Raw genomic sequence first — 72,089 nt, 5'->3', positions numbered from 1 at the left:
TAGGATTTCTCATAAACCTCGTCAACATTTCGACTCAAAGTTTCGTCTTTAATACTTTATTTATTATTTTCTTTTGATCTTAGGTACCTACCTAGGGTTTTTTTCCGAATCTTTGTGAAGTAGCAATTCCCATGTCATTGGGTGACCATATAACGGGTAATGTTCCCTAATCTGGAGACACGCTGAGCGCGTCAATGACGATGCGATCGTTTGAGTTCAATTAAGTTCATTTAGTCCAGTGAATAGAGACAATAAATGGGGGGGGGGGGGGGGGGACCTCACAAACGGTCCGGCAGTTCTAAATTTTTGATATGTTTTTAGGATGATTAGTACTTAAGTGTTTAAAATACAAAATACACAATTACGACCCCCCCCCCGCCGTGAAAAAAACCGGAACTTTCTTCAGATTTTCTCCACTCAATATTGTAGAGAATTCACTTTCCTGTAATTTACGTTTTTATAATTTTGTTTCTGTAACTGTAATTGTAACTGTTGCCAAAGTTTTTGGAATTAGTGTTTCATCATCATTCAAACATTTGGAGCGAAAACATTTTTTTCATAACTGACCTGAGTACTGGTCTTCCAGAGCTCATTGACGACTGGTCATCTTTCGCACTACTTACACAGCATATATCATAGCCTCATTGCAATATTTTTTTGGCATGCGCTATGAACTGCTATGTCCTCTTTCCGGGCTAACAGGTAAAGTGTCAGTTTCTTTATTATGCTCGTCAGGAGAGATTGCCGGTCACAGAAGTGCTGATGCCGGTCTAATAATCGTGTGTTTTTCATATTAAAGCATTCGATTGTGGATCAGCATCAGGTGTTCTGTGATCGGCATTCTCTCCTGGTGAGCATAATACATCTCACTGTACGGGTCGATGCTGTTATAATCTGACATCTCTGCTTCCAATGCCATTAATATCCAGTGGTGTTCCCATAGGGTATACTCCATATACGCCCTATACTCTCAAGGATTTTGTAGACATATGGCGTATACTTTCAATCAAGGCACCACTGGACATGATAATTATACACGGTCGTATGTTATCCACAAACACTTTTTTTTACCAATTTAAAGCGCTGAAATTGCGTTTTGAGTATCAAATTTCTATAAATTTGTTAGGGGATAGCATGGGGGATACCCCCCCCCCTCGCGTTTAAAGGGAACATCACAACCACTGGCTCAACTGAGTACACTCTCAAAGAAATTGATAGGAACATCACTGTTAATATCCGTAAACACTAATACAGTGTTTCGGCTAGATGGCGGTCATTCGGTCACAACAGCCAAAAAAAGGAATGTGTCCTTGTTTTAAATGTTATGTTTACCCCCCACTCCGTTAAAAAGTTAGAAGTTTGATAAGTTTCAGGAAAACCCGATTTTTGTGCATATCTCCATAACAAACAGTCCTAGAAACAGAATTTACCAACGTAAATTATAGGAAATTTAATTCTCTACAACATTGAGTAGCTTTTTTCTAGCTTAAAGGCATCCAAACGAAGTTATAAGCGAAAATCTGCAGAAATTGGAAATTTCGAAATGCGGGCGGCGGCGGAGGGGGAGGAATTTTGCATTTTAAACACTTGCTAATCATCCTAGACAACATATCAAAAATTTAGAACGACCGGACCGTTTGTTAGATAACACCCCTGTATTCACTGGAGATAATAATAATAATAATTGTACGCGGTTATAAATACAGAAGCTCATTCAGAGACGTGGATAGCTACTTAATATTGTTTTATTTGAAATAGTGAAACAAGAAACTCTTACGCGGAGTAACTCAATGGGAAATATATTTGTTCCCTGTGAACATAGACAAACGAGTAATTGGAAGAAATTGAAAACTTGATAATGAAGAGATTTGTATTTTGGCAGGGATCGTGTAAAATCTATAACTTTTAACAAAACCAAACTAAGATTGCGAAGAAAAACTGTTCCAATGCGTGAATGGCGATTAGCTTCGGAGTCATATTGAAAAGTCCATTTCGTGCTGAGGTTTTCAAAGTGTCACAGAAAATCGTTTTTTGTATTTCCTTTTGCTCATTACTCACAAGCTCGCGCATACTTTTTCAATGTTCCAATTTTAACCTTATTAGAATTGGTCGAGTTGTTTCTTTTTCAATATTTTCCATTTCAGCAACACTGGATTTTTGCATCGATCAAAAAATGAGCAAACAAAATCGGTCCAATAGGAAATTTTGTACAAGCGATCAAAAAAACCCATTTATTCCAAGTTTTCTAAAAAACTGAGTTAACCTTTGTTTAATGCGTTGTGGCGCCTAAAGAAACGATAAAATCCACTACCCCCCTCCCTAAGGATTGTAGAACATTAATCAGAGAGTTCAAAAAGTACCAAAAATTTAAAATTGGACAAATTATTAAAATTTTAGCTATCGCTTTTTCAAAAATAGGATTTTACCAAAATTGGATCTAGGTGTTTTTTTAAATATTAATTAATAGACATCAGGGTAGACATCGTTTATCCAAAAAAAATAGTAGGTACATAGTTTATTGGCTCGAGTTGATCTGAATATGAAGTTTCGTTACCATGAGATATAAAAGAGAAACAGCGCATTTTTGCAAATTCATTTGTAAAAAGTAGCTTTTTTATTATACCTGAATCACAATCTCCGTTTTAAACACTCAAATGCGTGCGAAAAAGGGCCTTTAAAACACACGTGCTTTAAAGTTGCTAAGTAACGATACTTCAAGTATGACTTTTGAAACTGTCATCTGGATGAAATAAAAAATCATCTTAGGTCGCTTTCTGTAAATGCAGAACATTTCTTTGGCTTTTGTACCTATCCTTTGGTTGAAGCTTTCACAAACGCGCGTAATTTAGGGTATGCTTCCAAATCTGTTCCACTTTTTAATCGCAGTATTGCTTTAAAGTTTTGAATGAATGCACCAAAATATAGAAGATTGACATTTCCTTCATATATGCCAGCATTATGGATGCATTTAAGACTTTATTCGTAAGTAACTTCCTATTCCATCCATGGAAACAACTTTTCATATTCTTTATAATAGGCTTTACTGGATTTGGATTTTACACCTACCAACGTTTGTTTAGATTTTACAACAATCGATTTAATGGACGGTGTATTATCTTTTTCAACGGAAATCGTTTAATTCACAAAGACGATGATTTTTATAAGCAAACGTCAAGTGACATTTCCATGGCAATCGTGAAATTACGAACACCCAGCCCACTTAATTAGACATGTATTCGAGTATAACGTCAATATGATTCATTGAATTTCCTATTTTTAAATTATACTGCAGGTATAATAAAAAATACTATAAGATACACGTGTATAATTGGTCTTTAAAGCACTTGCAACGTTAAAGGCACTCCGCTTTGCGTCGTGCCCTTAAACTCGTTGCGCGTGCTTTATAGACTTGATTATACACTTGTATCTTAATATACTATTAATCTCACTTTGGCTGGTTGGCTGGCTGGCAGCAAATGTGTTGTTTTTTGTCCTAGGGGCGAAATTAACGACCTTTTGCAAGGCGCGCGCGTGTCTTGGAGTGGTAGTCAACTTCGGGCGCTTTTTACCTTCCGTTGCGAATTTTTTCACGCGGTTTAACGTTTCGTAAATCTCGAATCGCTGTCTCTCTTTCTCGTGTCGCCAATAGAAACTCGAGCAATGAGAAGTGCCCCAAAAATTAAGTACTATCTTGTGGAAGGTTTTTAGCGAAATCCACCAAAATGTGGGTTTAATATATGTGTGCGCCGAAAAAGGAAATGTGGTAGCCTCCGACAAGATCTAACTGATGGTGGAGTCAAATCTTCAAACGCGAATTGCGGGTAAATGAGACGTCGGAAGTTTGTACCGAGAAAGGGAATGTGGTGGCCCTCGACAAGATCTTACTGATGGTGGAGTAAAACTTCAAACTCGAATTGTTCTATACACGTTAGCGGACGATGGTTCATCACTGGCAGATGGTGGAAGATACAAGTCGTTGTCCTGTTCTGGATTCGTGGCCCCCCAAGTCTTCCTCGTCTTCCTCGCGTAAAGATGTATGAGAGTTCTCACACGAAACCCCCGTACAGTGCTTGCAAATTGAGGAACACTTCAAACCTACTTTTTTTTTGCAGGAGCAGCCTGCAGTGCTGCATCCTCCCTTACAAGCACAGGAGACGATCATTAGGGAGGGGATAGCGGTTTTGATCGTTCCTTTAGGAGCCACAACGCACTAAAAAAGGGTTAACTCAGTTTCTATTGGACCGATTTTGTTTGTTTGTCTTTTGATCGACGCAGAATTGTTTATTAAAGAATGCTATTCATAAACTATGGACTGTTTTCGAGTTTTAAGCGAAAAACTAAAAAAGTCCGCACATTTTGAGGTTTTTTGGCTACCAAAAGTTGGACCGGAAAAAAATTTGTGTGCACTCTTCAAATACACGTTATTTGGACTCAAATGGAGCTTTAAACGTTTAAAACGATAAAATCGTTTACACCACCTTTTACAGGAATCGGCCCTTCTTACTGCTCCGTATACTGGACTAAATGTACACTAATATCACTGTCTGACACTTAATAATAGAAACTACTTCAAACTCTAAAGGTAGGTAATATAAATCTTCAGAAATTTCCAAAACCACGAGAAATGGGCCATTACACGTGACCCATCGTATACTGTGTAAGATGTACTGGGTTTTGCCTTCCAGTAACTCCAGCAGGCTGACCAGTGGGTAAAAGCTGTAATAGTTTAAGACTGATGTTTAATGAATTAATAAACCGTTTAAAAGCAATACATACAGACAACGAACGACAAACACGCGACATAATCCTAATTAAACTCTTCTATCTATTTACTATCCACAATCATAGCAACCGGTTCGTTGGGGTATATAGGTATACCCAAAGAAACTGAAATGCGCTTTAAGGAGTTGAAGGGTAAAATATACTACTTTAACACCAAATTGAGAAATATTACCGTCTATTACCAGCTTGGCTACAAAAAGCATACACAAACCTTAACGTTGTAAATTACGTTGCGAAACGGCGTCGGTCGTGGTGCTCGCCAGTGGCGTCCTGTGTTAACTACCCAATAAGAGGCAATCAGTGGCTTGTCACTGTCGTTACGCTACTTGTGACGTCACTAGTGATGGATTACACTTCTTAGAGCTTCTTTGGAGGATTTTCAACTTGTTGGTTGTCTACGTTGTTAGCATTGTTTTCGGTTCTGCAATCTTTAAACGAATGCGATACGTTGCGCTTTCAAATTTAGTCAGTAGATAATTAGATTAATGATAGATAAACCTTCGCAAATATGAATCGGAGTAATAATGAAAAATTGAAATCGGAAACTGCTTTGACTGCATCGACAGATAAGCATTATGAAAACACCAACGGAGAAGTTTATTTTTAGCTTTTCCCATTGTAAAGTGCATTCAAGTCTCCCTTCGTTCAAATACTCCCCATGGGCTCGCAAAGCTATTACTTAATGAATGAATTAATGGGCTATTTACTCGCTTAAGAAGTGTTTCAGAGTTCATTAAAATCTTTAGTTGTTCTCGCGACGAACAAAAAAAGAGTAAAAGTGATAAGCGTGTATCCCAATTTATGCGTTTCCTTAAATAGTTTGCAAAATACTTTGCAAAGTCTTAAGTAACACATTTTGAATACTTCCTTAGTTATTGAGGTTACGTGTAACATAATCAAGAGAGATAAGCAAACGTTGAGAACCCTCACGGTAAATACCAACTGAAGAGGGAAATGAGAAGCATTGTGGGGTGAGTAATGAGCAAGTCTCTATCTAGAGTGCTCGGAATCGGGATCAATGACAAGTGCAAGCGAAGAGCGGTTAATAGGTATTTGTGATAACAGGAATGCGATAAAGCCGGTTGTAAATATACTAGAAATGGAAAATGCATGATCAATGCTAACGCTTACGCTGCGGGAAAATGTTACACCTTGTTTATTTACATAGGTAATCATTCTTTTTATATATTTGAATATGAAATTTTATGATTGATTTTTCAAGAAGAGTTCACATCCATATATTGGTGTTACAAGGTAGGTGCAATAAAGTAAATAATTTTAGGGGACGGCGGGAATCGGATTTCATTTTAATGCCAAAGTAATTTTTCTTTTAATCGACATTTGCCGTTTTAGGAAAGGCCTCCTTGATTGATTATTTAAAGAGAAAATGAGTGTTGTTACACATTTCGCCTTCCAGCTGTGTCATTCATAAGGGCATATTCGATTAGAGATGGACTTATTACCTAAACTTGATGTAATGTAGAAAAAATACTAGTCCAGTCATATTAGGATATTACCCTGGATATTACCTAGAAATATTTCCGTATAACGGAATACTTTTGCATGCGTTGTACTAACCTATTAACAACATACAGTGATACTTATTAAGAAGTAGACATAGGGATTTATGTGCATTGTTTAATTTTAAAAGACAAAATCGATCCTAAACTATGCAAAAACTACAGAGAGAGAACAGCTAAGAAAATGAGAAATGACTCTTCTGAGGGACGGCTAATTTTATCATCCAAAATAACTTTTTAAAACTAATAAACATCTGATTTTCATATTAATTAGTTCGAATATTGTTGCTTTGGCTTATCAGAAAATAAATCGCTTACGCTCCTTAAACTGCCTTGGAACTACCAATTGACAATATCAACTTTTTCTTCAATTGAATACATAAGACTGTATAAAAATCAACCTCGCCTATGCTGTACTACGACGGCGATCTTGGAAAATAGCGGTCGATTTTCACTTTTTTTACCTTATTTGACTAAACGTTGGAAGTACAAAAATAATGTTTTAACAAAAATTAAAGAACATACAAAACATTTATACAGTTTATATGCTAGTCTACTTCGAAGAATATATACGGGGTGTTCTATTCAAAAAATGGAATTTTGGTATGTCACGCCTTTATTACGAACCCCGCATAATTAAAATTCTTAGTACAACTCCAAAAATGTTGTACAACATTTTTTTATATTTTGTATATTTTTCGCGATAATCGATCACCTGCACATAAAAGATCTCAAGCGGGGCGTGTGAATACTTGACCAAGACCACTGAGCAATCGGGAATGGTTTCCTGAAAATTGACAGTTTCGTTTTTTCCTAAATGCAAAAATAAGGGTTGTTCTGGTTAAGTTATACCAAAGAGGATTGTGGTGGTCCCATCGCCAGGTAACATTTTTTTAATCGACATACACAGGCTGTGCCAGGTCAGTGGGATTGAACGTAACCTTCTCGTTATTGATAATGCAAATTGGGTTAAATGAGTGTTTAAGTTTTTTAAAAGGTTTTAAAATACCGCTCCAACTAGAAGTTATAAAAAAGATTCTAAATGTCGCAGATTTCTAAAAAATTTAATATCTCGCTATTATAAAATCGATAACAAAGTAAAACATCCAGTCCTTGTTTCGATATGCAGTCTCAAAAATATAAAAATGAAATTTAGAATGGCGGTTACGTATACATATATGAATAACAGGCACATCCGTTGTTTTTTTAATCGATGCTACTATTTTCATATTTTTTCCAAACTCCTGTTTCGTGAAACAAACAAAACAAAAACATTATCTTAGAAATTCTCATTGCTGCGATCTCAACTCTTGATCAAACGAATAAAATTATCGAAGCTATTAAAATGCAAAAAATGATAGTATAATATAGGAAACGTCACTTTAAAAAGTAGTAACTCTCGTAGTTTATGTATAACTTGGACATGTCATAGATGGGTACCTAGTTATCCAATTTAAACTACCAAAAGCGTTATCTATTGTTGAATGTTGAAAGTAAAACCCGAAAGCCCTAAACTGGAAGTAGTTAATTAGTACGTTTACAAGTGTCACAGTAGTTGGGGTGATTTAGAGACATGATTCTTTAAATAAATCACCCCGCTAATGACATTCGATAATTTACAGAGAAAAAAGCGTTACATTGATATCTGTAAAGATGTAATGTTTGAGCTCGTCTTTTTAGATTTTAAGGAGTTGCCATTTCAGTCATTACGTGCACATAAAAAGGAAGCGAAGTCGATAAAAAAGTTAACACGGAAACTTGATAAGTGAAAACTTTATCTTAAAGTTCCATAAATTGCAATAAACTGTTTTCGTATCGAAACGAAACGAAAATGAAAATGCTTATTTTTATTTACGAATCATTTCAGCCTTGTACATCGGCAACCCGCTATATGTACCTGCTCTCCACGAACTTAAAGTTACGCTAAGGGAGCAACGAGAATTTAATAGTGCGCCACAAAAAAATCTTATAGCAGGTATATCTGTTTGTTTGTTCGTTTACTCCCGTTTCCCTCTGGTTTAAACGAGCCCCTTTATTATAAATCTTTCCCGTTTAAATGTGGTGTAGACATACAACATAGAGCAAGCGATGTAAAAGAAAAAGAATTAGCATAATCAGAATAATTTCCAGCAGCTGACAGTTTATTTTCTTCTTTTTCTTTCTTCCCTATCGCTAAATTCGAGGTTTACGTTAAAAACTTTCTAGGGTTCTGAATGTTTTAGTAAAATTATAGCTTTGGAATGCTTTGCATATAGAAAGAGTTGGGTAGAGGAGTTATGGTACGGCGCTTGAAGAATAGGGTGTCGATACGAAGGCACGAAAACTATCAAATATTGAAATAAAATTCATCTCCCAACATCACAAACAGCTGCCACTTGTTTTAAGAGTTTCTAAAAGTGGTGTTTGTATTAAAATACTGCTCCTACTTTATGCTAAGATAAAGTGGGGAATAGTGAAAATATGGATATATTCTGGCTGCGATTTAAATTTTTAATAAGTATATTTATGCGCTTCATTTAGAAAAAAGCTCACAAAGCGAGAGAACTTTGGGTTTCAATTTTAGAGCAGTTTGCTTATAATTAAGCTCGAAACTGAAAGGTTGGGGATATTAAAAAGAATGGAATGTAACAATTAGCGTTGGGCATTTCTTAATTAGCGAAGCATTTATGTATAATACATACAAGACCCTTTAAGTTTCAGACCACACACGTGTGCGGGCACAGATTACACACGTTCGTCGCTTTACAGAATATAAAGTACGGGGTAGTTCTTGCAGTGTTAAAAGTTCAGGTCACGTTTATTTTCGACATTTCCCGAACGATGGCGACACCTGCAGTTATAAAAAGACGGATAGCATTTCCTGTTGCTTTTACTTATTTTACCTACCTACGTACCGAATTTGCAAACGAACATTTTTTTTACTAATTGAAATAGCGGAATATTTTTTTGGAAAATTTCGTTGGAATTTCTAAAGGATTCACATGTAAATATAGCTTGTCATCGGGGTAGCAGCACTCTCGGATCTTACTGTCTGTCAGTTTAAACCGCCTCAAACAAGATGGATGGCCCTTGAATGGAAATCGTGGAGGAACGTCGTTTTATAACCAAAGGGTTGTAACTTTATTCTATACATTTATAGATATGGCAATGTGTATAGAAAGTTTTCCCTCGAATTAGGGTGTCGCGATATTTAATAAAGCTCGCGTGTAAATAAGACATAAAAGCATTAATTCTTTTTTGTCATAGTCACGGACGCACTCGAATACATGCGAACACAAAAGGACAAATTTATACGGAGTATACTACAAAGAATATCTAATTGCTTATTGGGAAAAACATGCCTGGCTTACCTACTATCATCATTTGTTGGGATTTATACAGAGTAAAACAGTACCTACTATTATAAAAACTACTGTTCTGAATGTGTCTCCTTTCTCCTACAAATTCTTTGAGATAAATTTGCGAAAAGCCATATTACTAACTTAGGTAGTTGTTATTTTGCTAAAACATGGTTTCATGGGAACGTTTGCATGTATGTCATGTAAACAAATAGGAATTTGGAGCCCCGGTTTGTGGACCTCGACCAGGACCTCGACGAAAAGTTCTTTGCGGAATTAAAAGTGTGCAGTGCGTATCCAAAGAACGAATCAAAATTTCCCATAGGATCGTTTAATGAATTATTAGAAGAAAAGGATTATTACGAAGTTAGGAGTTACCAAGAACTAATTATAATCAAGGAATTATTTTATAAAATTAAATTTCTGGAACATTATCTACACCATCGACGTATACCTTGAGATGGACTACCGCGTCGCATGATACAATAAACTCCAAAAATATTACATTGCGCAGCTTAGACGCCATATTAAATTTCATTCGGAAGTCACGCGGTCAGTAAACAATCTCATCTGGTGCGATGTTTTGTTCATTTTAATGTGTTTTCGCTGGTTTTCTTAAATACTCTGTTATTGAATTACAGTTATTTGTTGTATCATGGCTATAGATTACGCCGGTCAACAAAAAAATAATTTTTTTGCGCATGGGATTTACATAATGTATTCTGACAATAATAAGCAAAAATAAATAAAAAGTGCGATTGGACATCGAAAGTATTTGCTTTTACAAAAGTTATAGCGATTTGATTGAAAGGTTTCAGGGGCGAAAATTAAAGCTGGAATCTTTGTTTTCCCTCAAATAAAAAGAAATATGGAGTGTGATATTTTCCCGCGGTTACTTAGCAAAGAGGAGAAAAAATCCGTAATGCAGTTTTAAGGCAATAGTCCATGGTTTCCCATTCAGTGTTTCCTGGGAAATCATAGAGCTGAAACGAGCCGACAGGATTTGGTTTTGCATCATCGGGTATAATAGGATGTCTCTAAAGATGCACAGGTCACATTCTCATTTAGATCAATTTAAGGATAACATGGGAGCTTATTCGGAATAACAAGGACAACAACTTCATCAAGACATAATGGAATTTAGGCACGTTACCAAGGCCAATAAGCCTCGCAATAAGCTGAAAGCATGATGAAAAATCATATTTGGGGGGTTGATGAGAAAAACGTCAGTTGAACCTGACAAAAACTATAACTTTCAAGTGGGACTCTTTTCGAGATCAGTGAGCGACGGGAGCTGAGGGGGGTGGGGGGATAAAAATTAAGTGTATCTCTCATTGTATTCTAATTAAAGGTCTCAACGAAAGGAACCGTTTTCTACCAACGACTGCCCTTCTCTCTGTCCTCTTATCAAAGTACGGGGTGGAGGGGGAGGGGTGGAGGAGTGGAACTAGTTTTATCCTTCATGGTACTCTAATGAAAGGTCTTAACGACAGGAATTAATTTCTACCAACAATAGCCCTTCTCCTCGACCTCTTATCGTGATCGGGAATATTCCCTTATACTTCAAGAACGGATTGTCGGAAGAGGGTACTCGTAATGAGCGATTGAGAGAAGAATATATCCATTGTGAGTGATAAATAATAATTACTGTTATATATTAATCCATTATAGTGATAAATAATAATTACTGTTATAAATTAATCCATATCAAGGCTTATAAATGTATTGTTAGTTTATTGTAAATAAGTAAATCACGTACCTAATTAAATTTATGTTACAATACTAATTGACTTTTCAATCCGCACAATTTTATAGTTCTACAACTCACCGAAGTGGTATTCGAAAATACTGCTTTTAGATACCTAAATTTTAGATCTTTGTGTTGGTATATAGGTATAATGACAAAACTTTATCCAAACAACTTATTTTTGGGATACCATAAGTCTTATATCTGAAGTACATACGTACTTACCTACGGACCAAATATGTGAAATGTTGGCGCATAAATTAACAACGTATAATTATTACAAAGTACTATATAATAAATGCAGTCTTTAGCAATTTTCAAGAAAATTAGGGTTACTCAGTGCTAGTAAAAATGGGATATTCCAAGACGTCAGTTCACAAAAACGGAGATATTAACGTAAATATCTACTTAAAGTAATTAAAACAATTTGAAATGTAAACCAACTTTTTAAATCTTAAGTTAATAGTAATACAAAACCACGAAACTTTGGCACGTGGTCATTTATACATTCAAAATTACATACCCTCTACAGATCTGTGAGTAAATTTGATGTATCACTGCTGTAAATTGAGATGGTTTCAGTAACATTCCTCATACATTGTTTGTAATACAAAAACTCGTGGGTGTTGCAGCGTAACGCAACTGTAATGATGAGTAACGGGCAAATATTGACTATAGCAGCTATCAATTAACGAAAACCCGAGGTCTTTAGGTAACCCAGGGGCCGACATCTCGATGGAACAGACAGACAGACAGATAGACGACGGAAAATCGAGCACATAAGCGTTAGCTCAACTTCTTTGTGTTACGTTAAAAGGTGTGAGTGCATCTGTAGAGTGTAGACAACGACATTGAATGCATGTCTAAATAAATTGCCTTTTAAATGCACAATTTTCTTTAATTAAGTCAAGATATTACAAAAATAGCATTCCATTAAAAAAAATTGCTGTGGCTAGCACAGATATCACTCGCACACTTGCGCATGCGCGTTCTGCCAAAAAGCTTTTTTACTCTTCCTTTCATGAGTAAGAATGCGTGTGCTACATTTGGTTTCAATCGGTTCAGTCGTTTAGCCGGGAATGAAAATACAGACGGATCGACAGACAGGACGATAGACCGACGTCATCGACATTTTGTTTGATTCGGCTTTTCGCCCTAACGCGAGTAACTGGCGCATTTTCCATGGATTGGCCAGTACCTCCCAAGAAATCATAGACATGTGCACTATGTTTGTTTTTACTAGAACCCTAGTTAAAATTTCAAAAATTGTTTGTGCCTCAAGTGTTAGAGCTATAAACTACGGAATACAGAAACAACGAACTAAACATATTGAAAATTGTAGGAGTAGTTAAGGCCTAAGACCGACAGGCAGACGAACAGAGAAAGTGGCTGCAATAGCACACCCAACTTCGATAGAAAATTAGCTAAAAAGAGAAACGAGCGCGTGTTTCAGCGAGAAAGTAATTTATGGATGTATGTAGTATACCCAGTATTTTTCCGAATCACAAAGTTGTTATCTTAAAAACTATGGCGTTCCAATATAGAACTCCACTTCTTCTGTTTCAACGCAACTGTGACTCTTTAGCTTAAATTAAGATTACAGTTCAACTGTGATCTTAAACATTTTATAAATCGTTTTTAACACGCTGTTATGTGCCACACTTACAAAGTTATCGCTCCCTCCAGTGAGATCGTGTGATTGTCCAATGACCGATCGATAGTATCTCGATCTCTTAAGGCCGATTTAGAGTTCCGTAACGGTAAGCGGTAAGAGGTAATGATAAGAAATAAGAAAAATAAACATTTAATTTATAATGGTGACATTCAGAGTTTTTCCGGAAGATGCAAGACGTAGGTAAGTAGTAAGAGGTAAGAAATGGATTATTTAATAATAATAATAATAATACTCTTTATTATTACCTCAATTGCAAGTTTTGGTGAAGAAAGAAATTACAGTTTAGGTATCAAACAATTAAGGTAGTAAGTGGCGGAGTTCAGCATAGCTTTTTCTAAATGATCATACTAACGACCTTTGTTTGAGCTGTTCTTTCACTCAACCAGTTAATACTGCTTGTAATTTACATACTTAAGTAGGTAAGTGTTATCTACTATCGAATCACTGACATCAAATGGCATTCAAGTTAGAGAGAATTGTAAAGGTATTGTTTGAGAATGACCTTGAAAGTTCCAGGGTTTCTAATTGCTTTCAAACGTTCCGGTAGCATATTATAATCTTTAGCAATATTGTAGGAGAACGACCCTTTATACTGTGATGTCTTATGGAGAGGTATGGTGAGAAAGTTTTTTTTCCTAATATTTATATTATGGACGTCTGTTCTAAAAGAAATATTTTCGAACAAGTATGGGGGTTTATGCGTGATTAATATGTTATGATAAAGTCCGAGTCGATGCAGTTTTCTTTGGTTTTCCATGTTCAGCCATTTTAATTTATTGAGGGTGTGTGATATCCTTTCATATTTACGTATTCCAAAAATAAAACGTAAACAGCTATTTTGGACCTTTTGAATAACAGGTTTGTTTAGTTATGCATGGTCCGTAAACGGCATCACAGTAATTTAAAGGTGCCAGCACTAAGGAATTAGACAGTAACGCTTTTGTGTTTTGTGGCAGCACATGCCTATATGAATATAAACGCCGCAAATTATTATATGATTTGTGAATTTTTGAGTTTACATGGGTTTGGAAGTTTAATTGGTTGTCCATGTATAGTCCAAGATTTTTTACTACATTCGAGGGTTTCAAACGATCACCTTTAAATTGGATAGATATTTTTTCTTCGGCAAGATTTCGATTTGACTTTGTACCGAAAAATATCAACTGTGTTTTTGCGGTATTCAGATTGAGACAATGGTCTTCTGCTGTATTTACAAACGCGGCTATATCTTTGTTAATAGAGTCTGCAACTGTACTAATTTCTTTAGGAAGTATTTTAAAATATATTTGACAATCATCAGCATACATGTGAATACTGCCTAGTTTTATTTCATTTCATACCTTATCTCTTACGGAATCATGTTTTGTTTATTAAGATGAGAATGTATTCGACCGTTAAACATTTGTGTTGAAGGTGTATTAACACTAGAAGCGGTATGATTATGATGTCACTATCCATATTCGTTTAGGTACCTACCTTTTTGTCTATGAAAAGCAAAATAACCTTTGGTACTACAGTCTTAAACGTCAGTTTGACAACATATGACGCAAAAGAGAAAATCAAATTGCACATATGCAAGGTATCAATTGTTTTACGGTTTTCCCTTACCTCTTACGGACCTACGTTACCGCTTATTTCTTATTTCGTACCTCATACCGTTACGGAACTCTGAATCGGCCTTTACTCTGTTTCATCAGTTAATAATACTGACACCGCCACGTACGTGTTATGTACTAAAATTATTTTTTTGTTTCAAGATGATTGCCTTGTGTAATTTTTTAAGCTTTAATATCGAATGGTAACTGGTAAGTGCTGTAAATTCCCAACCTAGCTGCCCGATGTATACCAATTTGGAAAGTACCCATAGTTAAATTGTTTACTTATCTTTATTAAAATGGAATAAACAAACGACAGTAACCTATACTAAATGTTGAAAAAATCAACTATGGCAAATTATAGCTTTTGCTTTTGCATGCGTTTGAGTGATATCCATGAGCGTTTCCATGCGAATGTATTGCAAATGATATCCTAAAGAAAATGATGCGCTGAAAAGTAAGAAGTCTCAGAAAGATTTCCATGATTTTGTAATACATTCGCATTTAGTGCTGCAATATTTCCAGCGTTTACTCAAAACAATGTACCAATGACTAGAGAATTAATGCGCCTTTCATACTTTTCATTGCGAATCGGTTCAAATAATTTTTTTGCAAAAACAAAACACCCAAAATGAAGTAGGTATTCATTTCCATTTATTACATAAAAAACTGTAAATAAAATTGACCCATCTCTATTACAAGTGTAGATATAAAGTCTAGAGGTTTAATTATCGAAATACAATATATACCTACTGATGCTCCCAAATTCCTAATCACAGATATAAAATTTAACGTATAAAAAACATAGATATTCATAATCATTAAACTATATGCAAATAGTTAACATATCACTAAATATAATTTTGATAAAACTATCAATCTCTCTTAATGTAAAAGTAACTGCCGGTAAGGTTTACTAACCTAGTGTCAACCTTATTTCATAAAGTAATATTTCACCGCGTGTTGGATGAATTGTATCAAAGCTGTGTTAAGCTGGCCGCATTTACATTGTCAACGTACTGCTGACCAATCCAAGCTGCGTTGACGGATGGACCGAAATTGTATCCGTTAATTCGGTTATCAGTCTCGTTAACCTTATCGTAGTCTAACAGTTCAGAATCGGGCGAGAGAGTTTCTCTTTTGGGAACAATGTACTCGTCCGACTGACCGCTTCCTTCCGAATTAGGAAACATTCCGGAGGTGTAAACGTCGTTGTAAGTGTTGAACTGTAAGTTGTAAGAGTAGCTCATTTCGGCCAAATTTCTAGCTTGCATTTGTAAGTTTTCGTAATAATGCTTGTCTATGACCTCGTTGTCGGGAAGCGCCATTCTGGTGTATGCGGGTAACGTCGATAATGACGTCGGTAGGTACTGCTGCTGGGGTACTGGAGTAGGCGAATGCGAAAGAAGCTTATTCACAATCGCTTGCTGATCGTTCGTTAATTTAGTCGATTGGCTCTGCGGTTGTGTTGCCAAAGGTGTGTATCCGCCACCGGAGTTATTAGAGCAAGGTGACAAAGCTGGAGGTGATGGATTGTCATTTTGCGATAACGCATTTGGCGATGACGATTTCGCTTTTTGTTCCTTCTTGAACTTCATGCGACGATTTTGAAACCAAATCTTAATTTGACGTTCGGTCAAATTTAATATTTGCGCCATCTGAATTCTTCTCGGTCTGCACAAATATTTGTTATAATGAAACTCTTTTTCAAGTTCGACAAGCTGCGACGATGTATACGCAGTGCGGGCGCGCTTAGTGCCGGTTCCGGTTCCGGTTTGGAGCGCTACCGGGTGGTCATGAAAATCTGTAATATAGAAGATATGTTAATTTTTGTTGTAAGTTATTGCACATAAACGTCTAAAAATGGAGGGATTGATATGAAAACGCGGATAAAGGAAATGAAGCTTCGCTATTTTTCATCGTCATTCTTTCATCTTTAAATTTCGAACGCCCCTATTATAAACCGGTATAAATATAGCTGAAACGTTCCGCCGGATAAGTCAATAAGGGATAACTCTAAAGGGGAATATGCCTCAAAGTTTATGAATAAAACAAAAGTCTTAACAGGCATCGTTCCCTGATTTCGTTTGATTTCTAGGATAAAAGTTTTAGAAGTCTCAGTGGTCGATATCTACGGTCACTCAAACTCGAGTCGGGATAGCGAATACAGTTTTGTGGTATTCAAATATATTGCATAAGTATCTTTTGGAGACGCACGAGGTCAGTATTGTGATAATCTGACATAAAATATGCCAAACGCATATGGAACATTCAACAGGCGGCCAGTTCTAAGTTCTCTTTGTTGCCATATTCTCACGTTTCGCTCCCCACGAGACTAGGGCATTACAAGATTGTTGTTGCTATAATCCCTCGAGAGCTCTAAACATTTTCACATTGAAATCTGCGGTCTCGACAAGCTACTGTGCGGTTTGTTCAAAGTTTCAGGCTTACTAATAAGATTCTGTTACTAACACGCAAATGTTTGGTTGAATAATTTCCTTGAACTCCCCAACCGAAGAAAAGATTTTACGTTACTGCAAGGCGTGAGCATTAGCAGGCATAATTCAATGTGAAATTTGAGCAGGACTGTTGAATCTGTCAATCATCGCGTTAGTAAGGGTAACGGCCATGTTTACTGCATCCCTTAACACTTGATGAGTAGACAGATTCCATTGCTAGCCAATAACAAAAAATTCCATTATGTATATAGACGTTATGTACATATCGGCACACAAATAACAAACAAAGACGTCGGCGTAATGAATTCATAACCTTCGAACAGGTTTGGTAAAACAAGTTTTACTACATGAGCGGAATTGGTGGTCAAAATAACACTCGATAAGATCTGTATGCGTGACTACATTCGATTCTCGTGTCAAAAGAATAATGGCGGATTTATCGTCCATTATAATAATCACTAAAAAATTGATTTGATATCACTATATGTACGCCAGAAACTATTTAAATTTTCAACATCCAAGTAATAAACCACGAAATGGAATATACATCCCTTAGCGGAGATCTTAACGGGGGAAATGTATTAAAATAATTAAATACGGCTTGCGGGGATATTCATGTCTGACTTTAATACGTAGAAGCACGAACCTCAGATTCTAGGAATTACAAAAAAATATTAGGCTGGAAGACAAAACGTATTAACCCAATATAGGGGTATCGGTGGTCATCATTAACATAATGACTCAAGGGAGAGTTGTTGGGAAAACGCCTTCTGCTCTAGGAACCAAAAACAAATTCGCCAATTGCTAATGTGGGCAACTAATCTTTCCCTGTAGAACGACAATTTCGATCTTTATTATCAAATTGGTACAGCAACGTTGGTTTTAATGAGATGCAAACACGCATGTTAGGATGCGCCCTTTGCTCTTATTAATTTTTCTTTCATTAATTTTAGCGTTACTGTTTTCATTGATTTTGGTGACCGTGGTAATAAAGACAATGAATTAGGATATCTCTTTCTATATATGCTGCCATGGGTAAAAACATGGTCACTCGCCCGACCGACGAAAGCGCATTTTCCCCACACAGAATCAGTAATAACTCGGGAAAAAAGTGACTAATCTAAAAAAATCCCTTGTCGGTCGGGTCTCGGGGCTGTGCTACATCGTATAAGACAGAAGCACGATAGCATTCATTTTCCTTTTGAAAAACGCGCTAAAAATAAGATATCTTGTTGGGTATACAGGATCATACCTATTATTGTCAGTTATGCATTCCAGCTTATAACAAGTGTCATGTTTTTATAAGCTGACGGCGGCGTATCAAGAAATATGAAATTTTCCAATTGTTTAATGTCAGATGATAAATTGCAGTTGGAATATTTTTCGATATACCGCACACCAACATTGTTGAAATTTGTTTCCAAACCCTGGTTTAGAGTGTGGATCTTGCAGTTGGGGTTTTAAGATAATTAAACTAAATAAGGAAACCTATGTGAAGACTTCAGGAAAGACACATTTGTACAGAGCAACAGAACAGTCCATATGCATGGAAGAAATCCATTTTTAGCATTACGTACTTAGAAATACTATTGGGACAAAAACCTGAAAGAAGTCCGTTTTTTGCTTAGTTTGGGAATTTATAGAAAATATTACATATCCCTTCCCTTCTGAATAATAAGCAACCCCTCGAATATTTTGAATTAACAAGGGGGTCGGCGGGCATCTTTTTTTTTAAATTATTTTGAATCTCTCTTCAGTAGTACACAGTTTTTTTTTTAATCTAGTGCAATCTTAACTGAGAAATTAATTTTGGCGATGTAAAATTTTAATAATGTCTCCATCACAATACTACGCGTATTGAAGAAAAAACACATTTTTTCTAGTATATTTCAATTTTGAACCTTTAATTTAATATCAAAATATACCAATTTCAAAAACTGCATATTCACAAATAAGGTATTTTTAAAGGAGATCTTATAATGCAGAGGGGGTGCTAGAAAGGAGTAATATTTCATATTTCATACTACACTTTACCATAAGGATAAAAAAAGAAAAATCGACATGTGGCAGTTTTTCCCAATGATTAATGCATAATAACATGAATTTATTCCATGGACCGCTCTGTACCTACATGATGTGTATTGTGAGAATAATAATAAGAATTATTTGCACAGATTCCCACTCGAATATTTTAAAAAATAGACCTGTTTAGGTTTCCTCTACCACCCATTTTTTCTTGTTACATCCTGTATAAAAATTGTCAGATTAATCTCATCACCCATTTTCACACTAATTCCAGGTCAATCTAATGACTGATTTTTCAGGGAATATTACCTACAACAGAAACTATTTCTGTAGTAGAAAAACATTATTAAAAACGGATGACAAAATTAATTAAACAAAACGGAAAATCTCAAAACTGGACTTACCTGCGGTATTCTGCGAGTTGTAGTTAGAATTCAGGTTCAGTGGTTTCTCGTGGTTACTAAGATTGGTTGGTAACGTAACAGAATCCTGGTGAGCAGAGGTCCAACTGGGTAAATTGTAGTTTCCCAAGATATCATACTGTTAAGTGCGTGTTATATTAATAACAGAATTTTTAAATCAAACTTTGCACTTACCCCTGAGTTTTGTTGACCATAATCAGAATATGCAGGGCTCGCGTTTCCATTTAATTGACTTGGTATCATATTGGAGAAATCCGATGGATGGAAATTGGGATTGCTGCCATACGCTGGATATGGAGGAGGTGATTTGGATAGTTCAGTATTTTTTTCTTGCGGAGCACCGTGCCTATCCATGTTCGTCTTAAAGCCGTTTAGCGTCATATCGTATTGACGCACACCGCCGTCACTAATTTCGTCAAACGTACGCTTCTTACGAGAAACTTCTGAAGACTGATAATTTTTAAGAGGAGTCCAGAATTTATTAGCTTCTTCATTTTCGTTGTTGTTATCGGGCGAATCCCGTTCTGATGACGATGACATATTGACCAATCAGGTGCAATTTCGATTGCAAATAAGAGCGAAAGTAATTAACTAGAAATGCAAGTTTCACTAATTGGATGACTTCACCAACGAAAAACTCTGCATGCACTGAACACAATTCTAGATTTCAATATTTACGGATTGTAAATTTAAAGATAGCAGAAGCGTACGTTGTCGACGTTCTTCTGCAAACTAATACTGCGTTAAAATATTTGGTCTTTCCTAAAAATGATAGTTAAGTGCCTACGGCGATAGACCTGTTTTCATTGTTGTCAACATTTAACACCTGAATCTCCAATTTGGTTACGTTTATCGTATTATCACACAAAAATAAACAGTACCATTTAGACAATTATCAAAATTTGTTCTTTAGGTACTTGTCAGTCAATTACTACACTGTTAGAACATTTGCTAATCATACATGTTGATAAGCAATGTGATCGAATAAATCATTCATTAGATAATCTTTACTGTGTCGGCTCTAATTAATTTCAAAAATACGTTGCAGCGCTGAAATCCAAAAAAACAAAAAGACCGATGTTACAAAACGGGATTTAGAAGATAAATTTAGACAAAAAACCGATGTACCTACTCAATAAAGCCACTTCATTATCACTTGGTTTAATAATAGAATTTTCAGGTTTACGTTTACTAAATTCCAGTTCATCAAGGTTTCTGTACGGAAATTCCACAGTCTCTTTTCCAATCAGGAGATAAAAGTTCACTTGATAACGTGGTAGATTGCTACAAGAAAGTTATTACACCGATAGAAAACTGAGGTACTATCCATTGTAAGGGATGTTGGAATTCGTGAATATGTTTTGATATACTGAAAACAAAGGCGTTTTTGTCAAAAAAGTAGTGAATTAAAAGTCGCATAGGTTCAATTAGTAGTCTATAATTTGAAATCAATTGTAGAACTAGTAATAGCACAGGGAAATAAGAGTCAGGGATGAATTTAATCAATTCCTTACTGAAGTAATAACATTTTCGACCCGAACATGTAGTGTAAAATTCGAAAAAGAAGTCCTTCAAATCTTTTGAGTGTACGTGCGCAGGTAATTAGCTATTAGAAATTACAAAATTTCAACCTACAGGTTTATAGTTCAAGGTACCCAGTGTTGCCCACTTGTTTTGGGGAGACAACTTTCTCTTTAGAAATACTGCATTCTGAAATGCCTTGGAAGTTCACCTAAATTGTGGAATTATGAAATTTATTCGTGGGGTACAAATATACCAACCGCTATTATTTTGAATTCTAATCTAAAAACTTACCGATTATTTCCTGCAAACATAAAAGCTACCACCCAATTATATACTTACGTTTTGGAAATTTTGGTTTTCTCACCTACGTAGGTAGGTGCTTTGATGGAAAATTTTGTAAGGTTGATCCGATTAAAATGTTAGTTTGGCAATACTAATTTTTGTAACTTTCTGAGACAATACCAAATACCAACGTTGACCGTAAATAATAGGCAAAATTGAAATATTATTACAGCAGGAATGATTTGTTATGGGAAGTTGGCTTTAGGGTTCCGTGATTGATAAGGTGTTAAGTCACTTATGACATAATGGCATAACCTCATGGCAGTCCGTAATGTTTTATCAAATTAATGTTAATGTCTGTAATTTGTTTTAATGGAACTAATCATACTATACAAACTAACACTACAACAAATTAGCTTAGTTTTCGTTAACTGTTGCATGAGTAAAGTGAATAAGTTATTAAAACGATAATTGTGTGATTTTGTCAAGTTCGGATTACATCTATCTGAGGTAAATGTATTTTATAGTGTTGGAACGTGATTTTGACAAATTCGTTTTACAAGAAGTGCGGTTTACAAAAATATACATGCAACTTTCTCTTAATTCACTAACGACATGACGGCAATTTAACAAGAAATCTATAATGACGCTGGAATTATGCAAATTCAGGTACCTATAGGTGTAAAGTATACGGTGAGTGTAACAAAAACGAATTCAGATAATTGTCATTTACTAATGTATGTGAGCGTCACAGGATGTCAAGGAACTGAAGGAACCAGAATACTTATCCACAAAACCAAACAATAGATCCTCATTTTATTATTTCAATAATAATCAATTTTAAGATTTGGTGTGGTGAGGTTAAACTGTGACTTGCACGCTAGGTATTTATCACGCTTATAGGTATTAATACATTTAAGTCGTTAGTGTTAATTACAGAAACAATTAAACGCCGATTATGATTTAGCCTTGTCATTAACGTCACATACTTGCTTCGTGTAACGGAATTCCTACTTCTTTTCGTTGGAGCAAAACATGTTAATATTTCAAGTTTTCCTGTGAATTTTTGAATTGATCAACACCATATCTAATCAAAATAATATGTTGCAGAGTAGGAAACCTCTAAAATTTCTTACATAATCGAACATGTTTAAAATGATGTCCAAAAATTAGTAATATTACCAGGTTGCTCCAAAATATGAAGTAGATAATTAATAAGGACAGCAAAACAATAAACAAAAATATCAGTGTTAATGTCTCTAAACACACCAGCAGCCAATAAATGACACGCAAGACCATCAAAAGCTGGTCTAATTAAAATTTCGAACGTATAGAGTTTGGCCTGAGTTGGTGGTGAAATGTAATTGCCAAAAATTATTTCTTTCCCCATGGTGGTCCTTCACCTGCTTCCATCTGAAGCAATACTACGAATTAAAAGTTCTACTAAACTGTAAATTGTATGAACTATACGAAGATAAGTTGGACGGTTCGTTAGTTCTCAAAATTAAAGGTCGAGAGGAAAGAACTACCTACATTTTAAGATCAGTCTTATGGAGATCAACTTAAAATTGAACGAAATATTCAGCTTAGGAATCGGCACTTGAACTCCTTGTGACCGTTGAATTTATAATATAATGTAAAACAAAAGCGTAATTTCTGGCTGTCTACTGGTCTTTCAAATAATAACTAGGGCATAGGTTGGGTAGAGATCTCAATGAGCATAGGTACAATAGTGTAACAATGTGCGAGTATTTTTAGTTTGAGAGAATAATTAAACTTTCTTAAGAAATTCAGAAGAACGAAATGTCCAAATGTCAACGACATAAACCCGCATTATGGTGTGTCGAATTAAAAAAATGATTATTATTGACACCGCTCTACGGTACCTCGGAAAGAGCAATAATTTTTAGCGCATTTTTGCAAAAATTTTTTTTTGTAAAAAGTAGCTTTTAATCTCACTTTGGCTGGCTGGCTGGCTGGCTGGTCGGCTGGCTGGCTGGCAGTAAATGCGCGCCCGTAGAAAAACGCTTGTAAAAAGACAAGGAGTGTACATGTAACTATCGGGGCCGTGTAATTAAGAACGTTAGGGATGGGGCTACAAGATTTGGAGTCGACGACATCTGGACGCCATCCCCGAGCGTATTATACTAACCTGGAGATTTTTCAGTTTTTATCTATCTTCTTCTACAGTTTTTCTCCGATTGTGACAAAGTGAACGTGGTAGCTTTCCGCAAGATCAAGATTGATGGACAAAGTGAACGTGGTAGCTTTCGGCAAGATCTTATTGATGGTGGAGTCAATATTGGCTAATAAAACACTGATCTGCCACACAAAAATGCGCTGAAGTCCCTTCGATCTCACACGAGGACTTTGATCATTTTTTACAAGTTACTTCTTTAGTTTCTTGGTCATGGCTTTCTCCAATTAGGACTCATACTTCAAACCAAGTGAAGTAGCAATGTTTTTTTAATGAAATGTAGCACTATACCGTGGAACTAAGCATTAGTTTTTTGATGAGCTTGCTTACAAGAGAGGCTAGTGCTAATTTGCGATTGAGATTTGTAAACCTAGCGCAATGCATGGTACCATTTTTTTTCAAGCATGTATAAAGATCATCTTTAATACCAGTCAGTCAGCATAAGTTGTACACGATAATTATATGCAAACACAGAACATTTTCTTACGAAATGGTGAAGTGGTCTGCTAGACCTTGAATTCTGTCAATATATTCGATAGTCTTCCCTAATAGTAATTGGTTCATAAATAGGTAACCATACACAAATCCATAGCACACAAATAAATTGTAGATATGCCACGTGCTGAAAAAGCTCATTTTTTTGGAATCGCAAAATAAGGAAAGTTTTAACCGCATAAGTTCGATGCTCGTCGAAAACTTTCCAAATCGTTCGAATCGCAAACATAAATTTGGACTGAGAAACGAACATATCGCATACAAACGCACCTTTTTCACTTTTCCAGATGGGTTTATTTCAATTGGATTAATTTTATTACCTAAATCACGAAGTAGGTTCGAACAATGAACACTTTTCATTGTTGAGCGAAGTAATAAACTTGTACATTTTCCAATGCTTTTATTAAATTGCATATGTTAACAGTAACAATTAAAAATTGTTGCATGTACTAAAGGAAGCGTTACCCACAATATATTAACCAATATAGTTACGCACCTACAAAGCATTAACTAAAATACTTCTTGGAATAAATTATTTTTAGAGTACGCGTCAAGTAAATACGTTTGATCATTTTCAAAGAAACTACCTCGACTATTTACGTAAACAAAATGTAAAATGACAAGTTTTGTTTAATGAATAGGATTCTGTTTTCTGAGCAAAACAAAAAGGGCATTTAACTACGTACAGTTCTTTTGATATATTTAGAGGAGAAGACACGAGAAAGTTATGGTGCATTTATAACAGAAGACGATTTTAAGACTGTTTTTTGCAATTGGGCACTTGGGAATACACTAACAGGCACGAAAAATTGAGCGGTATACTTTTTTATATGAAACTTTAATGCTTTTGATCGTTTATTATTATAATATCCTAAACAAAAAAAAACAATATGTAACGTGAAACAACTCAAAATTTGCCACTTTCCTGGTTAAACTGGCAACAATTCCCATTTGTGATATAGTATTATTTTAATTCGGATCCAACAATCTGAGTTTGAAAAGTTTGAAAATAATAATGTCAAGTGGAAATACAATGATACTACCATACTATTTATTTAAATTGCGTCCCCAAAATCACAACCATCAAGAAATATTCGTTCACCGAAGTCGAAAACAGTTGTACAAAGACAGTGATTATAGTCGTTTTTTTTTGGTAACTCATCTCTTAAGTTGGCAGTTACTAGTTAGTACAAATAGGTACTTCGTTGGGTACTTCAATGTTTGAACTTCAAAATGTCAGTCTTACTACGCTGCCAACCTAAAATTTAACGGCATAAAAAGTGTTCCCAACATAAAACATGTAGTTCTAATGTTCCCTATAGTTTCTGATAATGATTTTTTTAATTAAATTAAAGCACCGAAATAGAAAAAATAGTATGAAAAACGCGTGTTACAATGCTTTATTGTAATACTTCTATCTTGCGGACACTCGTGGCTACGCTTCGCGTCGCCACTCGTGCCACAAGATAGTCGTATTACAATAGGTCGCATTGTAACACTTGTCTTTCAATATACTATTAAATAGTTGTTTATAAAGGGAAGCTATATTGTACTTTCGTGCCATACGATTGTTTTTGTATGAATTACTATAGCACAATAATTTCCCATGGACGTTATTTACAACTTTCAGTCGTGGATTTAAGAACGTCCCTTGAACGTCTACATGAAGTGGATGTAATACCGACGTTCATATGATGTTACTTTGGCACAAAACGAGACATCCAAAATATATCAATATTTAACATTGCTCGGACGTTCTTCAGTGGATGTTTCAGGTAAGTCATTTTAAAATTTTTAAAAAATCTTTGAAAATAACTAAGATATCGAAAAACGGAAAATGTCGTTTTCATTTTCCCTAGCTTAACCGATCGGAAATGGACGGTTTCCGTTAGCACCGTCAATGGTAGAATTCTGAATCTGTTTCCATAGCACGCTAGATGTAGAAGTTACAGGCTAATACTTTCTCAGTGAATGTTTTGTTGAGAAATGAATGTAAAACATTGATTTTGAAATTTTTCTTGCAAATTTATGTAAAAATGTAGAGTGCGACCTCGTGATTTTTCTTGTCTTTCTCATTTCATAAAAATCCAATAAGCCTATAAGAAATTGTAGCCTGTATCTTCTACATCTAGCGGTTTATGGAATTCTGACAAATAAAAGAAATGCCCACAGAAGGCGCTAACGGGAGCCATCCATTTCCAACCGTTTAAGCTAGAGAAAATGAAAACGAAATTTGACATGTTCAATTTTTCGTTAAGTATCTGTTTTATTTTCAAAAATTTTTCAAAATGTTCAAATGCGTCTTTTAGTAACAAAGGGGCAGCGTTTCCCCCCATTTAACTTACACTGTAGCTCTCACCGTTACGGAGATCCCAATGGCGAGCCCCAAATTTGACGTCATGCTTTGAAGTGAAGGTTTTCCCGTCCAAAAAATGTTGCAGAGATCGGAAGAAGTAATAGTCCAAAGGTGGCAAAACTGTAGAATATGTTGCGTGTGGTAGTATACATCCCATTCAAGCTGTAAAAGCTTTTGGCGTGTTAACAAACTTGTGTGAGATCTCGCATTATCGTGGTGGAACACTACAACTTTTCTATTGATCAATTCTGTCCCTTTCGGTTTGAGTGAATCATTCAATTTGTCCATTTGACCACTTCAGAATTAATTTTGGTATTGTCCGGTAGAAGCTAAAAGAAGCTATCCCCTTGAAATCCCACCAAACAGATAGCATAAATCTTTTTTCTGTGAAGAACAGCCTTCGAAGTGCTTAGAGCTGGTTCAGCTTTTTTACTCCATGGTCTCTTGCCAGTAATGATTCGCTTTAAAAATGGATCTTTTTCTGAACGTTTGGGAAGCATATCACAGTCAAGGCGGCGGAGCAAATTTCGCTCTGTAAGAACATGTAGAACCCATATGTCAAGTTTCGAAATAAAACGAAGACGTGTCACGTGACCATGAACGGTCGAATTCAACAATTTTAACCTCTTAGCAATCGCAAGTTGCTATATTCGGCGGTCTGCCTTTATTTGGTCGTGGTGGTGCAACTTCAATGTCAAGTTTGGTATTGTCGTTCGGTTACTACATCTTCTCCATGCACATCATTTTTCTTTCGTATAATATTTTTTCTTTGTTCTTCTTATTAGCGCATTTTTGAAAAAAAATACGCTATTATATTCGGTATGGCTGGCTGGCTGAGATCTCAGCAACTACAATTGACTTTAAATTTTAAATAAAATCTTTCTGTTATAGTGTAGATGTGCAGCCTCTAGTGTATTTTGAGTTAGATTACTCGTGAGATCGATAACTTTAAACTTTGCTAATGAAATACTGATCTGCATGTATCCAAATTTATTGTATCGTCTTCAGAGTAGGCCCCTTCGAAATAATACACTTACACCAACCAACTAACATAATCATCAAAACATTTTTTAAACGCATTTTTTGGAATACACTTCAGTACTCGCGGTGAATTCTTTTGTATGTCATCTATCTATCGATTTAAAAAACGGATGTCTCGAAGGACGAAGTGGTAATTTGAGTTTTGGAAAAAAAATTCATAAACCTATGTCTCATTACCAGTTACAATGCGTTTTATGAATGTTGACTGGTTCTAACATGTCTTTAGCGACCCTTACGCGATTGAATTTTTGCAGCAGAATTCAGGTCTTTTGGCACGAGCGGGAAAAACGCTTGCGAGCGACTCTGGATCCTTCAGCGCTTGAGGACGATTAAAAGCGCCACGAGCGAAAAAAACGCTCAGGAGCGAAAAAAGAGCTTGCGAGCGGAAAAAACGCTCATGAGTGGAAACAGCACTCGCGACCGAAAAAAGAGCTTGCGAGTGGAAAAAAACGCTCATGAGCGGAAAAACCGCTCGTCGGCAGAAAAAAGTGCTCGAGCACCAAGCGGTCGCTCCGAAAAGTGCGAGCGAGCGCATCGCTCGCAAGCGCTTTTTCGAGCGGAACGCTCGCGAGCAGTACCCAGCTCTGATTTCAAGCTTTAGTAATCTTGCTTTCTACACGTCGAAATATTAAAAACCACACCCTCTACGTTCCTGAAGTGTGATAGTTACTAACTAGGCTTGCTACTAGACGAAGATTACATAGTTACATAGTTATTTATATGTTACACCTTGTGACCTTGTGTAAAGTTTTTTTGGTGGTGGAGGTGGTGGAGACGTTACCTATAGAAGTAATACACAAAGCCCAAGAAACTACGACAATTCTTGAAACCAACCTATACATAGGTAAACTTGCTTTAGGGCAACACCCAGTATTGTAGTGCGGTTAATCAACGTGAGTCGAATGTACGGACTTTTGTGTCACTGTGTTGGTGGGAGGAAAATTGTGAATTCTTATTTCGTTTATTATTATTATTATTTTAAAATATAAGTAATTAATTATAAAAGATATGCAACTTATCCCGATCGCCATTTCCCATTGCATTTTTTCACTCAAATCGATGGTCTGTTGTTATGTATGAGGTGTCGAATTGCTTGCTGTCTGTAAAATAATACGTATTACGTATAGCCATTGAATAAATAACAATCTGAATCTTTAATTAGCCATAGCCATAGTCCGCGTGGCGTGGAAACGTTGTAAAACACTAAACAATTTTACTGAATATGTAAGTAAGTTTTAAATTATCGACCCTAGCATCGTGTGATTGGACGGTGGAATTTGACACGCTACGACAGACAGCTCGAGTTAAAATTTTCCAATTTTCTAATATCGCGATCCAGGCTAGTTATTCGATAGGCATCTACACTAAAATATGGAAAGTATAATATTAGTTCACAATGTTAACACATGCTTTTATCTAAATTAAACTGGGGTATTTTCATTTCCTGACGTCTCCTGCAGGAGATTATTATCCTCAGGAAGCAACGCAGCCTGTCCTGACTTCGTCCTTCCGTGATTCTCTGGCTTCACCCTTCGTCTTCTTTATGCTGAAGTGAAATATTTTGCATACTTATAAAAAACGACAATTGCGGATGTATGATTTGAAAAGTTCTTATCTTAATCTATAAATGTTGTAAATCTTATTGATATGACTGCAGTATTTTCTCGATAAACGCGATGGAAAATTTATGTCAAGTTTTCTTCAATGTGAACCGCATTTAAAATAAACTAGAAATCCGGATGCATTCCGGATTTCAGTCTTGAACCTAAGCACATTAGAACTGAGTGATTATAATGCTTACGTAACCATCTCTATCTACAGAAAAAAAGAGTTAGGGTTTAGGTTTAGCAACAAACACAAGATGAAATAAATTGCCAAAACAATGAACATGCAATAAAATAATAAACTGTGTATGCAACGACCCGATGACAAGCAGGAGTTGTGGTGACGTCACTCACCCTACTGTAAGGGATGATATATGGCGGCGGTTAGGAGATCGCGCAGCGGCCATCACTCAAATCAATTCATCCGCACGATGTATTTGCCACTGTCTGTCTCATACGAATTTAAATACAAAAGTGTGACTAAAAAATAGGATTCGTTGCTGCTGCTTCAAATAAGGTCAATAAATGATGATTTAATTTTATTTGGGAAATTTGTGTGCCTACATAGAGTGTCGAATTTATATACCAGGATTACGCATCTTGTACGTGAATGCATGTTGCTTATAGGTATTATTTTAATTTCGATATAATTATAGGTACCAGCGCGTAAACAGATACCCATCCGTTAAGTCACTCTAAATGACATCCAATTGAAATTGAATCAATTGATATATTAATAGACTGCCATTTCCAATAGACTTTGGTTAATGTATGGCCTTGGGAAACAGAGAAAAGTTTTCTCTTTCCTCCAGTGCATGAAGCAATAAAGTAAATGTGTCTAACAAAACAGTAACACTAACAAACATTAACTTTGAACCTTACTGTTTTACCTGTGACGTATGTTTTCTTAAATAAAACTAACAAATGCGCTCTACAAATCAAAAGAAAATGCATTACTTACCTACGTGTTTCACTATCGTTGTACTTGTATTAATATCTTGTCTGTTCCATTTGCGAACTGCAGACACAATTTGGCCCCCAGAATCGAACGACACTCTCCAATACAAAGAGTTTATTTATTCTTCGACAGAATGATGTACAATTTTCAACCTCTACACACTTATTCCACCTCTTGTGTAATAAACAGATACCAAACAAATTCGTTTGGTAGTTAGTTCTTCATCAGTCAAAAACAACGAGTTTCAGGTCATCATCTTAATCTAAGAGTGCAAAATTTGGAATATAAGGCGAATGTCCTGGAAGCCATAGTCATCGATAACTTTTTAAACTTATGACCTTATCAGTAAAATTCTGAGGTTTTTCTCTTGAATGGTTTTAATAGTCTCTTTATAACAGCAGCGAGAATGAGTGCACGAATTCTACGAACCTGTAGCACAGATTTAAACACTTTAAATCTGTGCCTGTAGTACCTACGCAAATTACAAACGATTTCTGTACCATACTTTTTCTATGACCTCCATATATTTCGAAATGAAAATAAGACAAAACCCAAAACGACGTCTGTTTGTCAACATTTAACATTTGTAGATAATTTATCACTTCCAAACGTACATTATCTATTCTAAATTTTTTCATGACACACGGGTACTATATCATGCCTCTAAATTATACGGTATGACCTCATTTTCAGGGAGATCGTAGAAGAAATAAATTATTATGTGCGCTGGGATGGAGAGTTTCGAAAAAAACACATTGTTTCCAATGCTCAACGATTCAAAAATAGCGATTTTGATGTTAACAACAAAAAAACGTCCTGGGCAGCCAAACAGACGTTGTCGAATTTGAGGCATTACTGATTGAAGACTCATGTCAGACGCCAGAAGAACTTAGAGAAGAAATATTGGAAGTCACTCAACAAGCCATTTAAAAATGTCTGAAAGCTATGGGAATGATTTAAAAGCAAAGAAATTGGGTCCAATACGAATTGAAACCAAGAGATATTGAACGACGTGTTTTCACGTGGAAACAGCTGCTCCATCGCCAAAAAAGAAGGGTTTTTTGCATCGTATTGTGACTGGCTATAACTCAATGAGTAAAAAATTGTAGGGAAATGTAGCCAAATATTCATATGGTTCGAAGCTCAGGCTGTGTATCTGGTGGGATCAGTTGGGTGTAGTGTATTATGGGCCATGTGTTGCAAAACCAGTTAAAACTTATTTGGAATCGCTCAAATGGGAGGTCTTACCCCACCCACCGTATAGTTCAGACATTGCTCGTCCCAACTATCACTTGTTCCGGTAAATGGACACCCTTTAGCTGAGCAACGCTTCCGTTTTTTCGGAGAAGTCAAAAATTGGATAGATTCCTGTGGGTAGCATCATTTTTTCGAGATTATTGACGTCTCACTCGTAAAAGCAGCATCTCGGAAAGTAATTCATTTCGGGTAGGAGGAGCACCTTTGATACACTTTGAAGGCATATCTTCAGGTGCAGGTTACTCGTCGCAAAATCTTTTAATACTGAATAATGAAACCATAAATTGACTGAGAAACCGAAGTCCCTTGCGGTACCTACAGTCCAAAAATCTTGAGCTATACAAGAGAAAGAGAGGAAATAAATAGGAAAAAAAGTGTTGTGAACCAAAGGTCGAGAATTGGAAACCAAGGTGGAACGGAGAAGACAGATTAGAAGAAATTTTTGTAAGGTAGTTAAGTTTGGAATTTTGAAGAAAATCGTTAAGTATCTATCACGACAGTACCAGTAATAGAATTCAGACGATGAAACCGAGGAATAGAGTAACAGACGTTCTTCGTTCATGTTGGTTCTGCAGTAGGTATTAATTTGCAAAGAAGATATTACTATTAATTCCTTGAACCAGTTTCTGGATTCTCAGCCCACGTACTGTGCATTCACTACCCAGTACCCCGATATTGCACGTACGTCTGGTTTAGGATCTGTATGAGTGATGTTATCCAATCCAAGTACTATACAAGGAAAATTGGTTGAGCTTCGACAAAAATTATACCCGAATGCCTGCCAATAACTCCTGAGGTCTCGAGAAATGTAAAACCTGCGATTCTAAATTTGCATTGAAGTAAGTGGAGGCCATTTCAAGCGTTAGTTTAAACCTGTTTGACCTTTCATTAATTTACTTGAGAACCTTAACTTGAACTTGAAAGTGCGGTTTCTAGAAAGCTAACCAGAAACAGTTGTTTGATCCATCGTTACATTAGAATCTGCGACAGAATTGTAACCCATAGTACAGGGTTAAAGTTTCAAATATTATTTTTGGATAAGTATTATCCCCTTCGATATAAAAATCGACTTTGGTCAAAACCTACAAATTTTCGTTGGGACACTTACACACTATGCCCAAGATAAGGGTGTGTATCATGGGGATCTCTATAACGATAGATGATATGCTGACGGTCAAATTAGAGAATAGATTTGTATAATTGAAGAGTTATTACTATGCTTTAAACAAAACCACAAAATTCCGATTGCTTCCGAAGATATGCCAGAAAAACCGAAATTTGCAGATTTCATTTTTATTTTTTCTTATTACTTGAGCAGATACAAAAAAACAAAAACCACTTTCTCATTGCTACTTTTTGAGCTCTACAAGATACAGTTCAAAGAACAAAGTTTTGTTTAAGAGAAATCATCATCAACTTTATTTTTTTATATGGCCCAAAACAAGTACATACCCTGGTACATACTGTATTGAATAGAATTTTTATTACGAATACAATGATGCACGGCACACAAAAAAACAAATTTTGGAAACTTAGTTTCGACAGGACAATGCACCTGCGCACAACGCCCGAATCGTATGGAAATATTTTCCATTTATCCCACAGGTATTCTCTAACGATTAGGGGTTGTGCGCGGAACCTGGTTTCCAACTTTTGTTTTTTTGTGTGTGCCATACATCGTTGGATTCGTGATAAAAAAATGCTACTCAATACAGTCTCTACTTTTTTTACAGATCATATAAAAAGTAAACTTGATGGTGATGATTTCTCCGAAACAGAACGTTGTGTTGAAAATCTCTCAACGGTGTTGCAGAGCGCAAAAAGTGGCAATGAGAAAGTGTTTATCTCTTTTATCTGTTCAAATAACGTCGCAAAGTATAAAAACAAAATCGGCAAATTTCGGTTTTTCTGGAAGATCTTAAGAAGCAATCGCAATTTTCTGGTTTTCTTTAAAGCATGATAACACGTCTTTAATTGCGCCTCTTTACCCTAATTTGACCATCGTCGTATCTTCTATGGTTTCCGAGATCCCCATGATAGACATCTGCCTTATCTTGGATCAATTGGACATAGTACACTCGTATACTGCAATGCGGGATTGTTTCTACAAGTTTTTTTAGAATATTTAGTCATCAATTGGAACTTATTTTTGATGTACTATTTCCGGTGTCAAAACCTGATATTTGCTGGGCTTGGAACCAAATTTAGCAATTATCTAGGAAATTTAAACTGTTGTACGATCACATATTGCAATTTGTATATCAGTGTACGAGATTTTAATTTCTTTCTTTGTGCTACAAAAAGACGTGCGTCCTCTTCCTAAAATTCCGCAAGATTTGCCTTTGGGAGTACTCCCCTCCGACCCATCGTATCACCAATTAATATTTATCTTCCAGACGTTCCAAGCGCCTTGTTTGAGTACCCTTCTGCGACGCTCCATTCTTAAGATATGAAGAATTATAACCGAACACGATAAAGGATCGAGGAGGAAGACGGTGGTTGGTGTAAATTAGTTCCTTGTGTTGAGACCTTTCATTAGAATGTCTATCATGACATGAAGCATAAAATCGAGTAGGAGTATAAATGGCCTACATGCGACTTATTATTGTGATGTCTTTTGCATGAAGTGACTTTTACCAAGGGTAAAGGCAGGTACCAAATATTTAAAGCATAGGTTGAGTTGGATTTCTGAAATTCAGATCGAAATCCTTCCACGAAGTGTAATTAGAGATTTCCGTAATTTAAAAAAAGTTTCCGAACGTATACACTCCGTATTCACGTTTTATTCAGCTTTCAGGTATTTTTGCATAATCAACAAAATGGTAGGTCAAGTATTGATCAAAATAATCAAGTGGAATGGAACACTTTGCATGGCAGCACCCCCTTGTAAATAGATGATCAAATTCCTATATAAATAGTGACAATACTTACATCTGGTTTGAAGGATTATTTGCTTAGAATTATGCCGCAATTGAAACAATTGTGCATTTATCTAAGTGACCTGAGCGGTGAATGCCTTTCCAGGAACAATAAGAGATCAAATAGGAAAAGTTAAGAATTGAAAGCGAAACGTTTGATAAATGACATTCTGACAGCTTAAAAGGTTTACAAATAGTTTTAATCTACCTTTTTAAAAGTTGCCACACCGTACCAGCCTTTAGCCGAGCTGTTTAGTTAAGAGAGTACGCCTGAATTAACAGATGAAGAATTTTTATTAATCGCGTTTACCACGCTTCAAGAGGTGGCACAGCTCAATGGTCGAATGGGTCTCCGCAATGGCATCAGATAACGGTAAAATTGTAGTGTGATAGTGCAGGTTATCTAAAGTAATTATGTAACCTATTTAGAGTGTGTTTATATCAGATTAAAACGTTTAATTCAGAGACGAAGTTAAGTTGCAGTTATAGGTCCAATATAAACCCAGTAGGCCGGTGGCTGACGGCGTGTCGGACTGTGCGACAGCTGTGCGCCGCGCGATTGTCTCAGAATGATTGATGATCGAGGACGGCTGCAACCCAACCACCCTTAACTCACAGGGTTTCAGCTCGGTACACTATGCTTACAACTTTTAGTATATCGAAAATGTTCAAATAGTATTCATAGATTTCAAAATTATCTCAATGAAGTCGATATGTTGAACTGTGGAAAAGCTAACTTTATTGCGTAATGGACATGCCGCGAACTGTAATTGTTGTAAGTACGTACTTACATACAAGAATTGCGAAGCACTTGTTCGGTTTAATTTCTAGTTCATGCATTTATTAGCTCGCATACTGTGAATGGAAAGCGAGTATTCTGGGGGAATGTGCTAAACGTACTTCTAATTGCAGATATCTGTCTTTGATGTAGTACTAAGGTTTTTTATATAGCCCTTTGGTATGCGTCGCTGTTTTTTACAATTAGTTATCATTACTGCAATGGGAAATATCAATAAATGTCTTTAAGAAAAAACTAACAAAATAAATTGAGAGAAATGTATTGTATTTTTTGTATTGCTCAGATTTATCCTTTAAATATAACGTCGCTATTTTCTCGGAATATTTGGAGGGTAGTCCTTGGGTCTATGGCACTATGCCGAATATCCACTATGTTGACCCCATGAGGAGACTACTCAGACGATGACCACTGTATCGAATAGCTTGCTATGAACCGAACGTCGACTGTAGACATATTGCCGGCAGACACTACCATATACCTTCTGTGGTAGTAATAAATTTAATAAATCCTTCACTACTCTAAATTTCGTGTATTGCACTTTACCATTTGCCTTTTAATATGATTTCGTAAGATCTTCAAGCTCTATAGTCAAGTAATAATTGGTAACATTCTTTTAGAGTGTATTGTGCCGAAATCAATGCACGTACATAGTTTTTTCTGTCCGTTTATGCCTGTCAGCTGTCAGCAATGTCGTAAAAAATTATAGATATGGGTCTCCTGTAAATGCGGGTAAAATAGTATATCATATACCAAGGTACTAAAGAGTGTGTGTTAATCCCGAGGGTTGAGGACAACAAGCATCTAAGTTTGCGGATTGATTTTTACAATATGGTTCTCTTACTAGAACCATGTCCCAAAAAATATCTCCATAAATAAAAAGATGACATTGCGAAATTTAGCCACGCACATTGCACCTGATTTTTACAATATGCGATATGCTTGTCCGTACTAGAAGCGCCTGTGATTAAAATTACAAAGAAATATCTCGATAAATAGGAAAGTTGACATTGCGGTCTGCGCATGCGCATGGACGAAGAGTTGCCATAATACCGCCTTCTAATATGAGTTGGAAAACTTGCAAAAAATGTATCCATTAGTGATTTCAATACTTTAAGGGCAAATATCTCAAGAATGGAGTGTCGAAGGAGAGTACTTCTAAAGAGAAAATGGAACATCTAGCCGACCCCTATCTGTAGGAATATAACAAGAACGGATTGTTATTGGATTTTTAAAAAAATCCGCACAAGAGTTGTGCCCAATCATCATCAATTAATTAGCAAACAACCTAAATAATTTGGATAATACTTTGCAAGCGATTGGGTAACTATCTTGTAAGCTAGCTAACCATAAAACATTCTTTATTTTTATCCTCCAGTGTCATAGAAGTATGTAAAACTCATCAACCCAAATTAATATTTTTAGTTCGGCGAAGAACCAAAAGTAGTTCATTAATTTTAAAATTTTAGAGAAATGTGAAATTATATGTCTTATCTCACTAGCGTTTTTGCTCAAAATTGATGCCAATTCACAATTGGACGGATACATTGTCCTGGTCAATGACCTTATGGTATGGCAACTCATGTTGGAGAGCGCTATTATGGCCCCTTTCCCCGTCCGTCCGTCCGTCCAATTTAATGCGCGTATTGCACAATGTCAGCTTTCTTATTTATGTAAAAATTTCTTCGACATTTTAACCACTGATGCTTCTATTAAAAACGAGCATATCGCGTTCTGTAAAAATCAGACGTGCGCACTGTGCAGTGTCAACTTTCTTATTTATAGAGATTGAAATTTTAACCACAGATTCTTGTAGTAAAAGCAAACATATCGCATATTTTAAGCATCAGGTGTGTATGCTCAGACTGCGGAATGCTGAGTTTCTTATTTATAAGAAAATTTATGCCCTAACTTATTTTCGATGGTATGAATTCTTCTAGAACCGTAGTAGATTTCGCTTTGGCGCCATTATTTATAATGCGATTTACAATGACAGAAATGGGAAATTTTTTTAATAAATTCCCAAGTTAAAAGTAAGACCAATAACATTTAAGTGATATTTTCAACACTTTATTATACAGGATGTAACCGACAAGCATTTAAAGATGGGTCCAAAACTCCTAAAATGTGAGCCTTCTCTATTAATTTTTCCTTCAGAAACCATAACACGTAGCTAAGTAAAACTAACACGTTTACTCAAGGTCGGTAAAGTTAATACTAGCTTGCATATTGCATAGTAACTTTCCGCTCTGTAATTACAAGTATTACCTAATATCATTGAATAATATTATTATTCAATGCTAATATCGTCGAATATAGAATACGCAATTAGGTGAAAACTTCTTGACGTCATAATCCTAATGTCCTAATTACATCGGGAAGATTATTTACCAATTTCGTAGGGCAAACGGCAAAACACATTGGCTTGATGCACAGGAAGCAGAGTGGTGAAATTTGCATTTCTTTTTTTCTCGGCAACCGTGGCACGTGTTTGAATAGGTTTTGGGGCAAGTATGTCCATTCCGATTTTGCAAATTTTTTTCAAAACTCCCCCCACGAAAAAGCGCACTCCTAAATGGGGGTGTGAAAAAAATCTGAAGAAATTTGGTATCCGGGGGTCTTTGAACATGAAAATCACGAATATGAAATTAGTTTTTGGAAATTCAAAAAAAAAACATTCTACTGTAATTCTTAGCCAGCTAACGAAATAGGAGAGAATTCCACGAAATTTGTTGTGTAGATACTTGATGAGGAACAAAATTGTTGAACAGTTTTTCAAAATCAGCTTTCAAACAAAAATTATGCTCATTTGAAGATTGATCCTTCGGGTCACCAAGTGTTCTCCGCCTAGTAGTGAGTCATATAATTTCCCATATACTTAGTTAACAAAAAATTTTGTGGAATTATCTCCATTTTTTTGGCCCGGCCAAGAATGGCAGTGGATTTTTTTTCGAACTTTTAAAAACTAATTTCAGATTCGTGATTTTCATGTTCAAAAACCCCCAGATACCGAATTTCGTCGAAATCATAATTTCTTCCGACACCCCCACTTAGAAATTTTGAAATTGTTGACCCCTATAATAATACCACCCAATTTTTTTACATACTTATATGTAACACTGCTGTAGATGTGACCATATACATCTATAGTTAAGATTTCAAAGAAATAGGTCAATAAATAAGAAAGTTGGCATCTACGCGCATTTTATTTTTGCAATATGCGATATGTTTGCCTTTACTAGAAGCATCTGTGGTTAAAGTTTCAAACTAGAAGCATCTATGGTTAAAATTTCACAGAAATATGTTTATAAATAAGGAACTAGAAGAAACTAGAAGCATTTCTGATTGAAATTTCAAAAAGATATCTCGAGAAATGAGACAGTTGTTGTTGTGCATCTTGCGCATAAGCAGATTAATTTGATATTTACAATATGGGATCGTTTTCTTTTACTAAAAGATTCTTTGGTTAAAATTTCAAAGAAATATCTCCATAAAAATAAGAAAGTGCATTGCGCATGCGCACATCTGATTTATTGAAAACTGTAAGGACGGACAGACGGACGGACAGAGAAAGTTGCTGCAATGGCACAACCAACTTGGTTGGGAAATGGGCTGAAAATTTGTTATTGGTGCCAATTTTTTATTTTTTTACCTATTAATGGTCTTCGACTTCAATTTTTCTGTGTTGGGTAGTTTGTGTCTTAGAGAAATGTAATTGTCCAGTTCTGAGGTTAGTTGCATGTGTAACTTTATTTTTTTTTCCTAATTTACATACATACCTCTTTTCCCAGAAATACTTGTTTGACTAAATGTTCTTAATTGATTGAAACATCCCAGCAATACCTAATTATCAGAATGGAATTTTACAAAACATTTGTTTTTCTGTTAGCATTTTTGATTCTTGAATTAGGTACCTAAAAAATGTCAAACAACATACCAGTTTCGACATATTTTAATACCGTCTTTTTATAGGTATACCTACAAACTTTCAATTGCGATATTTTCGTGGAAACGCGGTGAAAGTTTACTTGTTATTTACGTGTATGGGAAAGTTTACATTACAAAATAGTCCACATTTTGATTAACGGATTACGTATTTTACTAGAAACTGGCTTTATAACTATTCGATAAAATGAGCAATGGCAAGAGATTCGGCACCGAATGAGACACGTACGTGAAAATTACCCTATTGATCCTGTTGAAGTTTGTTAATGTGTTATATGGGAGAAGGGCTTCTGTTAGAAAAGAACAGTTGCAGCAAGCAGACTATAAATTTTATTCACTTGACACTGATTCAAAATGATCCCTTTTATTGCTTGAACCACTGGTGTTTGCAGGGATCAGTTTGTTGTCGGTGATTTTCAGAGATGGATCGTAGTAAATTCAGGTGTTGTTCAAATGAATGAATGAAAAGTGCTTTGTGCTCGTTTTTTATTTCTAAACCGATTTATGGCAAACGATTTTTTTGAGGATTACACCTAGTACCTACATACGTAAGCTTATTTAATAGCGAGATTGTCTTATTAACTTTTAAAATAAAATACCTTGGTAAAAGATTAATTGATTTCAATTTAACAGAGATTTTGTCTAAGGCCTTTGGCATAATTCTCAGATAAAGACTTATCAATTGCCCATATTTAGGTATAGGGAAATAATGCATAGAAGGGGGTGAATTACAGTTGATAAAGTTTAAAGCGATCATATAATTGAAATGGGACATGCAAACATGTAGCGACATCTACACAGTCGAAATTAAACATCTAGAATGGTTTCACATACAATTCTGTAATACAATTTAACTGGAATTTTTTAATATGAAACATTTTGAATGCACCAGACATTTTATATCTTAGGTGCAGGTATAGTATATTGGGATTAGTAACTTTATTGCAGTTGTTTTAAGGGCATTCCACTTTTTCATGGTTGATGACAATATGAAAAAAAACTTAGAGACCCTATAACAAAAATATGAGAGGGTGTCAATCAGTATCGTACATTAATTAATAAATAATCCAATCTATTCAAATTAGAAGACATTGAAAATGGTAAAACCCCAGAATACGAGCGTAAGGTTTTATACAGAGATGGCGCATACGTGGCAATTGGCGAAATTAAAGCTTCTAAATTTGAATGCCATAACTGCAGAGTGCAAACGAAAGAATAGTAGACATTTAAATATGTGCCTACTAAGGTCTGGAAAATAGAGTGCTTGGAAGAAATTCTAATAAGAAATATTGACACCGAATGCGTTAGAATGACATTGCAAGACCGTGCGTTTATGTATTAAATCTACAAACCTTTATAAAATGAAATTTATATTACATTTTCAGAAAACAAACAATATTTGAAATTCAGCCCTCTTCTGTATTTCAATAAAATGCAAATGGCGTTCCATCATGATACATGATGGGAAACTTCAGAAAATATCAAACTTGCAGAGAGAAAAATGGTTATTTATGTATTATTAAAATTGGGCTTCATGAAGCTTCATGCTCTGCGTCATTTTGCACAATGCTATCATTTTTCTTAACGTTTGACTTTTCGGCGGGGTGCGTAACAAAACGGAAATTTTATAATCATCGGAATTGCGAAAAACTTGGAATGATGCGAATAAAACTGGGGCGCGTTTAGTATTCGCTCCACTATAATTTAATATTAAAAATTAGGAATAAAAGTAATGTTGAGGCTTATACAAAATTAATTTGCTCAGAGATTGGATGTGACATATAGCTGCTCAGTGTTGACAACCATTAAGTTCTAAGGTTGAGAGTTGTTGAATAGACGTCCCTATCCGTATATAATTCCCTACGTTGCTCAAACTCGTTTCCCCTCGTTCAATTTTGCCAACATGTCCTCTATCTTCGCTACCCTAACAAGGAAGGTTTGTGATCAGCTGGATCAATACGAGTTGCACTTTCTTCTTAAGGTATTTGAACCATCATTTAAAATGTGTGGGGGAAATACGAATTGTAAAGTGGTAAAGCACTGAAAGCAAAACCGGCTTGTGTTGTCAGCAACTACCTACTCGCGAGGATATTTTTGGCCAAAAAGTTAAACGATTCTAACGTAATTAAAAAATTAACCAAATTTTGTCGCATTTAAACGAACATAGTATTCTACTTAGGGTACGAAGCATAATACATGTCACGTGAAGCATTGCCATCGTAATGGCGAGAAAGAGTAGAGAGCAAGGGGTGTACTCTTTCACCCGCGCCCTTCGCAGCATCCGGGTCTCACAGAGATGTTTTAGGGGCGTCGGCGTCGCGGTAGCGTCCTCGCTGTCACTTTTATGTCAATTCGATAATTGCAAATAATAACTGAAAGATAAGTATATAACCTATACAGTTTCTTTTATGTCAAGTGTTTATTTGTGGTAAAATTTTTAAATTTGTGAATGATTGATGATTGTGTTTTAATTGTACTACCTACGTGTATTCCAACAGCTAACGGAAAAACTTAAGTATTAAAATTTATTATATAATTTGTATGCGTATAGAAATCTCGTCTCGATGTGTGTCTACCTATCCTTATAGCTTACAAAATTTCAATATTTCTACTCTGTCGATGTGAATTCACTCCATTTAAAATCAATAAATTTGCAATAAATATTTGTATTCATTATTTTTCTGTTCACAAATACATTGCAAAGTCTTGTGGTCTTTTAGATAATGTGGAGGTTTTTATGAACTCTTCCTCCTTCTTTGGTAGACAGAAAACCGCTACAAACTATTTTCTGTTTCATTTAAATTAGTCGACTTACCTACGTTAGTTTCGATTCAGTATATATGCGAAAAATTTGGAAAATTAAGTTGCTTGCGCTAATCATCCGACAAACCTTGCGGTGGAGTGCCGGTCGATAACTTTGCATGTCATCGGTATTTAGAAAATGTGATCGCAAATTCACTTTGACGTAAATTGTCTAATAATGAAAACCGACGTTTTTAATGTATAAGATTTCATAGCTTATACGAATAGTGTGCTAATCAGAAACCTCGAGAGTGTTTCACTTGGGCAAACACACGGTGACCATGGTTGTTAACCTTTCAGCTGTGAAGAAATAATTTTTGCAGTTAAAAAAGATTATCGTAGGTAATTGCACAAGTGCATCAAAATTACCGATAATTTTTTTGAAAGCATGTCTAAAAACTGCATGAGTTTATTTTCATATTTTGGCTCTTTTAACAAAATATGAAAATGATCGAATTTTTATGACAAGCGCTCTTATGGAAATTTACATTGGGTGCAGACTCTTAAATGTTGCTAAGTAGAATGTTACTTCAAGTATGACTTATGAAACTGACATCTGGAACTGAAAAAAAAATCCTATCATTTCTCATTCTGCAAATGCAAAAGATTTCTTTGGCTTGTACCTATCTTTTGTTTGAAGCTTTCACAAACGCGTGTAATTTAGAGTATGATGCCAAACCTAGTTTATCTTAATCGCAGCATTGATTGAAGTTTTGAATGAAGGATAGAAAATTTAAATCCCTTTATTTTATAACATATGTTAAATTGACATTTTAATAGGTTTGAGTGGGTAAGCTAACCCGTTCTTTAACCGTAAGGATAGATAAAGTCATCACTTTAACCGTTAGTGTAGATAAAATGAAACAAATGATTGTGCATTCTAATGACATCTATCATTCTTATTTGAAATGCACGATATAAAATGACGTTCAGAATTCATGACAATTCTGTTTCTATGGAAACAATCGCGACGGCAAAACCTAAGCTTGCTATTTTTTACGTTTCTAAATTAAATTCAGAATTGTCAGAAGCTTTACAATGATTCATATGACTTCTGCTATAAAATCAAGTTTTGTACTCGTATTATACAAACGATAAAGAGAAACTAACCACTCGTGAATTAACATCTTTCACTCAATGGTCAAAATATCCCTTTATATCGTCTTGTATAATAAATAACTATTAACTATAAAATTAAATAAAATAAAATGTCTATAACTGCAGCTTTGTACGATACAAATGTCCTCTTAAAGTTTTTGAGAAAGAATGGAACGATCGGAAGTTCATATAATTGCTCAATGTTGCAAAATCGACAACCTTTCCTCATCACATTACACTATTGTGTTTTTAAATGTTTTTTTTTTGTTTTATTTAAGATTTTCTAAAATATATTTTCTAAAATATATTTTCTAAAATAATAAAACCATTCCAAACTTCTTCATGCTATTGAAAAGATGAAAAGAACTTGGGAAATTGGTACAAGTTGAGCGAAACAGACATAGAACGACGAAAAACCACTTTTCAAATCCTTCTTCAAAGACAACAAAGAAAAGGATTTTTGCATCACTGGAGTGTAAGTGGATCTACTGGGATAATCCAAGGCGCTAACACTCTTGAGTTAATTCAGGACAGCCATCCACTTCTCAGCCTAAGCTGGGCACAAGAAATGTTCTGCATCTGGTGGGACCAGAATGGAGTGGTACATATCACCTGATGAAACCTGGTGAAACAGTCACAGTCTACCGAGAAATGATCCGTTTGGGTCGAGACTTGAAACATAAATATCCGGAATACGACAAGTGAGACAACAGCACACAGGCATTTTACCATGATGGACATCCTTATCTTTGGACACATTGTATATATTTTAATAACCACAATAACTTGCCAATCTATATTTGAAATTCTTTGCTTCCTAGCTCGAGCTAGGTGGCTATTGCGATCAGTTTTTTTGGACATATTAAAAGTTCATCAATTGTCGACGTTTTAGATCATTTATACAATTTTAAACAATAAAATTTGTTTTCGTCTGTATGTGCGTACGTACCTGCGTACGTTGGCAATTTCTCGCGATAACGGCTCGAAGGAGTTTGTTCAAATTCGAGATAATATGTATATCAGGTATACAGAAACGAAACGAAATTTTGGAGCGCCGCAACGGCATCGAACTTTTTTTTCAATTAGCAACCTACCATTTTTATTAAGTTATTCGAAATACCTTATTTTTCTGTGTACAACTTACAAGCATTATGCTAGGTTTTATTACAGAAAAATGGAGAAAAAAACATGTCAAAGGTATAAAATAATAATATTCTTTTCGGAAAAATGGCTATTTTGATTTTATTATTAGCTATCATAAATGATGTAAAACTCAAAAACTTTTTTTAATATATGAGTTTTTAGCGCCGTGACAACAAATGTTTTTTCAAACAGCAATCCATATATTCTTTTAACGAGCGAAGTTTTCTAACGGTTACCCATTCAAATACGGGTATTAACCAGGAGCAGCGTTCCTTGAATGTAAACAATAAATGAATTATAAATAATAAGCACAAACAAAATTAAAAAGGAAGCTATTCTGGCAAGAATTTGGCACATTTTTTTATCTTGTTAACAGTTATCAGTTATTGATTTTCGTTATTTTCTTAACTATGGGCCCTACACACGGTATACAGGCTGATTCAAAATCGAGGGCCACCATGGGGATCTCGGGAACTGTAAGAGAAAGATAGGTAGTTTAAATTTGGCAAAGTTGCGTATTTTGATGCTTGACAAAATGCAGTTTTGAAACTTAAAAAATTCTTACTACTTTCGGAGATATCCGGAAATTTTGCAAAATCATTTTTATTTTTTACTGAAGTCATTTAAAAAGATATTTCGAAATATATAACACATTATTATGGCCACTTTTTTCTCTCTACAAGATGCTAGTTTCAAATTTTAAAACCGACGTTTTGTCTCCGGTTGACCATCACCAACTTTGTTTTTTCTTATGGAAAAAATGTGTACTCTTTGAGTCATTTGATAGAGAATTCAAAAAAGAGTTCAAAAATATAAACATCACATTTTTTTAAAATTATTAAAACATTTTCTTTTTGCCTAGAAAACTTTGTCTTAGATAGTGTACGTACGTAGTTTCTTGCGTTTTTACGAATTAATAGCGCTATTTATGATTAAAAGATATGTAGTGATGCTTACATTTTTGAAATCACAAAAAAATTCTCTATCAAATGACAAAAAGTAAAATTACTTCCATAAGAAAAATCAAAGTTGATGATGGTTGACTGGAGACGAAACGCCAAACTTAAAATTTAAAAGTAGCATCTTGTAGAGGGACAAAAGTGACCATAATAATGTCTCAGTTATTTCGAAATATCTTTTTAGATGACTTCAGTAAAAAATAAAAACGATTTTGCAAAGTTTCGGCTTTTTCCGGATATCTCCGAAAGTAGTCGGAATTTTTTAAGTTTCTAAACTGCATTTTCAAATCAAAATCGTTAAAATACGCAACTTTGCCAAATTTAAACTATACCTATAGGTACATATCTCATACAACTACATATCCGTGCTCCTAGTTATTTTAGAGATAGAGGGTATTTAGGCTTTTTTTGTAGAGAAAAAATTATAAGCCATACAAATCATCACTTTAAATTTTGTTCTTTATGGAACTGAAACAACGGGTGTTTTGTTGAATATTCAGTGATGGCATGAAAAATGCGCAAAGGCAAACAAGCGCGGTAGGTACTGGATTATGATTTGTTCATTATTACCTGCTACGTGCCAACGTTGATTTCGACTATTTGTGTGGCGTAAACATTAAACTACATTGACAATTCAAGCTCGCCTTTTTATAAATGCAAGGAAACAAATTTGTTTAAAAAAAGCGCAATCTCACAGATTTTCCTGTTCTATAGAATTAAGAATTAAGAAATTTGGAAACTGGTGATTTGTATAGAGTCGTCATTTTTTCTTTATAAAAAACCCAAATACACTTTACCTTAATTAAGGAAGGAAATATTTGACTCTCGCGGATCTAGCGTCACTACCCGGTAGGTATAATATTAGATAATTGATAAAAAAAATCATTCAAACTGTCGGCTAGAAAACTTTAGCCTGTCTGTAAGTTTAATTTTACAACAAAAAAAAACGAACACCCATTCAAAAGGTGCTCCAAATAAAGATAAAATTGATTTGCTATTAAGTGAAATAGATGATCAGGTACTTACAAGTACGGCCACTAATAAGTGCTACTTTCTGTACAGCAGTTTGAGCAGCACACTTTTATATTTCGATGAGGCGCATTTTCTATACGTATTCACGGTGTAGGGAATTAGAGATAGGTACGTTTTGTAAAATAAACTAATTTACTTTTTATATACCTATTAGACGTGGAGCCATTTATTAATTTCGTAAAATGTTTAAAAACATTATTTTAATTATGAACTGAATTGGTGACCCTATCTTACATCATTTCAAACTTCATGGTAAACTATCGATACCAATCGTAAGTATGAATAAATAATAATTGCATCGCAATTATAGCTAATACTGGCATTTAAATCTGGCTTACTTTAATAATTAATTTTTTGCGTGCTCTAAACATTCAACGTTAAAGCGAAGAGTTGGTTGTAAAAATTTTTGTGAATGAAAATATGTTTCCAAATTTCATTTTTACACGCAATTTTATAAGATTGCTTCCTTACTAAATCGTTCAATTTACCTGCTTTGTAAGACGCCATTCTGGGTTTTATGTCGACGTACAGCAGTTCGAGTTTAGAAAACGTGACTAGAATTTTTACGTTACGATTATGGGTTAACTTAACAATAGCTTGTGCACAGTTTAAAAATCGATTTAGAGTATTTCCTAAACTTCTACAGTTTTGCATGACAATTATGTATAGTTTAGCATGATTTGTCATCATTTTCTTGATAATTTTAACTGTCAGTTTTATAAATTTTTAAATGGGTCACTGACTTTCAGAGGAGTTCAAGTTGTACAAGTACATTTTTGTACTCCGAGTCAAGATGAAATATTATGCCATGCCAATGCGCTAATATGATATTAGGGTTGCTATGATGGTTAGCTACAATTCAATTATCGTCCAAGATGGGATTAGTGAATCCAATTTTCCAATGTTGTCAAATCTTTCGCCGACATTGAACCACTAAATGGTGTTTTTCAAACCGCATTCTCCCACCATATTAAAAGCGATTTATAAAATTATTAATAACTTAATAAAGCTTAATAAAAAAGCATGTATAAAAAGTTTTTCAAACAACCAGCCTCTTGGATATTGGAAATAACTCTACCCTGGGTTTTTGACCTATTTTCTAACGAAGTTGCCACTTTCTTTGTCTACAGTATATTTAGTTCGTTTATTTTTTAATTCGGTAGCTTATAGCTCTGGCACCTGAGGCAAGAAAAATCTTGACGATTAATGCGCGTATGCGCCCACTGCGCAATGTCAACTCTTTTATTTATTGAGATATTTTTTTTAAATTTTAACCACACATGCTTATAGTAAAGGCAAACATATGGTCATGGCATATTGTAAACACCAGGTGCGCGCATGCGCAATGCTAACTTTCTTATTTATGGAGATATTTCTTTGAAATTTTAACCAAAGATGCTTTTAGTAAAGACAAACAATGCGCACATAGCCATGGGCCTTTGGGAAATCGCTATCAATGCATAGAAAATGCTCTAACGTTACAAAAAAGTATCAACGGAGATTCTGGATACTTTCACATATTATATCAAAATAAATTTCTTTTGATTTGTTATTCCGTTACTGCACTACTATGTAAACATGTCCAACCGTTACCCTTAAGCAAGTTCAATTTAAAAAAAAAACTTGAAGTTAAATTTGGCCATCCTTGCATTCAATGGAAGCATTCCAACATTTTTTGCTATTTTACGGAAACTAATCTATTAAAAAATGCGCATTTTTAGTGGTGCGTATGCACTAATAGTCAAATGCAAGGTACGCTCCATTAACGTCGTCACTGTTGGCAACAAATTAGGGGGTCAATTATCGTATTATCAGATCTCCCGACGACGATAACTTAGCTCACTACTTCTTCGGAACCATTGCGATGCAAAACGAAACCAAACACCGACAGTCATCTTTCATCCAGACCTTTGATTTATCTCTTCTGAGTATAATTCGTTTTGGACATAAAAATGGAACTATTGCCGATCTTATTTATAAGGGAACACGGCTGTTGACGGAAAATAATTTGATGTAACGAGCTTTGGTACAGGATCATATTCAAATCTAAACCGACCTCTTTCATCTAGTTTTTTTTGTAATAAAAAAAGAGAAGTTTAAATTTTTATGAGTGGGGCCAAAAGTGTTTTGCGATTCGGCAGTAGATTTTGCATATTTTCCAATTTAGGTAAGCAACATCACATAGTTTCGATATTGACTGGGAAAATGGATACCTCTTTATGATTTTTTTAATGCAAAGTATCAGTCCTTTCCGCTTTCCGTTAAAAATGAAATATATAATTGAAAATTCTGGGTGATTCTTTCTTTAACATTAAAGACAATTTTCAGTAAGCATTTATTCATATATCGGGTGATCAAAAAGAACTGCAGACAATTTAAATTGGGCGCTTTAAGTTTTTAATGTTTTTTACTTAAGGAATTGTCAAACAAGTTTAGAAGGTAGTTTATTTATGCATTAGTGATTAAATTGAACCACCACTGCTTTTACACAAATGACATTTGGGTATGTTATCAACTTTATAAATGTTTAGTTCTACGGGAAATTCAAACTGTCCGCACTACTTTTCGATCACCCGGTATACTTTTAAGAAATTATGATCTATCTTTGTTGGCACACAAAATTACAATAAATCCTGAAAATAATTGCAGACATAGTTTCTCTCATTAGGTGCAATTAACTATCATCTAATAGATATATAAATATCAAACCATTAATTAATAATTAGTGGAATTTCCAATGTCACACATACCGTGGAGAAATTCACACTTTTAATTTGTCTCCAGCTTCTGCAACTATCTAATTTTGAAATAAATGTATCTCCGTTGTTTTTTAAGTGAACTACAATGCCTAATTTAGGGGTTAGGAAAAATTACCAAAACGATCGATTATTTCAAAATATACAGGGATTATGAAAAAATGTCATATAAAATTTGTAGGGCTGTTAAAAATCTACATACCTGAGATAAATTGAATTATACAGGTTCGCCCACAAAGTTCTGGAGAATGGTAGTTATATTTTTTAAAGAGGAACCTCCCTATATATTATTACTTACTTTGATGGTTAATTCATTTTTAAACATTTTTTATTAACCGTATGTTATGCCTAAATTCATTAGTTTCCTAGATATCATGATTTTGATCAGTTAGAAAACACAAAATAAATGGTTTGCATACCCAATGACACTTATTACTTTATTAGTTATTAAGACTTATTAGTTATTAACAAATAGAGCCGTTATGCCATGATTTGTTTTTGTTATACGTTTTTGTTCAAAGTTTACTTATTAAATTGTTTCTTGAAAACTATTTTGTGTTTTGTAACTAATCAAAATGTCATGATATCTAGGAGACTAATGAATTTAGGTGTAATATTATAGGGTTAATAAAAAATGTTTATAGTTGAGTCGACAATCCATTTGTTCCATTAAAAAAAATACAACTATCATTCTCCACAACTTTGTGGGCGACCCTGTAATTTTAATTTAACAAACGTAGGTAGACTTTTAACAGCCCTACAAACTTTATATACGACATTTTTTGATAACCCCTATATATTTTGAAATAATCGACCGTTCTGGTAATTTTTCCTAACCCTGCATTATTTCCTAAGACCAGTACAAAGTGGGAGTCGACTGTATTTATGGAACATGTCAATGGATTGTTTACTTTCCGTGAATGCACTGATTTCCCTTATTAAATCTGTTTGGCAGAGACCTTCTTACTAACCGATAATAGGAGTATTGAGATTACTAAATCTGAATTTAATGTCGTTAGAAAGGCTACTCTACCCCATTCGATCCTTGCCATGTGTGTTTCACTATAGCCCTTATTTACTTTCCTTTATTTATTTATTTATTATCCCTCTCTTGCTCTGGGCCCCCAACAGGCTTGCGCCCAATTACAGAGTGACCCGCATAATGCTTTTTAGAGGTGCCTCTGCAGAAGGTCTTAAGTTCTTCTATACTACTCCGGTATTTACCTTACGAATTAGGAAAACTGCAGGAAAACCTAATTTGGAGTAGCCGGCAGAATGCTCGAAACAGGTCTGAGGTAATTCCCATCTCTGCCACAAATGAAAAATTCTCCTCAACCCAGGTTCGAACACCCAACCTCCGGATGTATAGTCCAACGCTCTACCACTGAACCATAAAGCCGGTCTTAGCTCTGTGGACAGTGGACACTCTTTTTTTTGGGTATTCTCTTAATTCTCGAAATTTCCTTAGACATATCCTTCTTTCTCCTCCATAATTTGGACATTGTTGTAATGCATTGTAAGATTTACTGAAAACCGCGTACCTACATATTTCTTCACAAATTACATACACTTACCAAGGAGTAACTTGCGCGACGCACATACAGAATTTATTTTATACTGATATCCGTAAATGACTACCCTAGTTATTTTTGGGACAAACCATATTTACTCTGTTTGTACAGAAAACAATTAGGTTCCCCTTAATTTGTTGTATTCAAAGATTAAAGCCATTAGCAAAAATGGACTACGCACCTATACACTTGCCTTTATCGCATAACCAATATATATATACTGTATAATGTATAGCATTATAAAAAAGCTGCTAGTACAAGTCACCACTTAGTATACCTATCTATTCTCTTACTTCAGATTTATAGAAATATAATTTTTCAGTTTTAGGCAGTGAAGTGACTATTTTCACTTTCTTTTAAGTAATTAAGTTGCGTTGGATGAATGGTTGCATGATTTACTATAGAATACTTACTGTTGCATGTCATGGATGCACATATGAGAAATGGGTACATACAACATATAGGCACATTCGTGATCTACCCTGTAGATCCGGGCTTTTGTAGATTATTAGTATCAGAAGCTCGTCTCTACAGGTATCTTACGGATGGAAGACCGCTCGGCTTAAAAAACAGATGCTCATGAATTTTAAGAATGTAATTTAAATTGTTTTTTAACCATTTTTTACGATTGGTAAATGCTATACATTTGTAGGAACATCGCAAGCTGCTACGAGACACACGAAGGATGCCATAATTACTTCTAGAATCCGATTGGTTCATAACTGGTTGATCAGATTCGACAGCGGCTGGAACACGCTATGAAAAAGAAGAAGAAACATATACTTATTTCGGCAAATTTATGATAGGTAGGTATATGAAATATAAAAAGTGTATAGGCAAGTATTTATAAAAAGCAACTGCAATTATTGCGGTCGCCTGTAGATTTAGAATATTATTTTGGGAAATTTTTTACTAAATTACTATAATTATACACACTAATTTAGATAGTGAAAATTGTAAGTGGAAGTAGTTTGTTTGTAATCACCCGCTTGCGAATTTCTATCAAAATTATTGGTTAGTGAGAACCGATCTGCGACGAGTAAGTCGTAGAATGAACTCAATTATTTCTTTATTATAGGTACTACATGACCTTTCTTTGGAAAAGTTGTTTACTAAATATTTCTGCACCGCAACATATCACTGTAGGCGAAATTACTTATACCCTTTTGTGGTTTCTGCGCCTGCACTACCTCGCTTCAATATTAAAATATGTACCACCGAATGAGAGAGACATATTTTAAGGGTTGTGAAATTGTCGTATTGTTGTAATAAATTTACAGTTGTGTTTTTTAGTTCTTGCATCTTTTTATTCAGCAGCTGGTACAAATGTACATTGCTGTTTTTAGATGTCAAAAAATCCAGAGAATCAACTTGGTATTCTTATCCACATTTGTAATCAGACAGTTAGACTATAAAATACATTATATTTAGATACAATGCACTTGTAAGAAAGGGATCAATAGCTTCCGAAGAACCGGATTTTTTCTAATTATTTGTGACATTAATTCGCAGAATTCAATCTTTTCATCTTGCTCATCCTAGCCCAGTTTTTTAATTTGTATAGGCATGGGAAAAACTTTTTTAGGAGGCGGTCCAGCCCGCATCGATTAAAATCGGGGTGGTATTTGCAAAAAATACAAAGTTTCTGAGACTTTGGTATTATGTTATTCGGTCATCGGTGGTGTACGGCTGTACGTCCCATTTTTCCAACAGAATTACTTTGTGCTAACTTCGGAAGGGTCCAAAAAACTTTAATATTTTTGGAATATTACTCATCAGGACATGGCTATGAGAAAGCCCCATGACGATGAATTGCTACAGAATGCGAAGAAGAGGATTTCAAAGCCGCACTGCAGCTCAAACGCTCAAAACCGTAAATACCTACATCCTCTCTAAGGTTTCCTAAATATGGCGAATATTAGATACATTTTTTATTTTTTATTTGTTAAAATCATTATTTGGGAAGATATTTAAAAACAAAAAAGACTTTCTTTAAGAAACTCTTTCTGCTCTTTTAGATGGTGGAAATGATGTCATCTAAAACAGAAAAAATCATGATTTCAAAAATGTATAACATATTTATAAAAAAATCAAAAGTTCAAAATTAAGAGAAAGACATTTTGAGTGACATTTGACAAAAGCATCCATGAACAATGGAATTTATTTTAAAAAACCTGAAATTAACTTAGTTTTTAAATATCTACCCAAATAACGATTTTAAAGGCAAAAATCAAAAACGCCAATTATGTTATTTTTCACCATATTTAAGAAACTTTAAAAAGGTGCTAAATTTTGTTTCTTGATTTTCTTCAGGCATAACTCCAGGATCATTTTTGTCCATTATCCAACTCTCTATATATATATATATATATGCTAATAAGCGAAATCTCTTTTTTTAAATACCTACCTAAATGATTGTAGCGGTATGTGGTTTCCAATATTTTTATTCCCATTCAAACATATCTGAGAAATTTTCATTCCAAATATTAAACATGTATTTATGTCTTTTTAGGTGGACCCAAACCTGCGAGGAGCGGCCGTAGGGATGCGGCCATTCATGCGGCGCGACGCGAAGTCAAATGAGCGTCATGACAACTGAACGCCGGAACAATTGCACACAAGAAGTGGGCACAGAGAAAAGTTGGTACCATTATAAGTAGCTTGCGTAATTCCTATATGTGCAATATAACCATTACCAAAAGCTTGAATTTAAGTAAATATAGATCGCAATTTACAAACACGTGGGAGAGAGGGGAGAGGACAGAGATTTCCTCTCACTACATTAATTTAAATATCTTCGCCAACGTTTGGATGAAAATACAAATATTGCTAGTTTCCGAAAGCCTAACGAGATTATTCAAAATCTTTCTGAATTTGAATTTAAAATTTCCTTTGCAAAAGGTACCAACTTTACCAATCGGTATGAAAATGGACCAGATTGAGCCTTCTCTTGAATCGTTTGGGAAGAAGCAGTGATATTCGTGCGCACTCACAATAAGATGATGCATCGATCTAATGATTTTTACACCTTTTGGTCTAAATGGCAATTTCGCATACCGGTGAAGCCTTTCTTGAAATTGATCATACGGCTCATAAGCTATTAGCAGAGTAATAATTGAGTTCTCCTGAATTAGATAAGAACGGAAAACTGTTTTATTAAACAAAAAAGCTGACATTCATACACACACTATGATATTCTATTTTCTTATCTTAACACATTAAAAAAAATTCATAAATTATCAACTTTCAGACTAAGCGATGAAGGAATAACACTATAGTACGCTTAGCGTGCCGAAAACCCGAAAGTTCTACGATAGTCTTTTGCCGAGATCTCAATCAATTTACAAAAGGTGCCTGAATAACCGACAGTTAATGGAACAATATCCTTTTTGAGTCAAAAATGCGCTAAAAAGCAGATTCATGTTATAGACGGAAAGCTGGGTACAGAAAAATGTTAGTTATCGTTACATCATCAAGGCACATCTTTTTTTGTATTTCACATTTTACGCTATGGTGCTTACTCTTCGAGAAAAGAGCGAATTACAAACAATTATTTTAACACAAAAACTGTAATGAATCTTTTGTAGAGTTTTTTTATTCCACATTAACCAGTGTACTTGAAACTTGAAACTTGAAACTTTGACATATGCCTGGCGTCGCCGCCTCTCCCAGGATTTAGTCAACTGTCGTGAGGATGCGTCCCTGGTAGGCACTATCAGGGACGTTTCTGCGTAAAAATTACTAACCTTTTTTTCAAACCCTTATGGCACTTTTAAATTATGATGTTCTTTCTTGTGAACACGATAACACAAAAATGCCCGAACCGATTTTGATAAAATTTGGAATGCATGTTTGTATGCGAAATCGCAACCATCTTATGTTTATTTCTGTCCGTTAATTTTTTCGCATACGATGTAACAGTAACTAACAATTTTCTGTAGCCATCTCTTAGACTATCAGTAAATCCTTCGAGTTTTGGGTCACATCATTGGCACAATCAAAACACATTCATTCAACTTCCCGGACTCGTTCAGCGCCCATTGTGCACGTCGTACTCACAATTGGAGTCTCTTCCCAATTACACCTTCGTAATATATTGTTTTCAAATGAGCATTTTGTGACATGGGAACTTCTTATATCTGTGAAACCAGCACTCTACGTCGGGGAACCCCCCCCCCCCCATCAAATTGTTCCTCACATTAAAAACTCTAGAGGTTTGACAAGCTCATCCCTGAAAAAACTGCTTTTTTCTTACCTTCCTTTCTTGTTTTAGAGTCGTGTCCAAGTCAGATAAAAAAAGCACATGGTTAGGTACAGTCTCCATCATGAAGTATAAATTTTTTTTCTTTTCCAGGAGATGTAATGATTGGAATACTCCTCCGTTGGTTCGCGTCTCCACAGGTATATTAACGAATCTCCTGGCCGACGTCAAATGAGTCAGTTGGCTGAAACCACACCTAAAACAACTCGAGGTGTCATATAAAAACACTTCCATCAAAATTTACCTACATTGCAGGTTAAATTAAACAAAAACCTTCACCATCAAGGTGTAAACACACTATTCAATACATAACAGTATTAGCTTGTCCAGAGAGTCCTTCTCAACAAGTGTCCCGATGCTGGAAGAGCCTACGTCCAGATTCGACCCACCATGTCTTTGTCGGCAAAAAATTAAGAAAAAAATATAAAGGATAAAAAACAAAGTCAACAGTGAAAAAAGGAAGAAAAGAAAAATCCTAATACTTGGACGAGAACTGTAAGGAAGATAATTTAAGAGAAGAGTGTCAAATTGGCTTAGGTGTAAATAAAAAAATTAACAAATACATCAATCAGTAAATAAATAGGTAAATAAGTAAATAATTCGCTTTATTATTTTAGGACACAAAAGCGACATGGATTGCTAAATAAATAGAGATATATATATGGTAAACCTTCTGGGGTGATGACATTAAATTAGAAAACATTTTGTAAGTAGGTAAAATTGATTTCAAATAAAGTTCCTGTTTGTCTTTCAGTTTTGGCTTAATGCGAGGTGAATGAAGATCTAAAACAGTAACCCGAATGAGTGTGAATGCGACCAGACTTCATCCTGAAGAACGCTCACGTATACAAAAACAATTACATAACAACAAATCCTGTTAGAAACAAAGTTTGTTGGGAAATTTTTGCGGCTATGAACCTACCATCGCATACCTATACCATTGAATAATAAATTCAGATTCTTTATTCAATGCCTATACTAAGAACATTTTAAAGTTAAAAGGACTGATTTTGTCAAAAAATACGTTTCGTGATGTGGGAGAGTCTAGACGATTTTATTATGTAGGTAATTCATTCGTATTTTAAGAGCAACCTGGCATATTATAATTTGCAGTTATGGTAATAGACATGTAGTATTTATTGAATTGTTTATTAATAATGGAATTGAAATTATAAGAAATGTTTATTAGTATTTGAAATTGGTAGGTACGTCAGTACTTCCAGGCCTAGATTTCGTAATTATGCAGCCATTCAGTAGAATGCAGCGGCACCTACTGGTTTTAACGAGAGCTTAACATCGATTTGCTCTGCAAGGGTGTTCCTACCCGAATTTTTGAGTATATCAACCAGATGGCGCCTACGTATTAATTTGTTACTCGCAAAATACTTTCGTTGTAATGAGTTATTTTAATTGTACGAAATGAGATAGGTACACACGGTGATTGTACACTTTATTATAAAAATGCAGCTAGCTCATTATAATATTACATCAATTGATGAAATTAAATCTATTCAAAGATACCGCAAAAGGCACAAACTAACATAGCTATTGTATAGAACATTCATCATCTTAGTTTTATTTACAGTAGCAAAAGGGTTTAGTGGTTATTTAAATTCTTTGAACTACCATTTACCCGTATAGACGCGTATAGATAAATGTTGCAAGTCATTTTCACCTCTAACCTCCGCTGTCCATGCAACCATTTATATGCCACTTGTTGATTAATTGTAATGAAAATTAAATTTCTTTCAACATGAATAAAATAGAATACCATTTATGCTATTTTTAAAGTAGTTATCTAAACGTTTACCTACACCAAAAGTAAAGCAAGCACACTCTTTAAAATCAATCCGAAAAAGAAAGATTGTATTAGAGTTCAAAAGAAAATGTGGCAACTCACGGGTGACCCTGACGCAAAAAGAACTGGGATCCTTGTTCAAACATTAATCTTTAATCATTTTGCATTCTTTAATTATAAAAGTATCAGTTGCTATTATAAAGCAATACTGTATACGAATAAATTAGCTTAATTCGATTGATGTAAGTACTAAATGAAACAATTCATTATTATCTACTACCTTTAAATGTCTTAAGGCCGCTTGACATGGAGCAATACTACGCGCAAGAACTTGCAGAAAGAAATTGCAAGGTCAAATCCTTGCATGCAATAAGCATTGCATGGTATTTGACATGGTGCAATTCTATTTCAATTGCCACATGTCTGCCAACAGAAGAAACATATGGATTTGTCAACAAAGTTGTTAACCTCAAATGAAAATTAAATTTTGATTGCTTGAAGAAACATGAAAATTACAAGAATAAATAAGATTAGTAAAAACAAGTAATGAGTGCGTCTCTCAGCATCACAGTTGCCGCCGCTGTATTTTACTAGGTTGGTGACACAAAAACAACTAGATTTATCCCTAGAATTGCACGATTCATGCAAGAAAAATAGCACCGGTCCTATAAAAATTGCATGCAAGTCTCTTGCAGCAATTGATCAGCTGGCTTTGAACTGCGCATGCCTTTCGCAATTTTTCTTTGCAACTTGCATGCAATTGCAATTTTATTGCTCCATGTCAAGCGGGCTTTAAGGACTGACTCTAAGGCAATGTCAAGTTACCCCGTATCCAGCGACGTCGGAAGTGAATAATGACGGTTGAGGGGGGGGCAGCGACCATGGAGTCTGAAACTGTAGAATTACCACGTATTTGTAAAAGAGTATACTTTTAGCATCATGGGGACAGGGCGAAGTTGACCCCCTCCATACTCCAAACTTTTTTGAACTACCTTTACTTTATCCAAAAGCCTTAGGGTTGTAAATCCTAATGCTCATCTAAGCCGAGATAAATTTCGGTTAGGGATTATCGTATATCTCAAACGGTAATCTTCCCCCTACTCTTAGTAGTCCTATTGCATGCAGGAAGAGATTGAGTGCCTTGAGGTTGAGGGTTTGTTTAGTTCCTGTTAACAGCTTGGCAACCAGTACTGCTGCACAATGCTGCAACCGCGGTAGAATTTTCTTCAATTTAATCGGGGCCTCCTTAGAGCCTGGAGGTTTGTATTGGCCCATTTACGTACAAAGCTACTTGTAGATTTGGACCAATTAGCATCATCGCGTTCTGACTTTTTCCTGAACTAGAAGTGGCTAAGGCGTCAAACACCACTCGTAATGTTGTGGTGCGGCTTTCCTCATTTAACACCGTATGGCGGGGAACGTATTAGTATTTTTGAGGTACCTTCCCTGCAGTTCAAGGTAGGTACCATAACATGTTGATTTTTGATACCTTTCCTTGCATTGGTCATTTTCTTGCGATAGGGTTGTGTCCTGGGTTTGGATTTCATCAAATTCCAAAAATTTTGTCAGCACGGACTCGTTCATGATGGACAATTGAACACGGGACTTTGAATGGGCACTCCTTTGTTTGTTCTGAACCCATCCAACTCACTTCTGGATTCTTCTTTGGCTCGTAGATATACGACAGTACATTGAAACAGCTATTTTGCCTCTCGTGATTCTTTCTCGCAGACCGCTATCATGATTTGGTCAATTGCGTTCTTTGCAGTTGCATAATAATGGGTCTGAAAAATATCAGGTACTTCGCTACTTACCATAATATCTTCGGTCCGTGTGTTCTGGATAAGTTTCATAAGCCGATCAAATCTCATTCTCTTCACTTCTCTTCACGTAACGAAACCAAAAAAATCCGTTGAATCCGAAAATCATAGTGCCTAAAACAAACAAACAAAAAACGAAGAAAAAATGGGAAAATGTCGTTTCTTTTCGCATTTGACTTATTATTGAATTATCTCGTTAATTATTGCTCTGAGGAAAAAACAAGAGAAATGAATTTGTTTAGAATCGAATTTTCCATAAGATATAGTCCGGGACGTGCATTTTCTAATGTTATTGTTTTTTATGGAAAAATATAAAAAAACAATCCCGAAGATTAACAATTGATTATTAACGAGGTTCTAGCGGGTTTATAATTTTGCGGTGTCTGTCCGTCCGTTAGCACGATATCTCGATAATGAATGGACCGATTACGATAAAATTTAGTAGATGGATTCTTTATCAAATTTGTAGATCGGAGTTCGTGAATTGGCAATGTAGCCCAAAAAATAAGGAAGACCCTTTTGACATCTCCGTGAGTTATGAACCGAATTGCATGAAATTCAAAATGCGTATAGCTTTAGGTATTTAAAACGCAATTCCAAAAATTGAGCCTAATCGATCAACATTCATAGTGCCCTTTTCGCATCTCGACCATTTATAAACCGAATTGCAAACTTTTTTATTTATGAAGGTATTTAAATGAAATTTGATACATAGCCACTTGGAATAAAACCAAATTTAACGCCAGTTTCAAAATTTGGTTTTTCGCATGCGCAGTGCCAACTTTCTTATTTATGGGAGCAATTAAATGAATAATAAAAATAAATAAATAAATAAAAGCAAAACTAACATTAGGTTTAAAATTTAGTTTTGCACATGCTATAGCCATACCCAGGAGCTCGTTTTCTATATTTGTTTAGTTTATTACTAAGTAAAATCTATTCGATCTTTTTGAAAATCCGTATTTGTTCACTTCTCAACATTCGGTTCTTCACTTAAATGGTTACAATATGAGTACGTAGCAGTTTTAAAAACTTGGTGGAATTGAGATTCCCGTCAATAAAGCATGGAGCTATAAGAACATTGTCTATTATTCCCGCCCAAATTTATAGTCCACTCAAAGAAAACAATGCTTCGTCTGTAAGTAATGATAACCATTTAATAAGTTAAATAATTGATAAGTAATTGATAATAACTTATTTTTTCCGGAAAATATGACGTGTTTGTTCTAGAACATTCGGAAGCGTTCGTGAGCACTCGGAGAACATTCTAGAACAATTGCTGTTTGTTATATAAGCGGCGTGTTATGGTCTAAATTGTGAGTTGGATGGGGGTCTGGTATAATGTACAGTGTGTCCCTGATCGCGTGGGATTGCATGGGTAACTTTCTTATTATTATTGTTTATGATTATTATTGTACAAATTCATCAAACAAACGTGAAAAAAGGGAATCATTTAAGTGGAGCGACGCAATTAGCCAAAATTATTATATCCAAATGCAATTATCGCAAACTCCTCTACTAAGTAGTTCTATTGACGACTGTTATTCTTCTCTGCTGACAACTATTTATCAAATAGCATCAAACTTAGGGTTGAAAAAAAGGACCTCAGGAAAATCACTTGCTCTTACACAACCATGGTTTGATAAGGAATGCCTTATCCTCAAAAAGGAAGTAAAAAATCAGCTAAAAAACCTTAAGGAAACTAATTACTCTGCGAGTGTAGTTACATGCTATTTGTCTTTAAAAAAACAGTACAAAAAATTACTAAAGAAGAAAAAGGTGCAGTTCCAAAAATCTCAACTCTATGCATTGAGTAACGTCAAAAACCAATCTATGTTTTGGAAAACTTTAAAATCTTTTAACCAAAGTACTACAAGCAACCCGATAACTATTGAGCAGTGGGAAAATTTCTTCGCTTCCCATTACCCATCTAGGGTTTTAGACAACAATACATATCTGGACGCCTGCCATCCTCTACTGGATGAAGACATCACTATGGAAGAAGTTAACGTGGCTTTAAATTCAACCAAACGCAATAAATCACCTGGAAGTGACAAACTTACATACGAGTTTATCAAGAACCTTCCGATAAATTGGAAATTGTTTTTAGGCTGCCTTTTTAACAAAATATTTGCATCAGGAGCAATTCCGTCTCAATGGTGCACCTCACTATTCTGTATGCACCATAAAAGGGGACCCAAAGCTGACCCCAATAATTATCGTGCAATAGCACTAACAAACTGTTGTTCAAAAATTTTTACTCAAATTTTACTGAATAGACTCAATAGTTGGTGTGAAGAGTTTAGCATTCTTCCTGAATGTCAATCTGGTTTTCGTAAAAACAGAGGATGTACTGATAATATCTTCACCCTCTCATCTGTAATTTACTTTCATCTACGCTTGTCTAAAAGGAAGATATATGCTGCATTTATCGATTTCAAACGCGCTTTTGATAGCGTCAATCATACATTACTGTACAGGAAACTGTATTTGGCTGGTGTAAGTTCCAAAATAGTGAGAATAATCAAAAATTATTATGATAATGCTGTTTTTGCGATCACTTCAAGTGGGTTGCAGAGCAGATTATTTGATATATCATGTGGAGTATTACAAGGTGAATCACTGAGTCCTCTCTTATTCTCAATATTTATTGGAGACATAGAGAACTACTTCAGGAACTGTGGCCACTCTGGTATAAACATTGATAACTACACGGACTTAATTCTACTACTCTATGCCGATGATCTAGTCATTCTGGCGGACTCACCTGTAGACCTTAATGGAAAACTGGTTTCTCTAGCAAAATATTCTGCTGAAAACATGCTCACAGTAAATACTGAGAAAAGCAAAATTGTAATTTTTAGGAATGGTGGATTTGCTGCTTCATCAAGTAATTCATTTTACTTTAACGATACACGACTTGAAATTGTTAATAGTTTTAGCTACCTTGGTGTAACCTTTTCGGCCTCTGGCAAATTTTCTAAAATGTCTTCCTTGACAAAGACTAAAGCAAAAGGAAGTATAGGTTCCGCCATGCAACTTCTTTCAAAAAATAAAATAAACTCCTGGACCACGAGAGAAACACTGTACCATTCTATTGTAATTAACTCTCTAGCACACTGCGTTGGCATCTGGGGACTTAGATATCCCGATGTAATTGAAAGAGTTCAAATCTCTTATTACAAGCAACTACTAGGCTTGAGCAAAACAACTCCAGATCACCTTATTCGCTTAGAGACAGGCTCATGCCCGTTATTTGTAATTGCTATAAAAGCTGCGCTTTCTTGGTTACACCGAATATATGGAATGCCCAACGGTAGACTACCCAAAATGTGCCTTAACCGTCTGCTACATCTAGACTCAGCTAATACCACTGTATCTAATAAAAATCTCACTCTTAATTGGATAACTCAACTCAAAGATGTATTCACAGAGCTAGATTTACTCCATGTGTGGACTGAACTGACAACAGGGAACGTTAAACCACACATAAGTGCAGTTGTTGAAAAATATAGAAGTTACTCATTTGATAAAGATATCTCCCAACTTCAATTGTCCACGTACGCATTATTTACGCGTTTTTTTTCATATGATGGTAATACGTCTAATTACCTAACCTTTAAGTTACCCATACACATGATACGATTACTTTCGCAAATAAGGCTATGCTCAAGGAAAGTGATCACCTTCAAAATACAACAAATTACCTACAGAATATACACAGACGAGATGTGCACCCTTTGTAATCTTAATGATATGGAAACTCTAGAGCACATAGTTATTAAGTGTCCTATGTTTCAACCATACCGGGATGCTTATATCAGCCATATTAAATCTGTTCAGGACCTTTTGGACAATCTTAACAACGAGTCTACACAAATCACCCGATCACTTTTTAATTTTATTACCCAAAGTCTAAGACTACGATCCTTTATCATGAATGAATAATTGTTTTCGTTTATCTTGGACCTATTTATTTTTTTTTTTTTTGTATGAAGATGTACTAAAATTAAGTTAAAACTAAGTAAAACTATACTGGTAGGTACATTACAATAGGTAGTTACTATTATTATTATTTTCCTTTGTAAGCTTGATTAGTGTTTGGTAGTGTAGGTATGTTAGTTTAACGCTAAACTCTGCAATAAGTTTTTTTGTTAAGAAAACTACTAAATGCAATAAAAATTATTATAATTATTATTATTATTATTAAAGATAGAGAGTTGGTTAAATGGACAATGTGGAAGTTCAAAATGTCCAATAGGTTCGACGTAAATTCAAAAAAACTAAAATTGGTCATTTCCTTGAATGTCTTATATCATCGAAAGTATGAGATGCCGTACGAGGGTTGTCCATAAATGAAGGTCTTCAACGAGCTCCCGTCGCGAAGGAGCAAGACTTTAATCTGAAAACAGCGCCATGTTTCTTGTTTCCCCACCCACTATTCTGGTCCATGCACACCTCTCTATGACCCGCAGTCTGGAATCAGCAATCGTTATCCATGGAAGGGAAAATCGATGCTCTCGTTATGATTAGATTTCTGTGGTTTAAGGGGTCAACCCCTATTGAAATCCATCGCCAGTTGACCAATGTGTATAGAAAATAGTGTATGAGAATAAAAAATATGCTTAAGTGGCACAGGAAGTTCATAGAAGACCGTAAAAAGTTGAGGAATCAGATAGGGCACGTCTTTAAGACTATTGTGGACAATATTTTGACGGTTTACACCATGACAGCATCCGTCCTCACAACGCCCACACCACGCCGTATATCATCGCCAAATTCCAGTGGGAAATCAGTGACCATCCTCCATATAGCCGTGATTTCTCCAACGGGAAACAACACTTGGGGAGGGGGTTCAAATTCTCAATCTCCGAAGAGTTGAATGTAACTGACGATTCCTTCCTGCGTAGGTCGGGAGGTCAAATCGCATTGGGGATCTTAATTTTCGGTCAACCGTCGTATAAATTGACGTGTTTTTTAACTGTGAACATAGAGGATAGAGACAATTACATTGTAAGTAGGTATGTTCCCTTTTAAGAAAAACACACTTATGTTTTTCAACAGCAATTTGAACCCTAAATTCAACTTTTTATTGATGTATTGCTCCATGTGTAAATTATTTTGTTTTTGGATATATTAATGTAGCAGGTAAGTAGAGGCAAATAATTTAATGTTAATGTTTAACATTAAATTATTTGCCTCTACTTACTTGCTACATTAATATATCCTAAATTCAACCATTATTTATAGATGAAGCCTTCCACTCGCAAGTCTCCTACAACATAGCAATCCTTTAGCCACTTCAGTTACTTTGATACCATTTCCAGTGGTAGTATTAGTCAGGAAAATGACACATTACTGGCGAGGAAATAATGGAGTACGAGACCTGTTTAGGGCTGAGTACCTTCAATTCCAAGTCAAGTAGTGTCATTTTACTGGCGGGGCAAAGTAACAAGCGCAGGCGGTAGGGAAAGTAAACGTGTTATTGCCACTGTCATGGAAAGTAAACTTTTCTGAGATTAAAGTAGGCATGAATTAGGGTTTCCTGACGATTTTGGGAAAACAAAATTAATACAAAAGTATTGCCATGAAAAACAAACTTAAACGGACTTTAACACAACAATATGTACTTACATATAGGGCCTCATAAATCACTCAAGTTTAAACATGATTTCACTTTCTCGGGAATAAAAATCGAGAACAATGTACCAATTTTGCCCATGGTCCAATAAATGATAACTCAAGATACCAGATATAAATACTCCTCCAAGGTAGATTCAATCCAAGATAACTTGGTTTTATTAATTACATGAGCTGTGTGAACATACCTTTCCTGATAGTTGACAAGTTAGGTACCTACAAAATAATACCATAGCGTCAAGACTTTTTGCGTTTCAGCTTTCAGACATAATTTTTAATACCTACATCCAGCATTGCACTGAGCATGGGAACTAATAAGTTACATATCTGATTTCATTCATGTTATTAAAAAAGGCCTACGGATCGTGAACAGAAGTTCGATATCGGCATTCGGTATACTTTGGATTCGTATAACCCGAGGTATAACCATATTATCAGCCCTGTGATGTATTACTAATGTTAATCTTAACGTGCAGGTTATCTGTCAAAAACGTCATTTTGCGTAACGCGTTACTTTGATACCAACGCAAAATAACGTTTTTTGGCAGATAACCTGCCCGCTAAGGTTGACGTTGCTGATACATCACAGGGCTGATTACGTTATTTATAAAACATAATAAGTAATAACTATCGAGTTATCCTATAAAATAAAGATCGTTTACATTAGAATCACGTTATCTGTCACAGCAGTTTTGACACTGACATATTTCGTTTTAGCACAAGAGGGATAGATATTAAAACGGGGTGAGTGTAATTGGGTTTACGGCTAGGGGATCTCTCTGTGTGTAAGACGATTGATACTTACAGTTCTGAATTAAGCAACGGTGATTGAAAAAGTCCTGCAAATGTTTAATGCGTGTTGTGTTTTACTACTTCTTTCCTAGTCCTAAATAAAAATAAACTGACCAGCGTGTTAAAGGTCTTCAGACACGTTATCTTCTCATCTACACTATGATTTATACCTTCGAATGTGTTCAGTGTTGTTAAATTAAAGAGCGACGCATTTGTTTATATCGTTTTATACAGATTATATTACGAAGTACTGTTTTATTAGAAGTCCATGAATTATTACAGGAATTTTTAATTTGATGCCGGTGGATACGCATCCCACTTACTTTTCAGTTAGCCAGTCTTCTATCTTATTTCATCTGTCATTTAATCAGACAGTGTGGTCTTGCCGTAACAAGAATTATCAATATTGAAATGAGGTGATCACAGGTAAGTAAAGTGCATGTTTGTCGCTTGTCACAGCAGCTGACACGGCCACCTGGGCGCGATCTGACACCGCGTTGTCGCACCCACGCTTCTCATTCTTTTGCTGAATCATATTATTAGGGTTAAGGGTTGCAAGTGGAATGAGGAAATGGAAAACTTTATATTTTACTTGTACTAACCTAATAAAATTTACAATTGTTGTTTTATCATCTGGCGCTACCTAATTATTTAATTAATATTCTTCGAAAAGACTAATAAGAAGAATGTTATAATTACGGTAATGGAACCACCACGACGGAAACATGTGAAATTAACATGAACTGTTTAAAAATTTAAAAAAAAGCACTGGTCGCCAGTAGCGTAGCTAATAACACGACCTAGAACACGCCCCCCCTCCCCCTCGCACGCAAAAATTAATATACGGCTGTTTTGACTGATGATACAGTGCGGACGACAGGACAGAACGACAGAATTATAATTTGGCAAACTTATGAAACTTGTAAGACAAAGCCCCTAAAAAAATCAAACCATTTTCTAAACCAAATTGGTTGCAAACATGAACTCAAAGAATGCTTTTAACCTTATTGCGCATTAGGTAGGTAATAGGTTGTCAGTTTAATACTTATCTGTTTCTGAGAAAATTCCGTCCAAGTATGAATATGAACCCTTTGTCAATTCAATTCTCAATCGTAGTTTATTAAGGATCCATAAGTTTTCTTTGAGGCGAGTATATACGTTATGAGAGAAAGAGAAGATAGAGATAAAAGGGTTGAGTCCAGTGCCGTTTTGAAATTGAAAAAATTCCACCTACTTTCCGAGGCTAAATTTTACAAGATCGTTTTTCTTTTTAACGGAGTAAAAAAAGATATTTCAAAATAAATGACACATTATTGTGGCCACTTTTTTCTCTCTACAAGATGCTAGTTTTAAATATTATATCTGACGTTTCGTCTCCGGTTAACCATCAACTTTGTTTTTAGCGCATTTTTTAAGAATTTAAAAAATGTGCTATTGTTTGCGTTTTGTCCGTCCGTCCGTCCTCCTTATCAAAGTACCGGGTGGAGGAGGAGGGGGGGACTAGTTTTATTCTTCATGGTACTCTAATGAAAGGTCTCAACGGAAGGAATTAATTTCTACCAACCATAGCCCTCCTCCTCGACCTCTTATCGTGATCGGGTATATTCCCTTATCCCTCAAGAACAGATTGTCGGAAGAGGGTACTCACGTCTGCAAGAAATATATCCATTGGTGATGTCAAAACAAAAGCTATTTCGGTTTTAAAAAAATGCGCTTTATCTGCACAAGAGTTGTGCACAATTTATACTTGTTTTATTTTATTTCAAATAATTTAATTTTACATATTTGAATATATTTATTTCATTTAAATTGAGTTGGAGTGCGCCATTTACACATAACAGTTTTAACTTTTCGTTAAGTTTGACCGAACTAGCCTCTTAGATTATAATTGTAAAACACCACCAACACCAATTTTTAGAATTAAAAATCCTTGCGAAATGCTGCTTGTTTGGATTAAGATTTTTCCTAAAATCATTCAGGATTGAATAAGTGCACCGACAGATACGTCTCGTGTTACCTCCGACGACGTTCACTCTGTTTTGACAGATATTCACATGTGAAGCTTTGACCCCGCCGACAGAATGTCTTGGCTAGACCTTCTATTTCCACTTTGAGAGTACTCTCTCCCGTTAGAGATATTCAAACTGGAAGTTTTGATCCTACTATTAGATACATCTTGCTTTTAGAGTAAACTCTTCCGACACTTCATTTCCGAGATCGATAAGTATGTATACAAATGACTCACTGACATGTTTCGAAGATATTTGACATTTTTTCACAGTTTCAGAGGTTCAGTACTATATCACTGCTGTTTGAGGTCTGGTTTTCAAATATGATTCGAAAATAATACAAATAATCGTTCAAAGTTGACAAATGGGTTTTGGTCAAAATTTTAAATAGAACTAGATCTTTACTATGTATCAATGGAAAGAACATAAAGAAACGAACAAAAAATGTACTTGCAAAATTTTTCTTAAGTGGACAGTTTTTTTCAGGTTTTTTTAAAGGAAATGAGAGTTTGATACACTTGCGATTGCGCGATTCTGCCCAAAAGCTTTTCAGCTCTTATGTTATATCATAACCTGAAAACTATGTGTTTAACTAAAAATCTTGCAATTTTATTGGATAGGTAACTCATGTTATACAAATTTGGCTATATTTTTAAACTCACTTTTTAAGTGCATATTTGTATTTCTATGAGTTATTCCTAGGAATATTCTATTGAATATAAGTGGTGTTGAATTGAAGATAACAATCGTTCATTGTAGCAGGTTATGTTGAACTAGCGAAAGAATAAACATAATATAGATTGCCTGTGCCGATTTATTTTTACATGGTTTTTACATGTAAATAAGTAAATTTTGAGTTCGACATATATTTGCTTACTGCGTTCTTACTCTAACGTTTAACTTTTTCAACGTCCGCTAAATCAACTTGATAAGCAACGTTCAACACTATACCTTTCTCTTTAGCTACTTTACTAATTATTTGTCAGGTTATTTGTCTTCTCAATATGACGAGATTTGCGAGGCGGTTCGTTTTCAAGTGGAAATCATGAACAACACTGTAAGAATAAATACTACTAGACTTACATACTCATACGTATTCTGCAGCCCTATCTGGAGTTGGATAGAATATAGGGACAACAATCGATTGGAAGCATTTTCCCCTTGTCAATTGAAAATGAAGTATGTAACTCACGCCTACACCGTAACTTCTCATGAAATTGTTCAAATGCGATACAAACCTATATAATAGAATATAACTAGCCGTCATGCTTTAATCTATTTCTGTCTCTAACAAATGACATAATTCTAACAATACAAAAATATAATTCTATTTACATACACTTTTTTTAGAACAACGTCTTTTGCGTAACCTGATGGCTAACAAGACAAGTATCGGCCGCTAACTTTGCAAGTAGTGACGAATTTTATATAACTAGAAGCAAATAATGAGCGTCTAATAACTTTTAACGCCCTCGATGATCGAGTTTGCCTGACAACATAAAGGCTGATGCTAAAGGAAAATGAAAAATGAAAGTAATATTTTATCGAGAGATCAGTTGGCGCCCTGCATACGAACTTGGAGATAATGAGATCCGTTTGGTTAGATCCCCTTCTTTTCCCAACTTTATACTTTTAATCCTTGCCAAAGCTATTTATATTTTATTAATATAAAAGTATTGTATATTATTTAATCTACTTCTCTGCTTCAAACGGAAATGCCAAATAATAGATTTTGGACACGATAACCTCTCAATTAAAGTAATTTATTTGAAATTATCACAGCATCGCTGGAAGACAAGAGGGTGCATCACATATATGACATATATTACGCAACCCCCACTACGTTGATGTTGAGCGTCGACTATGAGATGACGAGATGAGAGGATGGTAATCCAACCCGATGCTGTCAGTAGCATGTCATTGCTTTTGTGTCCCATTGAAATTCTGTAATGCAATTTTTTAAAGATTCTCTTTAATTTGGTATAAGTTTATCTGCGTTATGTACGTCAAAAAGGTTGCCTTTTAAGTGTTGCCTGCTTGGACTGGACCCCTTTGTCATCGCTTTATCTTAATCATAATCCACTTTCAACGTTAGTCATTACTTAAATATGCAGTTTTGTGTGTTGTTTCTGCTTGAAAATACTCTAACTCTCTAATTCGTATTTAATTTAATGTTAACTAGTATAGGTACATACGAGGTACCTACAGTTTAGAAAAGTCTTCTCTATAACTACCATATTTAAGAAAGCTGCTTGCTTTATTGTTTTAGCGCATTTTTTAAGATTAAAAAAATAGGCTATTATTTGCGATTTGTCCGTTCATCTTTCCGTCCCTCCGTCCGTTTGTAATAATGAAATTTTAGGGGTACCTATTACAAATACAGGTTATTGGAATAATCATAATCATTTTTCATAATAATCTACGGTCTTCACAAATTGTAAAAACAATGCTGTTTCGGTTTTTTAAAAAAACTTCGGATTTTTTTAATGGATTGCCCCTTTTTTTGATTAAATATTAATTCTGCACAACATTTTCTTTCGATTCACACGGCATTGTCCTATACCTACAATTGATAATTTTCAAGATATTTACGTTTTTCTTAGTAAAGTATTTTTTATACAAATTATGATTGCCATGGAAATTTCAATGAATAATATCTGTCAAACCAGGCAGTATAGTGTTCTTTTGAGTTGTAGATTATGACTAATTTTCCTAACGAAGATTACTTGAACTTAATTATAATTCATGGAGAATGGCATAAGAACGTGGATCGTGCTTTAGATTTATTCAATGCGTGTTTTCCCACAATAAGAAGGCCAACCAGGAAAACTTTGAATGCCGTGTTGAAAAATTGCCGAAGTTTGGGAAGTTCTACTGCCAAAAGGGTTAGGCCGAATATCGTAACAGAAGACATAGATATGGTACTCAATGTTTTATCATTTTTTGAAATTCATCCATTAATGATTCTGGAAAACATTTCGATCTATCGCGTTCATCAATTTATAGGATTTTGAAAAAGCATAAGTACAGATATTTTTTATTGCACCATTTAACCCCTAAGATCCTCTAAACCGGGTGGAGTTCTGTGCGTTAATACTGATCAAATGTCAAGAAGATGCAAACTTTTTAGCAAATATTATATGGAGCGATGAGGCAAAGTGGGATGTTCAAGAGACATAATAGTCTTTACTGGGTAAAGGAAAACCCTTACGTAGTGAGAGAAAAAAATTTCCAAGATGTGTGGAGTTTCAATGTCTTCTGCGCTTTGAAACACGACCGAGTTTTTTGCTACATGATTTATGAAGAAAATTTAAATGGGGTTCGATATCTCGAAATTTTGAATACAGCTGTGGACTATGTGCTTGACAATTTGCCTCCTCAACAGCGGATGAAGATTTGGTACCAGCAAGATGGCGTAGTTGGAGTAAAGCAGTGGCGCACCCATAGGGGGGTTTTCGGGGTTAAAACCCCCCCGAAATTAAGAACTGATAGATTTTTTAAAAATAATCGATTCCTACAATCGTTTATGAATTAATCATTCCCGCACGCAAATCGCGTGCGCAAAGTGATTCGCGCACTATAATTTGCATGTTTAATCCATAGCAACCATGCAACTTGATTGTCACAAACACAAAAATTATTTAAGAAATAGTTCTTCCGAAAACCGACCAAATGGCTTAACTCTTCTAAACATTTATAGAAACATGACCGGCTGTGGAAAATATTTTAGAGAAATTCGCACAGAAACCTAGAAAATTAAAACTTAGTTTAACTTAATATTTTTAGTCATAAATAATTTCTTTTATGTTCTGTTTTGTTTTTTTCGGACAAAGTGTAAGTGTAACTGTGTAATCTTTTGTTTATTAAAAATATAATTTATGTTAACATTTTATATTTACTAATTTCAATAACCCCCACCGAATTTTTTTTCTGGGTGCGCCACTGGAGTAAAGCTTGATATGTTGGTTGAAGATAGGTGGTTTGGCAATAATGTCCCACACATTGGTCCCCTAGATCTCCGAATCTGGACTTTTTTTTTGTGGGGGATATTAACCAAGTAGTTTACAAAGATCCTATCTCAACAAAGGAAAATATCTTGGAACGAGTATAGTTGAAGCCGTCTCTGAATGTTTTTAGATGTGTTTTTTTTAAATTTGTAGATGGACTTATTTTGTTCAGGGTTATCATGACTTGTATTAAAAATTACTATATTAAAAAAAATGTAAATAACTTGAAAATCACCTATTGTAGGTATAGGACAACGTCATATCAATTGACTAAAAATTTTGCCTAGATTGAATATCTGAAACAAAAAAAAAGGAATTTGAAAAAAGCGATTCGTTGAATGAAGGTCTCCATTTTGTTAGTTTGTTGGTTTGTTGAATGAAAAATGATTGATTTAGAAATGACAAACTAGGTTTATTTATTAAAAATTGCCTTTAGAAAAATTTTTAATAAATAAACCTAGTTTGTCATTTTTAAATCAATCATTTTTCATTGAAAAAAGCGAATTTTTCTTTAAAAACCTGACAAATATTCCTAAAATTTGTGAAGATCCTGTCATTTTTTGTTATTATTCGAATAACCAGTACCATTTTATTGTTCTATGTCTAATAGTCACTGAGGTACAAAGTGTTAAAGTATCCGCCTTACATGAAAATTTTGTTCTTAAAATACAAGTATCTCCAAAACGGCCAAAGAAGGTCATAGATATGGTTTAATAACCTGACCGTTATTTTTAAAAAGGAATTTAAATGTGGAATAAAAACTTGGGGTTGCCATTTAAAATAAGGAAGTTGGTACCTACTTCCGGTATAACCGAAAGTTTTAGAAAACTGCCACTATTTCAAAAAAGTAGTTCATGGTCGAGAACCTTTGTGTGTAAATTTTTATAAGCGTATTTTTTATACTCTCTCATACAAGGCCAATTGTCCCTTTAAAAGAAAGACCCTGTATACCGTGCGCTACTACCTTATAATGCAACCATTTACTAAACTATTTCGGTTCGCTTTATCTGCACAAGGGTTGTGCACAATTCATACTTATTCAGAGTTCGTTCCCAGTTGGTAGAAGATTGGGTACTTATAACATTAAAATTAATACCATTGATTTGAGCAATTCTTTTACAATGTCCTACAGTAAGGGCATCATAATATATGTATACCTTATTTTACGTACCCCGCCTTCTATAAAGTTACTTGTTAAGAATTTCGGATAACCAGCCGACAGTTAATTATTGTGTTATTTAATTCAGCAAATTGACAATACTAGCCTGATATTCAAACTTGTAACGTTCCTAACTGGGATACAACACAAGTGGGTAATTTGAAATCACATACGTTCGTTAGCTAAATACCAATTTTGTCGGAAAAATGGTACATGCGGTACACATATGGGCATCTAGGTAAGTTATATCTGTTTGACTTTGGCAAATATTTAATGAACTGTTTAGCTACAGAAATTCTTGAAGAC

General features: G+C 35.1%; 1 protein-coding gene and 1 long non-coding RNA gene across 13 annotated transcripts; one reads left to right on the top strand and one right to left on the bottom strand.

Annotated features, from left to right (window-relative positions):
- Nucleotides 1–15,289: 15,289 nt before the first annotated feature.
- Nucleotides 15,290–20,314, bottom strand: LOC116169693 (homeobox protein Hox-A3-like). The gene is made up of 3 exons (XM_031485844.1): nt 19,738–20,314; nt 19,546–19,681; nt 15,290–16,461 (listed from the first exon to the last, which is right to left on the bottom strand). The coding sequence occupies exons 1-3, from the start codon at nt 20,101–20,103 to the stop codon at nt 15,635–15,637; spliced, it is 1,329 nt and encodes a 442-aa protein (XP_031341704.1). The 5' UTR covers nt 20,104–20,314; the 3' UTR covers nt 15,290–15,634.
- A 1,458-nt stretch (nt 20,315–21,772) lies between these two features.
- On the top strand, nt 21,773–55,984 carry LOC116169694. Of its 12 annotated transcripts, XR_004145039.1 has the most exons (7): nt 21,773–21,879; nt 50,950–51,103; nt 51,376–51,540; nt 51,591–52,170; nt 52,810–52,937; nt 54,652–55,264; nt 55,313–55,982. It is a non-coding gene; the product is annotated as an uncharacterized LOC116169694 (long non-coding RNA). The 12 variants fall into 12 exon arrangements; XR_004145038.1 differs by having other exon boundaries at nt 51,376–52,170; nt 55,313–55,983; XR_004145043.1 differs by lacking the exon at nt 51,376–51,540 and having other exon boundaries at nt 51,883–52,170; nt 55,313–55,977.
- The last annotated feature ends 16,105 nt before the right edge of the window (nt 55,985–72,089 follow it).

The sequence above is a fragment of the Photinus pyralis genome, unplaced genomic scaffold (assembly GCF_008802855.1).
Source record: "Photinus pyralis isolate 1611_PpyrPB1 unplaced genomic scaffold, Ppyr1.3 Ppyr1.4_LG4, whole genome shotgun sequence".
NCBI lineage: Eukaryota > Metazoa > Arthropoda > Insecta > Coleoptera > Lampyridae > Photinus > Photinus pyralis.
The sequence above is the reverse complement of the archived record's forward strand: the minus strand, read 5'-3'. Positions and strand labels throughout refer to the sequence as shown.

Bases quoted from the DNA above. Each gene is read 5' to 3' on its own strand.
- LOC116169693 (XM_031485844.1), bottom strand. From the start codon at position 20,103: ATGTCATCGTCATCAGAACGGGATTCGCCCGATAACAACAACGAAAAT. The intron at 19,682-19,737 runs GTAAGTGCAAAG...CGCACTTAACAG, and splicing joins ATGGTCAACAAAACTCAGGG to TATGATATCTTGGGAAACTA. The intron at 16,462-19,545 runs GTAAGTCCAGTT...TCTATATTACAG, and splicing joins CAACTCGCAGAATACCGCAG to ATTTTCATGACCACCCGGTA.